The sequence below is a fragment of the Triticum aestivum genome, chromosome 1A, assembly GCF_018294505.1.
Source record: "Triticum aestivum cultivar Chinese Spring chromosome 1A, IWGSC CS RefSeq v2.1, whole genome shotgun sequence".
Lineage (NCBI taxonomy): Eukaryota > Viridiplantae > Streptophyta > Magnoliopsida > Poales > Poaceae > Triticum > Triticum aestivum.
The window spans coordinates 463,329,469-463,401,557 of record NC_057794.1 but is presented as its reverse complement, the minus strand read 5'-3'; the positions used below and the strand labels follow the sequence as shown (position 1 = coordinate 463,401,557).

General features: G+C 43.5%; 1 protein-coding gene and 1 pseudogene across 1 annotated transcript; one reads left to right on the top strand and one right to left on the bottom strand.

Moving 5' to 3' along the window:
* The first annotated feature begins 44,489 nt into the window (after positions 1–44,489).
* Positions 44,490–46,899, top strand: LOC123056776 (phospholipase A1-II 7). The gene is made up of 2 exons (XM_044480054.1): positions 44,490–45,293; positions 46,136–46,899. The coding sequence occupies exons 1-2, from the start codon at positions 44,589–44,591 to the stop codon at positions 46,730–46,732; spliced, it is 1,302 nt and encodes a 433-aa protein (XP_044335989.1). The 5' UTR covers positions 44,490–44,588; the 3' UTR covers positions 46,733–46,899.
* A 12,717-nt stretch (positions 46,900–59,616) lies between these two features.
* On the bottom strand, positions 59,617–63,319 carry LOC123188295 (calcium-transporting ATPase 1, endoplasmic reticulum-type-like; annotated as a pseudogene).
* Between the last annotated feature and the right edge of the window lie 8,770 nt (positions 63,320–72,089).

Here is a 72,089-nt window from a genome sequence, read left to right as displayed (position 1 = left end):
CCATGCTCTTTTCTAGACTCCAGGTTGGTGCATCAAAGGAAAACTCTATGGGCTCAGTAACTGGTGCGAATGTCCATCCTGGAACATGAACTCGAATCATCCAACGCTCCTCTTCAGGTAAAGTGGCGGTGTAGGTCACGGTGAAGCTTGGTATTCTGATGCTCAGGCATGTGTCGTCCAAAAGGGATGTCTTCATCCGGTTGAGTGAACTTGTTCCTCGGGTCCGCCATCTATAGAGTAGAAAATGGAGAGGAGTCAGAAATGAGTAGAGAAGAGTATCCTGTGGATTGTCCTAGTGGTCGCGTCCTACAGTCAGCGTGTACTATGATACCATCTTGTAGCGACCCGACCTCAGACGGTCAAGTCTCTGTGTTTAAGTGTCATCCCTGGATCGGTATTGCTGACAAACACAGTACTCGAGGATTTATAACAGAGTTCAATCACACACTTATTACATCAATTGTCTCAAAAGAGAACTTATTACAATAATATGGCCGAAGGCCATCTAAATAAGATAAAATCGGAAGCTTTGAAGGTAGTAGAGTCCATCCAACTCCACGGCAAAAATGAGTGCATGACAACGACCTAGTGCACCTTACTCTTCGCCTGAAAATTCTGCAACATAATACGTTGCAGCCTGTGTAGGTCAGCACATGGAATATGCTGGCAAGATAACACTATAGAGCAATGAACAAATAACAACTATCACTACATGCATATATGGCCGGTGGAGGCTCTATGGTTATCATTTGCATAAAGCCAATTTTCCCTACAACAAAGAAATATATTTTATTTAACTATGAGTTTGTTGAAAACATTGAGAATGGTAACCCCATCTCAATCCCAATTAAAAGTTAACAACCCAACAAATTAATTAAGTAAAGCGATGAGATCAAATCAATAATTCAAGTACTAGATACTCAAGATGTCCATAACCGGTGACACGACTAATCATGATTAGTTTGTACACTCTGCAGAGGTTTGCGCACTTTTCTCCACAAGACTCGATCTCCTCCATTGTATTTCTCGTACTACATTGTGTTTGAGAAATGGATGACCGAGACACAGTCTTTTCGAAGAGGCCCCCTTAACCGATAGATAGGCTGGTACATCTATAATACCCTACATCTGCTACCCCATCATGGAAAGGATTCCCACAACTTACTCAACTATGCTAGAGCCCATAATGGCATGTGGCCGCACACGGAAGTTTCTGGTATGAATAATCTTATGATCTCTTTGAGCCTGGGTGGCGAACCATAGGATGATCACACGGATGCCCCGGGATCTCCTTGGACAACACTGGATTCCCCAGGTGCCCACAAACGAATCCACATAGATGTGTATTAAAGTAGCCACCTTAAGTTAAACCTTAGTAAACAATGACTCTCGCAACTTTCATGAATTCTCTCAAAACCAATCCATGTCTACGAGCATAGCATAGCAGTATAAGCATAATGTAGTAACACCCAAGGTTTGAATTAAAAGGCAATAGGTTCCTACCTCATCGACTACTTCCCAAATACCCACATGTTATCAATCCTACTCATGCAACGGTTGAGGGTTGAAACTAATGCATAAAAACTGGGTAGTAAAGGGATATGATCAAAGTGTTACTTACCTTGCTGACAATCTGAAAACCCTAGTGATTCGTAGTACCAAGCCTCGCACTCCGAAAACTCTATCGTGAACAAACAATAGCATACATAAGCACTCAATCAAGAGATGCAAGGGTAAAACCAAAAGAAAAGAAGTAAACTAAAAGTTCAATTGAAGAGCTTCGATTTGCAAAAAGAATCAATCCAATCGGAGCTACGAAACTCAAACTACGATCAAAAGAAGTTCAAAAACAAATCTGCTTGAAACCAAATTTTAAATTGTCAAAACCATGTTCAAGTTGATTATCTAGAAAGAGGGTATCGTGACGAAGATTTTGGCGTTTGTTTCACCGGATTTGGATAAACGAGCAAAAAGTAACGAGGGTTTAAAGACCAGGGACTAATCTGTAAGAAAAGTATTCGCGGATATATCCTTGGCTGAAAATAAAAATTAAAAAGAAAAATCTATCGGACGAGCGTCCGCTAAGTGGGGCTAATGAACGGAATCGTTCGTTATAAGAAACTAATGGGTGAACGTTTGCTAAAAAGCAAACCCTAAAAGTAAAACCGATCTAACGAAAAAAAAAATAAGCCGAAAAAGCCGAACAGTTTTTACCGTTTAACCGAAGAAAACCGGTGGCGGCGGTTTCGACGGCGGCGGAATCCGGCGAGGCTCGGCGGCTGGCGTCGTCGGCGAGACGGGGCGGCTCCGGCGGCGGCAGCGGGCGGCGACGATGGCTAAGGCGGCGGCGTTGGCGGCTTGATGAGGGAAGAGGGAGGCGAGGCGGCTCCGGCATATAAAGCCCGGGGCGGGGCGGTGGGTTGGGCGAGGGGGCAGCAGAACGGGAGTCCGGGCCGGACTCCCCAGGCGGCAGCGGGGACTACTCCCGAGCGAGGAAGGAGGCGGCGTGGGAGCTGGGCCGTGGCCCGGCTGCGGCTGGGCCGCCCAGTAACTTTTTTTTAAAATAAATTTCGCCGCGGAAGAAAAAGTCCTAATTAAATATAAAAAATTCTAAAAATCACAAAAACAATTTTTGCCGTCCAAACCTAATATTTAGGACAAGATGAACATTTTTCTAGACTAAATGCAATTTTTCAGAAATGCAATTTTTTCTCTAATTCAAATAAAATAGCAATTAAAATACAAATGAAAATAAGAAATTGATTTTACAATGTCTCCTCCAATATTTCTCTTCTGTTGAAAAAGTCATATTATCTTATCTCATTTATTTTTATTGTTGGAAATAATTGGAGAGAAAATATTAAAATCAAATTGATCCTCTTTTCAAATTTGAAAATAAATTCAAATATGAAAAGTTTGTGAAACCTCCAACTCTCTCCTTGGGTCCTTGAGTTGCTTTAGATTTCTTGGATCGCAACCAAAATGCAAATAAAATATGATATGCATATGATGATCTATATATAACATCCAAATTGAAAATTGGGATGCTACATTTTGAGTATGTGTTCACTGACAGAACTATTCTCCTCCATATTACAGGTATAGAACTTGGTGGAGACTTCGTATCTCTCAACTCGGGTATCTTCTTGAAATATTAACTTCAACTCTTGGAACATCTCATATGTTCCATGATGTTCAAAACGTCTTTGAAGTCCCGATTCTAAGCCGTGAAGCATGGCACACTGAACTATTGAGTAGTCATCAGCTTTGTTCTGCCAGACGTTCATAACATCCGGAGTTGCTCCTGTAGCAGGTCTTGCACCTAGGATTGCTTCCAGGACGTAATTCTTTTGTGCAGCAATGAGGATAATCCTCAAGTAATGGACCCAGTCTGTGTAGTTGCTACCATCATCTTTCAACTTAGCTTTTTCTAGGAACACATTAAAATTCAAGGAAACGGTAGCACGGGCCATTGATCTACAACAACATTGACATGCAAAAACTATCAGGTACCAAGTTCATGATAAATTAAAGTTCAATTAATCATATTACTTTAAAACTCCCACTTAGAAAGACATCCCTCTAGTTATCTAAATGATCGCGTGATCCATACCAACCAAACCATGTCCGACCATCACGTGAGATGGAGTAGTTTTCAATGGTGAACATCACTATGTTGATTATATCTGCTATATGATTCACGTTCGACCTTTCAATCCTAGTGTTTCGAGGCCATATCTGCATATGCTAGGCTTGTCAAGTTTAACCCGAGTATTCTGCACGTGCAAAACTGGCTTGCATCCGTTGTATGTGAACGTAGAGCTTATCACACCCGATCATCACGTGGTGTCTCCGCACGACGAATTGTAGCAATGGTGCATACTCAGGGAGAACACTTATACCTTGAAATTTAGTGAGGGATTATCTTATAATGCTACCGCCGTACTAAGCAAAATAAGATGCATAAATGATAAACATCGCATGCAATAAAATATGTGACATAATATGGCCATCATCATCTTATGCCTTTGATCTCCATCTCCAAAGCACCGTCATGATCTCCATCGTCACCGACTTGACACCTTGATCTCCATCGTAGCATTGTTGTCGTCTTGCCAACTATTGCTTCAGTGACTATTTCTACCGCTTAGTGATAAAGTAAATCAATTACATGGCGATTGCATTTCATACAATAAAGCGACAACCATAAGGCTCCTGCCAGTTACCGATAACTTTTACAAAACATGATCATCTCATACAACAATTTATATCTCATCACGTCTTGACCATATCACATCACAGACATGCCCTGCAAAACAAGTTAGACGTCCTCTACTTTGTTGTTGCAAGTTTTACGTAGCTGCTACGAGCTTCTAGCAAGAACTGTTCTTACCTACGCATTAAAACCACAACGATTTTTCGTCAAGTGTGTTGTTTTAACCTTCAACAAGGACCGGCCATAGTCAAACTCGATTCAACTAAAGTTGGAGAAACAGATACCCGCTAGCCACCTGTGTGCGAAGCACGTCGGTAGAACCAGTCTCATGAACGCGGTCATGTAATGTCGGTCTGGGCCGCTTGATCCAACAATACCGCCGAATCAAAGTAAGACATTGGTGGTAAGCAGTATGACTATTATCGCCCATAACTCTTTGTGTTCTACTCGTGCATATAACATCTACGCATAGACCTGGCTCGGATGCCACTGTTGGGGAATGCAGTATTTCAAAAAAAATTCTACGATCACGCAAGATCTATCTAGGATATGCATAGCAATGAGACGGGAGAGTGTGTCCACGTACCCTCGTAGATCAAAAGCGGAAGCGTTTAGTAAGGCAGTTGATGTAGTCGAATATCTTCACGATCCAACCGATCCAAGCACCGAACGTATGACACCTCCGTGTTCAGCACATGTTCAGCATGATGACGTCTCTCGAGATTTTGATCCAGTACAAGGTCGAGGGAGAGTTCCATCAGCACGACGGCGTGGCGACGGTGATGATGAAGTTACCGGCGCAGGGCTTCGCCTAAGCACTACGACGATATGACTGTGGTGTTAAACTGTGGAGGGGGCACCGCACACGGCTAAGAGATTGTCTGTTGTGCTTTGGGGTGCCCCTGCCCTCGTATATAAAGGAGGGCAGGAGGAGGCCGTCGGCCTAGGGGGCGCGCCATGGTGGGGAGTCCTACTAGGACTCCCAAGTCCTAGTAGGATTCCCCTCTCCTTTCCGGAGTAGGAAAGAGGGAAATGGGGAGGGAGTTGGAAAGGGCTAGGGGGCGCCGCCCCCTTCCCTAGTCCAATACGGACTCCACGGGGGGGGGCACCTCTCCTTGGCCTGCCTCCTATTCTCCCCCATGGCCCAATAAGGCCCATTACTTCCCCGAGGGGTTTCGGTAACCCCGCGGTACTCCGGTAAAATACCCAAATCACTCGGAACCATTCTGATGTCTGAATATAACCTTCCAATATGCAAATATTTACCTCTCGACCATTTAGAGACTCCTCGTCATGTACGTGATCTCATCCGGGACTCCGAACAAACTTCGGTCATCAAATCACATAACTCATAATACAAATCGTCATCGAACGTTAAGCGTGCGGACCGTACAGGTTCGAGAACTATGTAGACATGACCGAGATACATCTCCGGTCAATAACCAATAGCAGAACCTAGATGCTCATATTGGCTCCTACATATTCTACAAAGATTTTTATCGGTGAAACCGCATAACAACATACATCATTCCCTTTGTCATCGGTATGTTACTTGCCTGAGATTCGATTATCGATATCCTCATACCTAGTTCAATCTCGTTACCGTCAAGTCTCTTTACTCATTCCGTAATGCATCATCCCGCAACTAACTCATTAGTCACATTGCTTGCAAGGCTTATAGTGATGTGCATTACTGAGAGGGCCCAGAGATACTTCTCTGATACTCGGAGTGACAAATCCTAATATCGATATATGCCAACTCAACAAACACCGTCGGTGACACCTGTAGAGCATCTTTATAATCACCCATTTACGTTGTGACGTTTGATAGCACACAAAGTGTTCCTTCGGTATTCGGGAGTTGCATAATCTCATAGTCAGAGGAATATGTATAAGTCATGAAGAAAGCAATAGCAATAAAACTACATGATCATTATGCTAAGCTAACGGATGGGTCTTGTCCATCACATCATTCTCTAATGATGCGATCCCGTTGATCAAATGACAACACATGTCTATGGTCAGGAAACTTAATCATCTTTGTGAAGGAAATATGCCCTAGAGGCAATAATAAACTTGTTATTTATATTTCCTTATATCATGATAAATGTTTATTATTCATGCTAGAATTGTATTAACCGGAAACTTAGTACATGTGTGAATACATAGACAAACAGAGTGTCCCTAGTATGCCTCTACTTGACTAGCTCGTTAATCAAAGATGGTTAAGTTTCCTAGCCATGGACATGTGTTGTCATTTGATGAACGGAATCACATCATTAGAGAATGATGTGATGGACTATACCCATCCGTTAGCTTAGCACTATGATCATTTAGTTTATTGCTATTGCTTTCTTCATGACTTATACATGTTCCTATGACTATGAGATTATGCAACCCCCGAATACCGGAGGAACTTCTTGTGTGGTATCAAACGTCACAATATAACTGGGCGATTATAAAGATGCTCTACAGGTGTCTCCGATGGTGTTTGTTGAGTTGTCATAGATCAAGATTAGGATTTGTCACTCCGTGTATCGGAGAGGTATCTTTGGGCCCTCTCGGTAATGCACATCACTATGAGCCTTGCAAGTAATGTGACTAATGAGTTAGTCATGGGATGATGGATTACGGAACGAGTAAAGAGACTTGCCGGTGATGAGATTGAACTAGGTATGATGATACCGATGATTGAATCTCGGGCAAGTAACATACCGATGACAAAGGGAACAACGTATGTTGTTATGCGGTTTGACCGATAAAGATCTTTGTAGAATATGTAGGAACCAATATAAGCATCCAGGTTCCGCTATTGGTTATTGACCGGAGATGAGTCTCGGTCATGTCTACACAGCTCTTGAACCCGTAGAGTCCCCACGCTTAACGTTCGATGACGATATGTATTGTGAGTTATGTGATTTGATGTACCGAAGGTTGTTCGGAGTCCCGGATATGATCACGGACATGACGAGGAGTCTCGAAATGGTCGAGACATGAAGATTGATATATTGGAAGGTTATGTTTGGACATCGGAAAGGTTTCAGATATGTTCGGGCATTTTCCGGAGTACCGAGGGGTTACCGGAACCCCGGGGGGGGGGGGGGTTAATGTGCCTTCATGGGCTTTAGTGGAAGAGAGAGGAGGCAGCCAAGAGGAGGGGCGCCCCCCCAAGCCCATTCCAAATTGGGGAGGGGGCCGGCTCCCCTTTCCTTCTTCCCTTCTTTCCCTTCATTCCCCCTCCTAGTTGGACTAGGAAAGGGGGGAACCTACTCCTAGTAGGAGTAGGATTCCCCCCTTGGGGCGCGCCCTATGAGGCCGGCCGCCCCCTCCTCCACTCCTTTATATACGGGGGAGCGGGGCACCCCATAGACACACAAGTTGATCTCTTAGCCGTGTGCGGTGCCCCCTCCACAGATTTCCACCTCGGTCATATTGTCGTAGTGCTTAAGCGAAGCCCTACATCGGTAACTTCATCATCACCATCACCACGTCGTCATGCTGACGAAACTCTCCCTCGACCTCAGCTGGATCTAGAGTTCGAGGGATGTCACCGAGCTGAACATGTGCAGATCGCGGAGGTGCAGTGTGTTCGGTACTTGATCGGTTGAATCGAGAAGACGTTTGAATACATCAACCGTGTTACTTAACGCTTCCGCTTTCGGTTATGCATCTCCTAGATAGATCTTGCGTTATCGTAGGAATTTTTTTGAAATACTGCGTTCCCCAACACTTTGATTAATGAGCTAGTCAAGTAGAGGCATACTAGGGACACTTAGTTTTGTTTATGTATTCACACATGTACTAAGTTTCCGGTTAATACAATTCTAGCATGAATAATAAACATTTATCATGATATAAGGAAATATAAATAACAACTTTATTATTGCCTCTAGGGCATATTTCCTTCATAAATGTCTGTTCAAAAACATTGGTCACCCTAGTGTAGTCACCATTTTGTATATTTACACTGATTTTGAGATTTGAACCCATCAACTAAAGGTTCCATTTGAATGGTTGTCAACCACCCGCTCTTCTCACATTGTCGTGATCTTGAATTTATTTTTTGGTATAAATTGATTCACTAGTCAAGAAGAGATGTGGTTGGTGACGTTATTTCTTCTTGTTGTCTACCTATATGGCATTGACTCGCAGAGCTTGATTAAGTAAAAGACACAAAGCGTGGGTAGTACTGCCAGCTTGCCAGGTGCCAATTAGTAATAGCAAACTCACTAATGGGTAATGTAACTTGTTATCCTACTAGTAATTTTGTATGTGTTGCCAACTTGCGAGTACACTCGAGCACCTTGATATTTATTTACATTATTGTTTTGTTGCTTCAATTATAATATGCTATCATTCAAGTGACCTTCTAGCAATCTGGTTGAGAAATGACAAACCTTTGCAGTTTTGACATCGGTTTCACGGGACGACAAACTAGACTATACTAGCTACTTGCTAGGACGACAATTTTACACCGATGTTAATTTTCCTTTCTTACAAAGTGTAGTTGCAGGGTCTTGCTTAAGCAAGTGTAGACTAGCTAGTTACAGACTTACTCAACAGGGAAGTAACTTGTAACAGTAGTGGAATGTGGGACATGTCGCATATCTATTACTCCCTCTATTCCAAAAATAAGTGTCATGGTTTTAGTTTAAATCTGAACTAAAACCACGACACTTATTTTAAAGCGGAGGTAGTGGTAATTTGGTACTTCCGTCGTGCTTGTGCTAGCTCCAAGTTCAAATATTCCTTAGTACACTATTTGTTAGAAGGGAGAGAGGGATTTGGTGGATTAGTTGTTGTATTACTTGAGCCTCATGGGAATATATATATATATATATAGGAGTACATGATGTACTTGGAGTACAAGACAAGCCAGAATATTCCTAGTTTATCCTATGTTTCCTAATACAAACACATTACTCAACATCCCTTCGCAGTCACAACGGTAGCGACGCAGACGGTGAGACTGGAGAAGAATCCGAAGGCAAGCCGATGGACACCCACCCACAGCCGCAACGGTCGACGCATCGCGGAGTCGTGGCTGGAGTGGCAACCGACGAGGTTGCTGAAGCAAGATGGTAGCCATTTGTGCCGTTGTCGAGGTAGCCGAGAGCATGGGTGGTGGATCCATTGTCGAGGTAGCCATATGAAGAATGCCATGGTCGATGTCGAGTTGGGGTAGCCGGTGTCGAGGAGGTCGCCATGGAGCCGCGGGCGCAAAGAGGCGCCGAGTTAGTCATGGGAGCAATAGTGGTGCGCCGGGGAGAAGACATTGTTGACGACGCGTCGCGCCGGGGTTGCCAAGCCCGGGGACATATCGTAGACGAAGGCACGCACCAGTGGTGCCAGCACCGAGAATGCGTAGACGGACGAAGACGAAGTTGACGAAGCGCCGCACCAGGCTTGCCAGGCCCGGGGACATGTCATGGACGAAGGCACGCTTCGGTGTTGCTGATACGTCTCCGTCGTATCTACTTTTCCAAACACTTTTGCCCTTGTTTTGGACTCTAACTTGCATGATTTGAATGGAGCTAACCCGGACTGACGCTGTTTTCAGCAGAATTACCATGGTGTTATTTATGTGCAGAAACAAAAGTTCTCGGAATGACCTGAAACTTAACGGAACAACTTTTCGGAAAATATAAAAAATTGTTGCAAAAGATGAAGGCCAGGGGGCCCACCACCTGTCCATGAGGGTGGGGGCGCGCTTGCCCCCCTAGGGGCGCCCCCTACCTCGTGGGCCCCCTGGAGCTCCTCCGACTCCAACTCCAACTCTATATATTGTGTTTCAGGGAGAAAAAAATCAGAGAGAAGAATTCATCGCGTTTTATGATACGGAGCCGCCGCCAAGCCCTAAAACCTCTCGGGAGGGTTGATCTGGAGTCCGTTCGGGGCTCCGGAGAGGGGAATCCATCGCCATCGTCATCATCAAGCATCCTCCATCACCAATTTCATGATGCTCACCGCCGTGCGTGAGTAAGTCCATCGAAGGCTTGCTGGACGGTGATGGGTTGGATGGGATCTATCATGTAATCGAGTTAGTTTTGTTAGGGTTTGATCCCTAATATCCACTATGTTCTGAGATTGATGTTGCTATGACTTTGCTATGCTTAATGCTTGTCATTAGGGCCCGAGTGCCATGATTTCAGATCTGAACCTATTATGTTTTCATCAATATATGAGAGTTCTAGATCCTATCTTGCATGTCTATAGTCACTTATTATGTTTTATGATCCGTTAACCCCGAAGTGACAATAATCGGGATACTTACCGGTGATGACCGTAGTTTGAGGAGTTCATGTATTCACTATGTGTTAATGCTTTATCCCGATACTCTATTAAAAGGATGCCTTAATATCCCTTAGTTTCCGTAAGGACCCTGCTGCCACGGGAGGGTAGGACAAAAGATGCCATGCAAGTTCTTTTCCATAAGCACATATGACTATATTCAGAATACATGCCTACATTACATTGATGAATTGGAGCTAGTTCTGTGTCACCCTAGGTTATGACTGTTACATGATGAACCGCATCCGGCATAATTCTCCATCACTGATCCATTGCCTATGAGCTTTCCATATACTTTTTCGTTGCTATTGCTATCATCACTACAAAATACCAAAAACATTACTTTTACTATTGTTACCTTTTTGCTACCATTACCACTACTATCATATTAGTTTGCTACTAAACACTTTGCTGCAGATACTAAGTTTCCAGGTGTGGTTGAATTGACAACTCAACTGCTAATACTTGAGAATATTCTTTGGCTACCCTTGTGTCGAATCAATAAATTTGGGTTGAATACTCTACCCTCGAAAACTGTTGCGATCCCCTATACTTGTGGGTTAGCAAGACTATTTTCTGGCGCCGTTGCCGAGGAGCATAGCTCTATTCTTTGAGTCACTTGGGATTTATATCTGCTTATCATTATGAAGAACTTGAGAGATCCAAAAACCAAGATTTATCCCTCAACTACGAGGGGAGGTAAGGAACTGCCATCTAGCTCTGCACTTGATTCACCTTCTGTTTTGAGTAAGCTTGCGACACCTAAACCTGCTTCGGCTATTCGTTCTGATATGTCGCATGTTATTGATGATGCTACTTCTGCTATGCATGATACTTATGATGAAACTAATTCTATGCTTGATACTACTATGCCACTTAGTGAATTTCTTGACGAACAACTTGCTAGGGCTAGAGAGATTGAAAATATTGAATCTGGTAATACTGATGAAATTGATGATGAAGACTTGCCTGTTATTCCTGAGGGTTATGTTTTTGATAAAGAAGCTTCTTTAGCTATTTTAGCTTGCAAAGATAGATACGAACTCAAGAGGTTATTAGGTAAATGGAACCAGCAATCTCTAAATGCTAGAATGAAACCTGACCCTGGTTTTGCTACTTCACCTATCTGTGTTACCGATAAGGATTATGAATTCTCTGTTGATCCTGATATAATTACTTTGGTTGAATCTGATCCTTTTCATGGCTATGAATCTGAAACTGTTGTGGCACATCTTACTAAATTAAATGATATAGCTACCCTGTTCACTAATGATGAGAGAACCCGCTACTTTTATATCCTTAAAATATTTCCATTCTCATTAAAGGGTGATGCTAAGATATGGTTTAATTCTCTTGATCCTGGTTGTGTGCGTAGTCCCCAGGATATGATTTATTACTTCTCTGCTAAATATTTCCCTGCTCATAAGAAACAAGCTGCTTTAAGGGATATATATAATTTTGCGCAAATTGAAGAAGAGAGTCTCCCACAAGCTTGGGGAGGATTCTCCAATTACTTAATGCTTTGCCTGATCATCCTCTTAAGAAAAATGAAATACTTGATATCTTTTATAATGGACTAACCGATGCCTCCAGAGATTACCTGGATAGTTGTGTTGGTTCTGTTTTCAGGGAAAGAACACCAGATGAAGCTGAAATTCTATTGAATAATATGTTGACAAATGAAACTAATTGGACACCTCCGGAGCCAATTCCTGAGCCTATTCCCAAACCAACTCTGAAGAAGAGGGGTATTCTATTTCTCAGTCCTGAAGATATGCAAGAGGCAAAGAAATCTATGAAAGAAAAAGGTATTAAAGCTGAAGATGTTAAGAATTTACCTCCTATTGAAGAAATACATGGTCTTAATTTACCGCTTGTTGAAGAAACATATGATCTTAATCCTTCACCTATTGAAGAAACGCATGGTCTTGATAACCCGACACATGTAGTAAAGGTAAATTCTCTCTATAGATATGAGAAAGCTGAAGTCCCATTTACTAAGTTTGCTAGCCCATGCTTAGATGAGTTTGATAAATTTATGGTTAAGCAAGAAGATTTTAATGCTTATTTTGGTAGAAAATTGAAATACAATTCAAATATGCTTGAACACTTGGGTGATTATATGGATAATGTCAAAGGTGAACTTAAACTTATTAGTAAACATGCTTCTATGGTTACCACTCAATTAAAACAAGTACTTAAAGCTCAAAATGATTTTCTTAACGAATTGAATAGTAAGAATAATGATAATGATGTTAGAGTTATGCCTAGAGGTGGTAAAATGACTCAGGAACCTTTGTATCCTGAAGGCCGCCCTAAGAGAATTGAGCAAGATTCTCAAAGAAATAATATAGATGCACCTAGTCCTTCTAAAAGGAAGAAAAAGAGAAATGATAGGACTTTGCATGCTTCTAGTGAACCTATTACAGAAACACCTGAGAATCCAAATGATATTTCTATTTCTGATGCTGAAACACAATCTGGTAATGAACCTGCAACTAGTGATAAGGTTAATGATAATGTTCATGATGATGCTCAACCTAGTAATGATAATGATGTAGAAATTGAACCTCCTGTTGATCTTGATAACCTACAATCAAAGAATCAACATTATGATAAGAAAGACTTTGTTGCTAGGAAACATGGTAAAGAAAGAGAACCATGGGTTCAGAAGCCCATGCCTTTTCCTCCCAAACCATCCAAGAAAAAGGATGATGAGGATTTTGAGCGCTTTGCTGAAATGATTAGACCTATCTTTTTGCGTATGCGATTAACTGATATGCTCAAAATGAATCCTTATGCTAAATATATGAAAGATATTGTTACAAATAAGAGAAAGATACCGGAAGCTGAAATTTCCACCATGCTTGCTAATTATACTTTTAAGGGTGGAATACCAAAGAAACTTGGAGATCCCGATGTACTAACTATACCATGGTCCATTAAAAGAAACTATGTTAAAACTGCTTTATGTGATCTTGGAGCCGGTGTTAGTGTTATGCCACTCTCTTTATATCATAGACTTGATTTGAATAAGTTCACACCTACTGAAATATCTTTGAAAATGGCTGATAAATCAACTGCTATACCTGTCGGTATTTGTGAGGATGTGCCTGTTGTAGCTGCAAACGTTACTGTTTTAACGAACTTTGTTATTCTTGATATTCCCGAGGATGATAGTATGTCTATTATTCTTGGAAGACCCTTTTGAATACTGCAGGGGCTGTTAGTGATTGCACTAAAGGCAATGTCACTTTTTATGTTAATGGTAATGAGCACACGGTACACTTTCCGAGGAAACAACCTAAAGTTCATAGTATCAACTCTATTGGAAAAATTCCATCGATTATATTTGGAGGTTTTGAATTTACCCATCCAACTGTCAAGAAGAAATATGATATTCTTATTATTGGGGTTGTGCATATCCCCATTGAGGTAACATAGTGTTATTCGAAATTTCTCCGATTCCATGTTATTCAGAATGAGTTCGTTAACAAGACTTGATCAACCTTGTTAGTGGATTCCTTTTGATGATCATGAGATGGATGAAACTAGAAGGCACAACCTTCTGTACCCCACTTTACTTTCTGTTATTTATATTAAATAAAATAAAAATAGTATTTTCTGTGTGTTATCTGATTATCCGTGCAATATAAAAATACCCCGAAAATAAAAGTTCTCCAAATGCCCTAAAATTTAAATATGATTTTTTCTGGAATATTTGAGAATATTTGGCACTGAGAACACAGCAGGGGGTCAACCACCTGCCCACGAGGGTGGAGGGCACGCCCTACCCCCTGGGCACGCCCCTGCCTCGTGGGCCCACGGTGGCCCTCCTCCACTTATCCTTTCACCCACACACTCCTTCCTCCCACAAACACGAATATCCAGTTCATACCCGAGTCCAAGCTCATTTTGCTGCCATTTTCGATCTCCTTGCTCAAAGCACCTCTCACAAAACTGCTTGGGGAGATTGTTCCTTGAAAACAATGAAGAGACTTTTGAGGGCCTCATCGAGCCGAAGCTCAAAGGAAAAGGCACAGAAGCCTAAGTATAATCTGCCTCACATCATGGAGGTTCGGTCGTGTGAATGGCCTTCCGATGATTTCTTGAGAGCAGCCGGGATTTATGAAGATTTTTATGAATTGGCTAAGAATGCAGGCCTCATCGCTTTCCTCCACGACCAACGTGTCAGTATCTCTTACTCACAAATATCTTTGTGCAAAACTTTCATTTTCATTCTAGGAGCTCACCACCTACGGCGGAATTTCATTTATATGATGAGTATAAGGAAATGTCACTTTATGATTTTTGTCGGGTTTGTTTAGTCCCTTTCGAGGGCAAGACAGAGGAACCACATCGCGAGGATGTGGATGGGTTTATTGATACTATCACTGTAGGGGAAACAAGGAAGGTTTCCGATGCACGAATCACTAGCATACATTTTCCTGTTTTACGATATTTTGCATTATTTGCTAGTCGTTGTTTAATTGGTCGCGGAAACTGTGGAAACCTTAGTGGCCCTGATATTATTATTTTGCTCCATGGTTTATACGGTGATAACTCTGTTAGTATGGGCGGCATTATTGCTAAACGGTTAAGTCTGAACCGTACAAAGGGGCCCATCTTTGGAGGCATCTATGCTTCACGCCTAGCTGCACATTTTAACATACCTATTAGGCATTATGAGAAGGAAGAAAAAGTGCTGCCTCATGTTTATTTAGATTATAAAAGTATGGTGGCACATGATTTTATTGTTAAGAATAGGGAAGGAGAGCTTAAATACAAATTGTTCTTTGATAAACATCATCCTGAGATTATTACCCTGCCTGCTCCTTCTTTGTTTGATTTATCTGCAGGCCAGTACCTTGTTCCGTTAAAGGCTATTCACGCCTACCAGAACCCTTCACCAGCTATGGAGCCAGAGCCGGAACCACAAGTTGATCCTTCACGACAAGCTAATTACCAGTGGGATCCGGAGATGATTGCAAACCAGTGGCAATCGTAGTCTTCTTCTTCTTTGCAGTACGACCCCAACTACTATTATGGATATCCGCCAGGCTAGCCGTGGCCATAGACAAACTTAGGCCAAAGGCCTAAGCTTGGGGGAGTACGTATTTCCCACCGACATTACATTTATGTTCACACACTCATTGCTAGATGTCGGTGCTCATACTTTTTAATTGTATCATCCATGCTAGTTTACTTTCCCTTTTTATGCTTTCTTTTTGTGTGTTTAATAAACCTTAAGAAAAACCAAAAAAATTAGTTGTATCTTTTAATTTAGTTTACTTTCCATGCTTGTAGTAGTAATTAAAAAGAAAACCCAAAAAGATTTCCTGTTATTCTTTTGCTTGTTGGGAGCTCTCTCGTGTAAATAGTTTTTTTATTTTCTTTTCTTTGGGGGTCGATACAAGAAGACCATAATTAAATTGTTGAAGTGGCCCTTATATGCATTATTGTTGATCTGACAAAAGAGCCCATATTGCCTTGTCTTCTCCTGCTTATTGAGTGCTTGCAGATTCCAGCTTAGTCCAATGCACGCGCACTATTATTATTATTCACATCATTCGGTCGTGCAAGTGAAAGGCAATTATGACGATATATGATGGACTGATTGAGATGAGAAAAGCTAGTATGAACTTGACCTCTTTTGTTTTTGTAAATATGATTAGTTCATCGTTCCTGATTCAGCCTATTATGAATAAACATGTTTGCAATGACAACTAGAGATCATAGTTCTTATGCCATGCTTGATTAGCTAGGAGCTTATAATGGTTTACCTTGCGCCCCGACATGCTATTAAAATGGTTGTGATGTGGTATGATAGGGTGGTATCCTCCTCTGAATGATTTAAGTGACTTGACTTGGCGCATGTTCACGCATGTAGTTGAAACAAAATCAACATAGCCTTCACGATATTTATGTTCATGGTGGATTATATCCTACTCATGCTTGCATTCGGTGTTGATTAATTTTAATGCATGTTCATGACTGTTGGCGCTCTCTAGCTGGTCGCTTCCTAGTCTTTTGCTAGCCTTCACCTGTACTAAGCGGGAATACTGCTTGTGCATCCAATCCCTTGAACCCCAAAGTTATTACATATGAGTCCACCATACCTACCTATATACGGTATCTACCTGCCGTTCCAAGTAAATTTGTATGTGCCAAACTCTAAACCTTCAAATAAATATCCTGTTTTGTATGCTCGAATAGCTCATGTATCAACTAGAGCTGTCTGTATCTTCCATGTTAGGCAGGTTATTCTCAAGAGGAGTGGACTCCGCTCCTCACTCATGAGAAAGTGGCTGGTCACCGGGATGCCCAGTCCCATGCTTTATGCAAATCAAATCAAAATAATTGCAAACAAAACTCCCCCTGCGACTCTTGTTAGTTGGAGGCACTCGTTGTTTGGAGCAAGCCATGGATTGATACTTGTTGGTGGAAGGGGGAGTATAAACTTTACCATTCTGTTTGGGAACCGCCTATAATGTGTGTAGCATGGAAGATATCGCCATCTCTTGGTTGTTATGTTGACAATGAAAGTATACCGCTCAAAATATTATTCATCTCTGTTTCAAAACCGAGCTCTGGCACCTCTACAAATCCTTGCTTCCCTCTGTGAAGGGCCTATCTATTTACTTTTATGCTGAGTCATCATCCTCTTATTAAAAAGCACCAGTTGGAGAGCACTGCTGTCATTTGCATTCATTATTGTTAGTTTAGATTGGGTATGACTTGACTGGATCTCTTTTACCATGAATTACAATGTCTAGTCGGTCCTTGGTCTTTAAAGGTGCTCTGCATTTATGTTTTGCGGTCTCAAAAAGGGCTAGCGACATACCATCTTGTTATATCATATTATGATTGTTTTGAGAAAGTGTTGTCATCCAAGATTTATTATTATTGCTCGCTAGTTGATTATGCCATTGATATGAGTAAACTTGAGACCTAAGCGTTATTGTGAATGTGGTTAGTTATAATCTTTGCCAAAAACTTGAATGCCGGCTTTACATATTTACAACAACAAGAGCAAACAGAGTTTGTAAAAGTTTTTCTTTATCACTTTCAGTTTGTCAACTGAATTGCTTGAGGACAAGCAAAGGTTTAAGCTTGGGGGTGTTGATACGTCTCCGTTGTATCTACTTTTCCAAACACTTTTGCCCTTGTTTTGGACTCTAACTTGCATGATTTGAATGGAACTAACCCGAACTGACGCTATTTTTAGCAGAATTACCATGGTGTTATTTATGTGCAGAAACAGAAGTTCTCGGAATGACATGAAACTTCACGGAACAACTTTTCAGAAAATATAAAAAATCCTTGCAAAATATGAAGGCCAGGGGGCCCACCACCTGTCCACGAGGGTGGGGGGTGCGCCTGCCCCCCTAGGGCGCGCCCCCTACCTCGTGGGCCCCCTGGAGCTCCTCCGACTCCAACTCCAACTCTATATATTGTGTTTCGGGGAGAAAAAATCAGAGAGAAGAATTCATCGCGTTTTACGATACGGAGCCGCCGCCACCCTAAAACCTCTCGGGAGGGCTGATCTGGAGTTCATTCGGGGCTCCGGAGAGGGGAATCCGTCGCCATCGTCATGATCAACCATCCTCCATCACCAATTTCATGATGCTCACCGCCGTGCGTGAGTAATTCCATCGTAGGCTTGCTGGACGTTGATAGGTTGGATGGGATCTATCATGTAATCGAGTTAGTTTTGTTAGGGGTTGATCCCTAGTATCCACTATGTTCTGAGATTGATGTTGCTATGACTTTGCTATGCTTAATGCTTGTCATTAGGGCCCGAGTGCCATGATTTCAGATCTGAACCTATTATGTTTTCATCAATATATGAGAGTTCTAGATCCTATCTTGCAAGTCTATAGTCACCTATTATGTGTTATGATCTGTTAACCCTAAAGTGACAATTATCGGGATACTTACCGGTGATGACCGTAGTTTGAGGAGTTCATGTATTCACTATGTGTTAATGCTTTGTCCCGATACTCTATTAAAAGGAGGCCTTAATATCCCTTAGTTTCCGTAAGGACCCCGCTGCCATGGGAGGGTAGGACAAAAGATGTCATGCAAGTTCTTTTCCATAAGCACGTATGACTATATTCGGAATACATGCCTACATTACATTGATGAACTGGAGCTAGTTCTGTGTCACCCTAGGTTATGACTGCTAAGTGATGAACCGCATCCGGCATAATTCTCCATCACCGATCCATTGCCTACGAGCTTTCCATATATTGTTCTCCGCTTATTTACTTTTCCGTTGATATTGCTATCATCACTACAAAATACCAAAAACATTACTTTTACTACGGTTACCTTTTTGCTACCGTTACCACTACTATCATATTAGTTTGCTACTAAACACTTTGCTGCAGATACTAAGTTTCCAGGTGTGGTTGAATTGACAACTCAACTGCTAATACTTGAGAATATTCTTTGGCTCCCCTTGTGCCGAATCAATAAATTTGGGTTGAATACTCTACCCTCAAAAACTGTTGCGATCCCCTATACTTGTGGGTTATCGGTTGCCAGCACTGGGCATGTGTAGACTGGGATCTGCACGAGTTGTACGCCATGTCGAAGAAGTCGGAGAAGCCAGCAAAGAAGGACTCGACGACGGTTGCAGCGCCAATCGGCGCGAGGCTGATGTCGCCCGCGGTTGTCAGTGTAGATGAAGTGGTCGAGGTAGATGACGGCGACGCTGATGATGGGCTAGTGTTGGACGAAGACTAAGGGGTTGGATGGGCGGCGGCGGCTATGGGGGTAGTCGCGGTGGCGATTGAAGAAGAGCAGCTGCGGCGGCCTGACGGCGGCGGCTAGGTTAGGAGCGTGGCAGCGATGCTCGAAGGAGGCGAAGAACCCGACAGCGTGTCGAAGACCGGCACGGATGGTGGCATTCCCACGCCAAGGGAGACGGCGCAACGCATGCCCCGGGAGGTCAACACGCGTGACGGCGGAGTGGACCGCGGGCCGCGACGCTACGGCCCGAAGGGGCAACGCAGTGGCGGCGGGCAGGTTGGGGCGACGGCGGGAAGACCTCGGGGTGGCGGCTGGGACCGCGGGCCGTAGCGCTGCGGCCCAAAGGGGCGATGCAACGGCGGCGCACGAGTCAGTGTAGCTGCGGGGACGGCCTCGGGCGGCGGCGGAGACCGCGTGCCACGCTCGCTACAGCCCGATGGGGCGATGCAGCGGCAGCGCAAGGGACGATGCTGCCATGGAGACGGCCTAAAATGGATGTACTTGTGGCGGTGGTAGACCCTGGGCCGCGGCACTACGGTCCAAAGGAGCGACGTAGCAACAACACGCGGGTCGATGCAACCGCGAGGGGAACCACGGGGCGGCGGTGCTGCGGGCCGACGGGGTGACACAGTGGCAACCCGATGCTCGATCGGTGGAGAGGCGCGCTAAACTCGGGGACGATTTCATGGGGCCTGCGAAGACGTGCGCAACCAATGGGCCAGGTTGGTCGCACTGCGTAGCTGAGGCGGATCACGACGGCGGGCGGGTGATCAACCCGATCGCGCGCGAGATCGGGGACGCCGCTAGGTGGAGGCGGGTGGCGACGGAGTCTGAGATGAAGCCGACGACGACGAGTGGCGGGGCGGCTATGATTGGCCACCGCATGGCGCGAGGCCGATGGGTCGGGGTGATGCAAGAGTCCCGTTCGGAGCAGGGCGATGACGGTCGGCGTAGATCGACGGACAGCCTGGCGCGCGAACGGCGGCAGGGAAGGTCCGCCGCATGACGCGTGGCCCCCTCGTCGAGGCGACCGAAGGGCAAACACGCGAGGCCGCCGGGTCGGGGCGACCGCCTGGCAGACGCGCGAACGACGCGCGAGGTCACCGGGTCGATAAAGAAGCCGGCCGATCGTGTCGGTGTTGGAGTAGAGGCGTACGGGGTCGACGGCGGTGGTGGGCGACGCAAACCGATCAAGATTAGATCGGAAAACCAAAAAGAAAAACGCCGATCGAAACAACCGGCAAGAGAGCGAAAAACCCGGAGCAAGGGCTTGGGAAAAAGACTCTCTAGGGCAGCCGGCCAACACGGGCGACAGACGAACCCTAGGTACAGACGGCACGGCCCCCAGCGGCGGTCATGGGGGCCGACTGCCCCAGGGGCGGCGCGCAAGTGCGGAAGCGGCGGCAGAGGCTAGGGTTTAGGATCGACTTGTGATAGTTATCATGTTAGAAGGGAAAGAGGGATTTGATGGATTAGTTGTTGTATTGGCATATATATATATATATATATATATATATATATATATATATATATATATATATATATATATATATATATACTCTTCCGTACTCCCGGGAGTACATACTCCCACCCCTTAACGGATCCTTTGACTTGGATAAACCCACTAACAAACTAATACGCAGGAGAAAAAACGAAGCATGTAACAACTTTCCCAAAAGTGTGGCGCGTAGGTGGTTAATCCTAGAAATTAGGTAATCTTTTAGTCCACCGCATCGTACCTATTTTAAACTATTTTAGACCACATGACGCATGCTCCATGTAGTGTGTACAAGTATATACTTTCAAGGGAATTAGTACACACACGTGAGGTATATCTGCTAATTCTGTGAGCTTACATGCATTTAATTTTATAGGTCATATATATACTACTTTCGTAAGGTAGTATATACCATATTGTTGCGGTGACGCATTTTTTGCCATAGAGTATATAACATTTTTTTATGAAGTATATGCCACATTTTTTCAGTGAAGTATATGCCACAATTTGTTTGAGACGAGAGTATATACCCCCCCTTTTTTTATGAAGTATAGGCCACGTTTCACTTAAGTATATGAAGCATATACATATACCAGTTTCTGATGATGGGGGCATATACAATATTTTTTTCGATGGAGTATATACATCTTTTTCAATAAATTATAGACCACTTTTTCACGTTGGAGTGTACACCACAATTTTTGTGACAAAGTATAAACCACATTTTTGCAATGGACTATAAATACTACTCATAGAGCTAGTATAGTTTACCCACAGAGATGTATAAACTTAAAAAAAGTATAATCCATTTTGAATACTGGTATTTGCCCACTCAAATTTGATGACTTAAATTGTATATGTGCATCATGGGAGCATTTGTATAGCATTTTCTGGGTATCACATCTTGAATGATGGATCGATCGATCTAGTTCACAGTGTCGCGTCCTTGGAATATATCCGTCCTCATGTTCTCTTGCTTCATAGTTGTGGAGCCGTTCATGCGTGTAGTTTTCTCTGAAAAAACAGTCGTGTGTTGTCATCTAGATCAGGCCCGTATAGACGGTAAGTTTATTCATATGAGAGATGTACAAGCAATGCGATCATACTAGATGAAAGAGAAGATGTAGCTTGCCATACCGAATGCCGATTGGAAAACACATGCATGCGAGACTCACCATCAACGGCGATGTGATGCATGCCCAATTGCCCATGGCTGTACGCACCGATGCCATCACTAGTCTGAGCACCTCCAACTTTCTTAGTGCCGATGCATGCATGCATGAGGTTAATGGACATGGATGTGTTTACATAGGAGAGAAGATCGCTGATAAGCAACATACTCTGTGTGTGAGTTGTGGCTGACTCTGACTGGGGGCGTGCGCGGTGAAGGGCGCTCGACATCGGAGACTTGCTGGGCAGAAATGGGGCGTCGTCTTGTTCCGTGCCGATGCATGGCGCGATCCGTCGACGGCGGCGACGAAGCTACAAGAAATAGGTCAGCCTACCGTAGCAGCGAGGTATGTGCGAGAATAATAGATCGATGCAGATTAGTTCCAAGGATGACGTTTGGTATCCCTATTAAAAAGGATTCTGTTCCAACAATTTAAATAATTATCTTTTTCTTAGGGATAAACAATTATCTTATCGGGAGGCTAACGGCTGGTTTAGATTTTTGCTGGCCAGATAGGACGTCATGGGTCGCACAGGAGATGAATCGGACCCGGGAGTATGTACTCCTAGGAGTACTGACCAATTTTCTTATATATATATATATATATATATATATATATATATATATATATATATATATATATATATATATATATATGGTCGTGCTATTCGTCACCCTGGGTGAGGAATAGTTATTCTTCACCCCTCTCTATTTTACCATCTATGCACCGTAATTTTACGTTCCGTAAGTTTTGTCTTATTTCCGACATAAAAAGAGACCGTAAGAAAATATATAATCGTCGTAAAAAATATTTTATATTATGTAAAATTACAAACGTAAAAACATAGTGTAAAAATACACATAAATTGCAAATTTTCTTGTCTTATGACCTATATTTTTATTTTCTTGTGCCAAATTTTACGTAGTGAATCAATATGAATATAACTATTTGAATTCCAAATGTAATTTAATTATAAAATAATCATAAGATTAGCTCAGGTGAAGAATAATTTTTTTTGCACCCTGGGTGATAAATAGTATCAATATATATATATATATATATATATATATATATACACACACACACATGATCTACTTGGAGTACAAGACAAGTTAGAATATTTCTAGTTTATCCTATATTTTCTACTATAATCACGTTACTCAACACTACTGAAAAATAGTACTTATTGTTGGTCGGGGTCTTCCGAGGGACACTAACAATTTCTTATTTTACTGCAGAAGTTCTGTTGTGCATTGATTTACACTTACAACAGTACTTGAGAATACATTGCTTGTGAATTGGCTGATAGGCTACCTTGCCTTCTCTTGTAGATAGAGGCTTTTACTTCTCGACATATGTAACATCCCAAATTTAATTTGGAATGTTATATATTAGGTCATCACTGCATATAATATTTTATTTGCTTTTGGCCTGATCCAGAAATTCTACGCAACTCAAGGACCCACGGAGATTTGGGGATTTCGTTATTTTCATATTTGGTTTTTTCTCAAATTTTGAAAATAGGATCATTGATTTTATTTATTCTATCTTCAATTATTTCTATAATAAAATATGAGAGAGAGAATAAAATGACTTTCCCAAAATAAAGAAATATTGAAGGTTTAATAAAAAATCAAGGAAGATTTTATTTCGGAGTTTTCTCGCTATTTTATTTGAATTTAGGAAAAAATGCACGTTTTCAAAACTGCATTTTAGGGCCAAGAAAATGTTCATCCTGTTCTAAATATTTTATTTAGACGGTGAAAATTTGTTTTGACATTTTTAGATTTTTATCTACTTTTCTAGATTTTTTCTTAGTTCGGCGGAATTTTTTTTAAAAAAAAACCTCCCGCGCGCCCGACTGGACCGAAACCCAGCCGAGCCAGGCCGGCCCGCCTGCACCACCGCCTTCCCGTCCCGTGCCGCCGCCGGACTCGGGAGAGTCTGAGCCGTCGCCGCCGCCTGACCCCCTCCCCAAGTCGGAGCCGCCGTCGCCTCTCCCCCTTTAAATACCACCCCGGCCCCCCCTGGAGCCCCGAGTCGCCGCCGCTGCAACCCCTCGCGGCCCGCGCCGCCGCTTGCCGCCGCCCTGCCGCCTTGCCGTCGCCCCGCCGCCTTGCGCCGCCGCCGCAAGCCACCGATGCCCCACCGCCTTGCGCCGTCGCCGCCAGGAGCCGCCACCCCACGCCGCCCACAACTACCGGAGCCCCGCCGGACCTCGCCGGAAACCGAGCCGAGGTAGCCGCCTGCCGCCCCGGTTTTTCTAAAGAAACCGATCCGATTTTTTAGAAAACCCTAGATTCGTTTTTTATAAATAGATCGGTTTTATTTTCCGGTTTATTTATTTAGCGAGCGTTCGCCCGTTCGTTCATTTTAACGGACGAATTCGTCGTTTAGTTTCAGTTAACGAACGTTCGTTCGTTAATCTGTTCGTCAGTTTTACTTTTTCTTGGATTTTTTCGCGGTTATTTTTATCGCAATTTCTGATCCGATTTCCGTTCTAGTATAACTTTTCGCTCGTTTATCGGAATCAGGCGATTCAAGCGCCTGGAGTTTCGTCTCGAAACCCTCTTTCTGTTTAACCAACTCAAACAAGTTTTTGCATCTATAAAATTTGACTTAGATCAAGATTAGTAAATGAAGTTTGTTTCTTTCGCCGTTTGACTTTTGTTGCTTCGTTCGATTTGATTCTTTTTGCAAACCGGAGTTCTTCAGTTAAACTTTCTGTTTAGTTTTCTTATTTGAGTTTTACCCGTGCATTAGATGAGTACCTATTGTATGCTTGTTTGTTTGCGATAGAGTACCCAGAGTGCGCCGCTTGCTACTTCGGATCTATAGGTTTCACGGATCATCAGCAAGGCAAGTAACACTTTGATCATACCTCTTTACTACCCAGTTTTATTGCATTAGATCAATCCTCACACAATTGCACGATTAGGATCTGATTAATATGTGGGTTTTGGGAAGTAGATGAGGTAGAACCTATTACCTGTTTTATTATCAACCCTTGGGAGTTACTTCTACGTTTGCTTATTATGTCATGCTATGCTAGTAGACGTGGATTGGGAGAGTGTATCCATGACAGATGTGAGATTGATAAATTAATGGTTTATTTAAGGTGGCAACTTAAACACACATCTGGGTGGATTGAGGCACCTGCGTATTCCAGCGATTGCCTATTTTTCCTTATGGACCGCCACCCAGGCTCAAAGGGATCATGAGATTTATTCATACTAGAAACTTCCGTGTGCAGCCACAAGCTACTATGGGCTCTAGCATAGTTGATTAAGCCGTGCGGACTCTTACAGTGGTAGACTAGCAGATGTAGGGGATGTAGGTTGGTACTGTCTACCCGATCGTAAGGTGCTAGCGCTTCTGAAAGACTATGTCTCGGTCATCCGTTTCTCAAACACCATGTAGTGCGAGAATCCCAACGGAGCAGATCGAGTCTTGTGGGGAAAAGTGCGCAAACCTCTGCAGAGTGTATAAACTAATCATGGTTAGCCGTGTCCCCGGTTATGGACGTCTTGAGTATCTAGTACTTGGATTATCATGTGAATCTCATCATGTTACTTTAAATTAATACTGTTGGGTTTTAATGATGATACTAAATTGGGATTGAGAGGGTGTCTACACTCTCAATGTTTAACAACTACCATGATAGTTAAATAAAATTTATTCCTTTGCAGTAGGGAAAAATTGGCTTTACGCAAAACTGTAACCATAGAGCTTTCCACCAGCCATATATGCATGTAGTATAGCTTTATTCTTCCATTACTCTCTATGTGTTACATTGCCAGCATATTCCATGTGCTGACCCGTTTTCGGGCTGCAACGTTCATGTTGCAGACTTTTCAAACGACGAGTAAGGTGCCTTTAGGTCATGGTTCTATACTCAGTGATGCCATTGGAGTTGATGGACTCACTTATCTTCCAAGCCTTCCGCTGTTATCGTTATTAGATGGCCTTAAGCCATATTTATTGTAATAAGTTCTCTTTTGAGACATTCGATGTAATAAGTGTGTGATTGCTACTCTGTTATAAATCCTCAAGTACTGTGCGTGTCAGCATTACTGATCCAGGGATGACACTAAAGCACAGAGATCGGACTGTTTGAGGTCTGGTCGCTACAAGATGGTATCAGAGCACACGCTGACTGTAGGACACGACCACTAAGCTAAAGCCCTAGATCAATACTCCCTCTTCTCATTTCTGACTCCTCATCTTTTCTACTCTTTTAGGATGGCGGATGCAAGGAACAAGTTCACGCAACCGGATGAAGATACACCCTTTGGACGTCACTTGAAGGAAGTCACTAGATACCTGAACATCGGAGTACCAAGCTTCACCGGAACCTACAACGCCACTTTACCTGAAGTGGAGCGCTGGACGGTTCAAGTTCAAGTTCCAAGAAGGACATTCATGCCCGTCACTGAGCCCATAGAGTTTTCCTTTGATGCACCAACCTGGAGTCTAGGAAAGAGCATGGCAGCCCACATCACTATGGGACGCATTGGAGAAGTCTACCACAAGGATCTCAAGGATACTATCTACCAGATTTGTGGGCGCCGAGATGAGCAATGGGAGATGATCAGCACCAGGAATGATAGATCAATTGCAGCTTTCATGCAGGAGTTAAACCAACACATTCGATGCCAGGAGAACCAGATGTGCGCAGGCATGATAGACCTGAAGAAGGCCATGACCAAGATCACGGAGCTGGAAGAAGAACTCAAGTCTACACGCGATGGATATGAGGAGGAAATAGCAACACTCGTGGAGAAGAACGATGATCTGAAGAAGAAGCTAAAAATATTCATGGGATTTCCCGCAACTGGAGGAGAAGATGATATATTGCACTTGTCCATAGAACTACATCATCATCGACGACACCGACTCGGACCCAGATGATAGCGATGATGACTATGTTGATGAAGCCGGAGCAGATATCACGGAGTCTTCATCGGAGCAGTTTTTCTAGTCGACCCCCATATCAGTAGTAGTATTTCCCCATGTATCTAGTATAGCCCGAGCACTTTTGTAACGATAGATAGACCGTTGTATGCCCTTGTTTGATTGAATGAAGTGATTTTGTTTGCATTTGCCTCATGTGCATATGGGTAGTGTTTTCCCTCTAGACCTCATTCTATTCTATATTCTCATCTTTTCTAAACCCATCAGATGCCTCCGAGACGTGACAATGGATTTGCTTTCCCACCGGAGCTCACTCAGTTGATCCAGCAGCAGAATACGTTGATGCAGTTGCTAGTCCAGAATCAGAATCAGGGGAACAACAACAACAACAACCCACCACCGCCACCACCTGTGGATCACTTAACCCGTTTCCTTAGGCTGAATCCGTCGGTGTTCTCTAGTAGCACCGAGCCTATAGTAGCAGATGATTGGCTCCGCAAGATTGGAAGGGAGTTAACCACTACAGGATGTACTGATGCTGAGAAGGTGCGCTTTGCCGCACATCAGTTGGATGGACCAGCAGCATCATGGTGGGAGAATTACACTGTCACCTACCCTATAGCCACGGTGACATGGGACCAATTTCAGCAGGCTTTCCGTACTGCCCATGTGTCAGCAGGAGCTATGGCCATGAAGAAGCGTGAGTTTCGCAACTTGCGCCAAGGAGGACGGACAGTTGGCCAGTATGTGGATGACTTTAGTAAGCTAGCACGTTATGCCCCAGATGACGTTGCTACGGATGCAGCTAAGCAGGAGAAGTTTCTGGAAGGACTGAATGATGAGTTGAGCATGCAGTTGATGGTAGCAAGCTTCAACAACTACCAGGAGTTGGTAGATCGCGCTCTTATGATTGAAGGGAAGCAGCAGCAGATTGAAAACCGCAAGAGGAAGTATGGACAAGGGAAGTACAATTCTGGAGCTCAGCAGAAGCCACGTTTTACCCCTAAACCGGGAGGACATTTTCAGCATACCCATGGAGGAGGCAGCTCGCACAATCATAATGGCCCCAAGAATGGTAACGGGAATGGAGGAAGCAACGGCCAGAACCGTACCAACCCATCGACGCCAGCCAAGAGAGACCTGAGCCAAGTCACTTGCTATAAGTGCCAGAAGACTGGACATTACGCCAATGAATGTCCTGAAGCCCAGAGTGGAAATGGCAATGTAAGCTCTGGGAAGAAGCCGAACCCTTTCAATAGGGGACAGGTGAACCACGTTAACGTGGAGGAGGTTGAAGCTCAGCCAGATGCAGTAATAGGTAAGTTTTTGGTTAAGTCATTTACTGCACTCGTTCTTTTTGATACTGGTGCATCGCATTCATACATCTCAAGGGGATTTGTGGATAAGTATAAACTGCCAACCCAAGCCCTTAGGTCACCCATGTTAGTAACCTCGCCTGGAGCAGAGTATATGGCTAGTCTATGGTGTGATCGGTTACCATTAAGGATTGGTAACTATGTATTTCCCTCGGACCTAATAGTATTGGAATCTCAAGGATTAGATGTGATATTAGGCATGGATTGGTTATCGAAGTATGGAGGGAACATTGAATGCGCCAGTAAGTCAATTTTGCTTACAACGCCAGAAGGAAGAAGGATCAAGTATGTATCCCGGCATGTGCCGAAGAGGACTCAAGTAAATTCCTTATCAGGAGTTGTGTAGGAGGAAGTACCAGTGGTGAAGGATTTCCCTGACGTATTTCCGGAGGAGTTGCCAGGCATGCCACCGGATAGAGATATTGAGTTTTTGATTGAGCTTTTGCCAGGCACAGGGCCCATATCTAAGAGACCATACAGGATGCCCGCAAAAGATTTGGAGGAGATTAAGAAGCAGATTAAGGAGTTACTGGATAAAGGTTATATTCGCCCAAGTTCTTCACCTTGGGGATCGCCAGTACTTCTAGTGGAGAAGAAGGATGGATCGTTAAGGATGGTTGTTGATTATCGAGGATTGAACGAAGTAACAATCAAGAATAAGTACCCACTACCGATGATCAATGATCTGTTTGATCGATTGCAAGGAGCTAAGGTATTTTCCAAGATCGATCTGCGATCAGGATACCATCAGTTGAAGATTCGAGAGCAGGATATACCTAAGACGGCTTTTACCACTAGGTATGGGCTGTACGAGTATACCGTTATGTCATTTGGTCTGACTAATGCACCTGCATATTTCATGAACATGATGAACAAGGTGTTTATGGAGTTTTTGGATAAGTTCGTCGTGGTGTTCATTGATGATATTTTAGTCTACTCAAAGAATGAAGAGGAGCATAAGGAGCATTTGCGTTTGGTACTTGAGAAGCTCAGAGAACATCAGTTATATGCCAAGTTCAGTAAATGCGAGTTTTGGTTGAAGGAAGTTGGATTCCTCGGACACGTTATATCCGGAGAAGGTATAGCAGTAGATCCCACCAAGGTTGTCACTGTGACAAATTGGGAAGCACCAACAACAGTTGGAGAGATCCGGAGTTTTCTTGGACTTGCAGGATACTACCGGAGATTCATTGAGAATTTCTCAAAAATTGCGAAGCCTATGACGAAGTTGTTGAAGAAAGATACCAAGTTCAAATGGACTGAGGAATGTGAGGCCAGTTTCCAGGAGTTGAAGAAACGTTTGGTTACATCACCAGTATTGATTCTGCCAGATCAGAGCAAGGATTATGAGGTGTATTGCGACGCTTCACGTCGAGGACTTGGAGCAGTGCTTATGCAGGAGGGAAGAGTTGTTTCGTATGCTTCACGACAGCTGAAACCTCATGAGTTGAATTATGCCACGCATGATTTGGAGTTAGCAGCCGTAGTGCATGCATTGAAGACTTGGAGACATTTTCTCATTGGAAACCATTGTGAAGTATACACGGATCACAAGAGTTTGAAGTATATTTTCACGCAGAAGGAGCTAAATCTCAGGCAAAGGAGATGGTTGGAGCTCATCAAGGATTATGATATGAGATTGCATTATCATCCCGGAAAGGCTAACGTAGTAGCCGATGCGCTGAGCCGTAAGAGCCATGTCAACACATTAATGACGGGAGATTTACCGAAGGTGTTAGCCGAAGACCTTCGTGAGCTATGTTTGGAGATAGTTCGAGAGGCTATGTAGCAGCATTGGAGATTCAGTCTACTTTGATGGATAAGATCAGAGAAGCTCAGAAAACTGACAAGGAGGTTGCCTCTATAAAGGAGAAGATGAGCAAAGGTAAAGTTAAAGGATTTCGTGAGGATGAGCACGATACCCTATGGTTTGAAGACCGTGTTTATGTGCCTAACGACCTGGAGATCAGGAAGTTGATTCTGCAGGAGGCCCATGATTCACCATACTCGATTCACCCAGGAAATACCAAGATGTATTTGGATTTGAAGGATACTTTCTGGTGGACCGGAATGAAGAAGGATATTGCGGAGTATGTAGCAGTAGTTTGTGATGTATGTCAGAGAGTAATGGCAGAGCATCAGAAGCCAGCAGGGTTGCTACAACCATTGCCGATACCCGAATGGAAGTGGGATAAGCTAGGCATGGATTTCATCACGGGATTACCTAGGAACCGTTCAGGCTATGACTCGATATCGGTTGTAGTCGATCGCTTGACGAAGGTAGCTCATTTCATCCCAGTAAAGACCACCTACACCAGTGCTAAGTTGGCAAAGATATACATGACCAGGATCATATGTCTGCATGGAGTTCCGACGAGCATTGTATCAGATAGAGGAACCTAGTTTACCTCAAAGTTCTGGAATCAATTGCACGATACTTTGGGTACCAGGCTAGAGTTCAGTACAACTTTTCATCCGCAGATAGATGGACAGACCGAGAGAGTCAATCAGATTTTGGAGGATATGCTGAGAGCTTGTGCGCTAGATTATGGATCTAGTTGGGACGACAATTTGCCATATGCAGAGTTCTCCTACAACAACAGTTACCAATCCAGTTTGAAGATGGCCCCTTTCGAAGCCTTGTACGGAAGAAGGTGTAGAACACCATTGTCATGGGATGAAGTTGGAGACTGCCAGTTGTTTGGACCGGATTTGAATAAGGAGTCTGAACAAAAAGTGAAATTGATTTGCGATAGGCTCAAGGTAGCCCAGTCCAGGCAGAAGAGCTACGCAGATTCTAAACGCAAGGAGACAGTTTACAAAGTCGGAGACCGAGTTTATCTTCGAGTATCTCCACTTCGGGGAGTTAAGCGCTTTGGAGTTAAAGGAAAGTTAGCGCCACGTTTTGTGGGACCATACAAAGTTTTGGAGCGTATGGGAGAAGTTGCCTACAAGTTGGAGTCGCCCGAAGGATTGTCGGGAGTTCACGACGTGTTCCACATTTCCCAGTTGAAGAAGTGCCACGCAGAGATGGAAGACATACCGCTGAGAGATACAGTGCCACTGGAAGCAATTCGGTTGGATAGTGATTTGACCTATGAGGAGAAACCAGTCAAGATTCTTGAGTATGCCAGCCGAGTCACCCGCAGCAAGGTTATCAAGTTTTGCAAAGTTCAGTGGAGCCACCACACCGAGGATGAAGCCACCTGGGAGCGAGAGGAAGAATTGCTGAAGGACCACCCTCACCTATTTTCTAGCCAACCCGAATCTCGAGGGCGAGATTCATCTTAAGGGGGGTAGGTTTGTAACATCCCAAATTTTCAATTTGGAATGTTATACATTAGGTCATCACTGCATATCATATTTTATTTGCTTTTGGCCTGATCCAGAAATTCTACGCAACTCAAGGACCCACGGAGAGAGTTGGGGATTTCGTTATTTTCATATTTGGGTTTTTCTCAAATTTTGAAAATAGGATCATTGATTTTATTTATTTATCTTCAATTATTTCTATAATAAAAATATGAGAGAGGGAATAAAAGGACTTTCCCAAAATAAAGAAATATTGAAGGTTTAATAAAAAAATCAAGTAAGATTTTATTTCGGAGTTTTCTCGCTATTTTATTTGAATTTAGGAAAAGTTGCACGTTTTCAAAACTGCATTTTAGGGCCAAGAAAATGTTCATCATGTTCTAAATATTTTATTTAGACGGTGAAAATTTGTTTTGGCATTTCTAGATTTTTATTTATTTTTCTAGATTTTTTCTTAGTTCGGTGGGATTTTTTTAAAAAAAATCTCCCATGCGCCCGACTGGGCCGAAGCCCAGCCGAGCCAGGCCTGCCCGCCCGCGCCACCGCCATCCCGTCCCGTGCCGCCGCCGGACTCGGGAGAGTCCGAGCCGCCGCCGCCGCCCGACCCCCTCCCTAAGTCGGAGCCGCCGCCGCCTCTCCCCCTTTAAATACCACCCCGCCCCCCCTGGAGCCCCCAGTTGCCGCCGCCACAGCCCCTCGCCGCCCCGCGCCGCCGCTTGCCGCCACCCCGCCGCCTTGCGCCGCCGCCGCAAGCCACCGCCGCCCCGCCACCCCACGCCGCCCACCGCCACCGGAGCCCGCCGGACCTCACCGGAAACCGAGCCGAGGTAGCCACCCGCCGCCCCGGTTTTTCTAAAGAAACCGATCCGGTTTTTTTAGAAAATCTTAGATTCGTTTTTTATAAATAGATCGGTTTTATTTTCTGGTTTATTTATTTAGCGAGCATTCGCCCGTTCGTTCATTTTAACGGACGAATTCGTCGTTTAGTTTCAGTTAACGAACGTTCGTTCGTTAATCTGTTCGTCAGTTTTTCTTTTTCTCGGATTTTTTCCGCGGTTATTTCTGATCGCGATTTCTGATCCGATTTCCGTTCTAGTATAACTTTTCACTCGTTTATCGGAATCAGGCAATTCAAGCACCTGGAGTTTCGTCTTGAAACCCTCTTTCTGTTTAACCAACTCAAACAAGTTTTTGCATCTGTAAAATTTGACTTAGATCGAGATTAGTAAAAGAAGTTTGTTTCTTTCGCTGTTTGACTTTCGTTGCTTCGTTCGATTTGATTCTTTTTGCAAACCGGAGTTCTTCAGTTAAACTTTCTGTTTAGTTTTCTTATTTGAGTTTTACCCGTGCATTAGATGAGTACCTATTGTATGCTTGTTTGTTTGCGATAGAGTACCCAGAGTGCGCCGCTTGCTACTTCGGATCTATAGGTTTCACGGATCATCAGCAAGGCAAGTAACACTTTGATCATACCTCTTTACTACCCAGTTTTATTGCATTAGATCAATCCTCACACAATTGCACGATTAGGATCTGATTAATATGTGGGTTTTGGGAAGTAGATGAGGTAGAACCTATTACCTGTTTTATTATCAACCCTTGGGAGTTACTTCTACGTTTGCTTATTATGTCATGCTATGCTAGTAGACGTGGATTGGGAGAGTGTATCCATGACAGATGTGAGATTGATAAATTAATGGTTTATTTAAGGTGGCAACTTAAACACACATCTGGGTGGATTGAGGCACCTGGGTATTCCAGCGATTGCCTGTTTTTCTTTATGGACCGCCACCCAGGCTCAAAGGGATCATGAGATTATTCATACTAGAAACTTCCGTGTGCAGCCACAAGCTACTATGGGCTCTAGCATAGTTGATTAAGCCGTGCGAACTCTTACAGTGGTAGACTAGCAGATGTAGGGGATGTAGGTTGGTACTGTCTACCCGATCGTAAGGTGCTAGCGCTTCTGAAAGACTATGTCTCGGTCATCCGTTTCTCAAACACCATGTAGTGCGAGAATCCCAACGGAGGAGATCGAGTCTTGTGGGGAAAAGTGCGCAAACCTCTGCAGAGTGTATAAACTAATCATGGTTAGCCGTGTCCCCGGTTATGGACGTCTTGAGTATCTAGTACTTGGATTATCATGTGAATCTCATCATGTTACTTTAATTAATATTGTTGGGTTTTAATGATGATACTTAATTGGGATTGAGAGGGTGTCTACACTCTCAATGTTTAACAACTACCATGATAGTTAAATAAAATTTATTCCTTTGCAGTAGGGAAAAATTGGCTTTACGCAAAACTGTAGCCATAGAGCTTTCCACCAGCCATATATGCATGTAGTATAGCTTTATTCTTCCATTACTCTCTATGTGTTACATTGCCAGCATATTCCATGTGCTGACCCGTTTTCGGGCTGCAACGTTCATGTTGCAGACTTTTCAAACGACGAGTAAGGTGCCTTTAGGTCATGGTTCTATACTCAGTGATGCCATTGGAGTTGATGGACTCACTTATCTTCCAAGCCTTCCGCTGTTATCGTTATTAGATGGCCTTAAGCCATATTTATTGTAATAAGTTCTCTTTTGAGACATTCGATGTAATAAGTGTGTGATTGCTACTCTATTATAAATCCTCAAGTACTGTGCGTGTTAGCATTACTGATCCAGGGACGACACTAAAGCACAGAGATCGGACTATTTGAGGTCTGGTCGCTACAAGATGGTATTAGAGCACACGCTGACTGTAGGACACGACCACTAAGCTAAAGACGGCCATGACCAAGATCACGGAGCTGGAAGAAGAACTCAAGTCTACATGCGATGGATATGAGGAGGAAATAGCAACACTCGTGAAGAAGAACGATGATCTGAAGACGAAGCTAAAAATATTCATGGGATTTCCCGCAACTGGAGGAGAAGATGATTGCACTTGTCCATAGAACTACATCATCATCGACGACACCGACTCGGACCCAGACGACAGTGATGATGACTATGTTGATGAAGCCGGAGCAGATATCATGAAGTCTTCATCGGAGCAGTTTTTCTAGTCGACCCCCATATCAGTAGTAGTATTTCCCCATGTATCTAGTATAGCCCGAGCACTTTTGTAACGATAGATAGACCGTTGTATGCCCTTGTTTGATGGAATGAAGTGATTTTGTATGCATTTGCCTCATGTGCATATGGGTAGTGTCTTCTCTCTAGACCTCATTCTATCTTATATTCTCATCTTTTCTAAACCCATCAGATGCCTCCGAGACGTGACAATGGATTTGCATTTCCACCGGAGCTCACTCAGTTGATCCAGCAGCAGAATACGTTGATGCAGTTGCTAGTCCAGAATCAGAATCAGGGGAACAACAACAACAACAACCCACCACCGTCACCACCTGTGGATCACTTAACCCGTTTCCTTAGGCTGAATCCGTCGATGTTCTCTAGTAGCACCGAGCCTATAGTAGTAGATGATTGGCTCCGCAAGATTGAAAGGGAGTTAACCACTACATGATGTACTGATGCTGAGAAGGTGCGCTTTGCCGCACATCAGTTGGATGGACCAGCAACATCATGGTGGGAGAATTACACTGCCACCTACCCTATAGCCACGGTGACATGGGACCAATTTCAGCAGACTTTCCGTACTGCCCATGTGTCAGCAGGAGCTATGGCCATGAAGAAGCGTGAGTTTCGCAACTTGCGCCAAGGAGGACGGACAGTTGGCCAGTATGTGGATGACTTTAGTAAGCTAGCACATTATGCCCCAGATGACATTGCTACGGATGCAGCTAAGCAGGAGAAGTGTCTGGAAGTACTAAATGATGAGTTGAGCATGCAGTTGATGGTAGCAAGCTTCAACAACTACCAGGAGTTGGTAGGTCGCGCTCTTATGATTGAAGGGAAGCAGCAGCAGATTGAAAACTACAAGAGGAAGTATGGACAAGGGAAGTACAATTCTGGAGCTCAGCAGAAGCCATGTTTTACCCCTAAACCGGGAGGACATTTTCAGCATACCCATGGAGGAGACAGCTCGCACAATCATAATGGCCCCAAGAATGGTAACGGGAATGGAGGAAGCAATGGCCAGAACCATACCAACCCATCGACGCCAGCCAAGAGAGACCTGAGCCAAGTCGCTTGCTATAAGTGCCAGAAGACTGGACATTACGCCAATGAATGTCCTAAAGCCCAGAGTGGAAATGGCAATGTAAGCTCTGGGAAGAAGCCAAACCCATTCAATAGGGGACAGGTGGACCACATTAACATGGAGGAGGTTGAAGTTCAGCCAGATGCAGTAATAGGTAAGTTTTTTGGTTAAGTCATTTACTGCACTCGTTCTTTTTGATACTGGTGCATCGCATCCATACATCTCAAGGGGATTTGTGGATAAGTATAAACTGCCAACCCAAGCCCTTAGGTCACCCATGTTAGTAACCTCGCCTGGAGCAGAGTATATGGCTAGTCTATGGTGTGATCGGTTACCATTAAGGATTGGTAACTATGTATTTCCCTCGGACCTAATAGTATTGGAATCTCAAGGATTAGATGTGATATTAGGCATGGATTGGTTATTGAAGTATGGAGGGAACATTGAATGCGCCAGTAAGTCAATTTTGCTTACAACGCCAGAAGGAAGAAGGATCAAGTATGTATCCCGGCATGTGCCGAAGAGGACTCAAGTAAATTCCTTATCAGGAGTTGTGCAGGAGGAAGTACCAGTGGTGAAGGATTTCCCTCACGTATTTCCGGAGGAGTTGCCAGGCATGCCACCGGATAGAGATATTGAGTTTTTGATTGAGCTTTTGCCAGACACAGGGCCCATATCTAAGAGACCATACAGGATGCCTGCAAAAGATTTGGAGGAGATTAAGAAGCAGATTAAGGAGTTCCTGGATAAAGGTTATATTCGCCCAAGTTCTTCACCTTGGGGATCGCCAGTACTTCTAGTGGACGAAGGATGGATCGTTAAGGATGGTTGTTGATTATCAAGGATTGAACGAAGTAACAATCAAGAACAATTACCCACTACCGATGATCAATGATCTATTTGATCGATTGCAAGGAGCTAAGGTATTTTCCAAGATCGATCTGCGATCAGGATACCATCAGTTGAAGATTCGAGAGCAGGATATACCTAAGACAGCTTTTACCACCAGGTATGGGCTGTACGAGTATACCATTATGTCATTTGGTCTGACTAATGCACCTGCATATTTCATGAACATGATGAACAAGGTGTTTATGGAGTTTTTGGATAAGTTCGTCGTGGTGTTCATTGATGATATTTTAGTCTACTCAAAGAACGAAGAGGAGCATAAGGAGCATTTGCGTTTGGTACTTGAGAAGCTCAGAGAACATCAGTTATATCCCAAGTTCAGTAAATGCGAGTTTTGGTTGAAGGAAGTTGGATTCCTCGGACACGTTATATCCGGAGAAGGTATAGCAGTAGATCCCACCAAGGTTGTCACTGTGACAAATTGGGAAGCACCAACAACAGTTGGAGAGATCCGGAGTTTTCTTGGACTTGCAGGATACTACCGGAGATTCATTGAGAATTTCTCAAAAATTGCGAAGCCTATGACGAAGTTGTTGAAGAAAGATACCAAGTTCAAATGGACTAAGGAATGTGAGGCCAGTTTCCAAGAGTTGAAGAAACGTTTGGTTACATCACCGGTATTGATTCTGCCAGATCAGAGCAAGGATTACGAGGTGTATTGCGACGCTTCACGTCGAGGACTTGGAGCAGTGCTTATGCAGGAGGGAAGAGTTGTTCCGTATGCTTCACGACAGCTGAAACCTCATGGGTTGAATTATGCCACGCATGATTTGGAGTTAGCAGCCGTAGTGCATGCATTGAAGACTTGGAGACATTTTCTCATTAGAAACCATTGTGAAGTATACACGGATCACAAGAGTTTGAAGTATATTTTCACGCAGAAGGAGCTAAATCTCATGCAAAGGAGATGGTTGGAGCTCATCAAGGATTATGATATGAGATTGCATTATCATCCCGGAAAGGCTAACGTAGTAGCCGATGCGCTGAGCCATAAGAGCCATGTCAACACATTAATGGCGGGAGATTTACCAAAGGTGTTAGCCGAAGACCTTCGTGAGCTATGTTTGGAGATAGTTCCAAGAGGCTACGTAGCAACATTGCAGATTCAGTCTACTTTGATGGATAAGGTCAGAGAAGCTCAGAAAACTGACAAGGAGGTTGCCTCCATAAAGGAGAAGATGAGCAAAGGTAAAGTTAAAGGATTTCGTGAGGATGAGCATGATACCCTATGGTTTGAAGACCGTGTTTATGTGCCTAACGACCTGGAGAAGTTGATTTTGCAGGAGGCCCATGATTCACCATACTCGATTCACCCAGGAAATACCAAGATGTATTTGGATTTGAAGGATACTTTCTGGTGGACCGGAATGAAGAAGGATTTTGCGGAGTATGTAGCAGTTTTTGATGTATGTGAGAGAGTAATTGTAGAGCATCAAAAGCCAGCAGGGTTGCTACAACCATTGCCGATACCGAAATGGAAGTGGGATAAGCGAGGCATGGATTTCATCACGGGATTACCCAGGAACCGTTCAGGCTATGACTCGATATCGGTTGTAGTCGATCGCTTGACGAAGGTAGCTCATTTCATCCCAGTAAATACCACCTACACCAGTGCTAAGTTGGCAAAGATATACATGACCAGGATCGTATGTCTGCATGGAGTTCCGAGGAGCGTTGTATCAGATAGAGGAACCCAGTTTACCTCAAAGTTCTGGAATCAATTGCACGAAACTTTGGGTACCAGGCTAGAGTTCAGTACAACTTTTCATCTGCAGATAGATGGACAGACTGAGAGAGTCAATCAGATTTTGGAGGATATGCTAAGAGCTTGTGCGCTAGATTATGGATCTAGTTGGGACGATAATTTGCCATATGCAGAGTTCTCCTACAACAACAGTTATCAATCCAGTTTGAAGATGGCCCCTTTCGAAGCCTTGTACGGAAGAAGGTGTAGAACACCATTGTCGTGGGATGAAATTGGAGACCGCCAGTTGTTTGGACCGGATTTGATTAAGGAGTCTGAACAAAAAGTGAAATTGATTCGTAATAGGCTCAAGGTAGCCCATTCCAGGCAGAAGAGCTACGAAGATTCTAAACGCAAGGAGACGGTTTACAAAGTCGGAGACCGAGTTTATCTTCGAGTATCTCCACTTCGGGGAGTTAAGCACTTTGGAGTTAAAGGAAAGTTAGTGCCACGTTTTGTGGGACCATACAAAGTTTTGGAGCGTATGGGAGAAGTTGCCTACAAGTTGGAGTTGCCCGAAGGATTGTCGGGAGTTCACGACGTGTTCCACGTTTCCCAGTTGAAGAAGTGCCACGCAGAGATGGCAGACATACCGCTGAGAGATACAGTGCCACTGGAAGCAATTCGGTTGGATAGTGATTTGACCTATGAGGAGAAACCAGTCAAGATTCTTGAGTATGCCAGCCGAGTCACCCGCAGCAAGGTTATCAAATTTTTCAAAGTTCAGTGGAGCCACCACACCGAGGATGAAGCCACCTGGGAGCGAGAGGAAGAATTGCTGAAGGACCACCCTCACCTATTTTCTAGCCAACCCAAATCTCGAGGGCGAGATTCATCTTAAGGGGGGTAGATTTGTAACATCCCAAATTTCAATTTGGAATGTTATACATTAGGTCATCACTGCATATCATATTTTATTTGCTTTTGGCATGATCTAGAAATTTTACGCAACTCAAGGACCCACGGAGAGAGTTGGGGATTCCGTTATTTTCATATTTGGGTTTTTCTCAAATTTTGAAAATAGGATCATTGATTTTATTTATTCTATATTCAATTATATATATAATAAAATATGAGAGAGGGAATAAAATGACTTTCCCAAAATAAAGAAATATTGAAGGTTTAATAAAAAAAATCAAGTAAGATTTTATTTCAGAGTTTTCTCGCTATTTTATTTGAATTTAGGAAAAATTGCACGTTTTCAAAACTGCATTTTAGGGCCAAGAAAATATTCATCATGTTCTAAATATTTTATTTAGACGATGAAAATTTGTTTTGGCATTTTTAGATTTTTATTTATTTTTCTAGATTTTTTCTTAGTTCTGTGGGATTTTTTTTAAAAAATACCTCCCGCGCGCCCGACTGGGCCGAAGCCCAGCCGAGCCAGGCCGCCCGCCCGCGCCACCGCCTTCCCGTCCCGTGCCGCCGCCGGACTCGGGAGAGTCCGAGCCGCCGCTGCCGCCCGACCCCCTCCCCAAGTCGGAGCCGCCGCCGCCTCTCCCCCTTTAAATACCACCCCGCCCCCCCTGGAGCCCCGAGTTGCCGCCGCCGCAGCCCCTCGCCGCCCCGCGCCGCCGCTTGCCGCCACCCCGCCGCCGCAAGCCACCGCCGCCCCGCCGCCAAGAGCCGCCGCCCTGCCACCCCACGACGCCCACCGCCACCGGAGCCCGGTCGGACCTCACCGGAAACCGAGCCGAGGTAGCCGCCCGCCGCCCCGGTTTTTCTAAAGAAACCGATCCGGTTTTTTTAGAAAATCCTAGATTCGGTTTTTATAAATATATCAGTTTTATTTTCTGGTTTATTTATTTAGCGAGCGTTCGCCCGTTCGTTCATTTGAACAGACGAATTCGTCGTTTAGTTTCAGTTAACGAATGTTCATTCGTTAATTTGTTCGTCAGGTTTTCTTTTTCTCGGATTTTTCCGCGGTTATTTTTGATCGCGATTTCTGATTCGATTTTCGTTCTAGTATAACTTTTTGCTCGTTTATCGGAATCAGGCGATTCAAGCGCCTGGAGTTTCGTCTCGAAACCCTCTTTCCGTTTAACCAACTCAAACAAGTTTTTGCATCTGTAAAATTTGACTTAGATCCATATTAGTAAACGAAGTTTGTTTCTTTCACCGTTTGACTTTCGTTGCTTCGTTCGATTTGATTCTTTTTGCAAACCGGAGTTCTTAAGTTGAACTTTCTGTTTAGTTTTCTTATTTGAGTTTTACCCATGCATTGGATGAGTACTTATTGTATGCTTGTTTGTTTGCGATAGAGTACCCGGAGTGCGTCGCTTGCTACTTTGAATCTCTAGGTTTCACGGATCATCAGCAAGGCAAGTAACACTTTGATCATACCTCTTTACTACCTAGTTTTATTGCATTAGATCAATCCGCAAACAATTGCACGATTAGGATCTGATTAATATGTGGGTTTGGGGAAGTAGATGAGATAGAACCTATTACCTATTTTATTATCAACCCTTGGGAGTTACTTCTACGTTTGCTTATTATGTCATGCTATGCTAGTAGACGTGGATTGGGGGAGTGTATCCATGGTAGATGTGAGATTGATAAATTAATGGTTTATTTAAGGTGGCAACTTAAACACACATCTGGGTGGATTGAGGCACCTGGGTTTTCCAGCGATTGCCTGTTTTTCTTTATGGACCACCACCCAGGCTCAAAGGGATCATGAGATTTATTCATACTACAAACTTCCGTGTGCAGCCACAAGCTATTATGGGCTCTAGCATAGTCGATGAAGCCGTGCGAACTCTTACAGTGGTAGACTAGCAGATGTAGGGAATGTAGGTTGGTACCATCTACCCGATCGTAAGGTGTTAGCGGTTCTGAAAGACTATGTCTCGGTCATCCGTTTCTCAAACACCATGTAGTGCGAGAATCCCAACGGAGGAGATCGAGTCTTGTGGAGAAAAGTGCGCAAACCTCTACAGAGTGTATAAACTAATCATGGTTAGCCGTGTCCCCGGTTATGGACATCTTGATTATCTAGTACTTGGATTATCATGTGAATCTCATCATGTTACTTTAAATTAATACTGTTGGGTTTTAATGATGATACTAAATTGGGATTGAGAGGGTGTCTACACTCTCAATGTTTAACAACTACCATGATAGTTAAATAAAATTTATTCCTTTGTAGTAGGGAAAAATTGGCTTTACGCAAAACTGTAACCATAGAGCTTTTCACCAGCCACATATGCATGTAGTATAGCTTTATTCTTCCATTACTCTTATGTGCTACATTGCCAGCATATTCCATGTACTGACCCGTTTTCGGGCTGCAACGTTCATGTTGCAGACTTTTCAAACGACGAGTAAGGTGCCTTTAGGTCGTGGTTCTATACTCAGTGATGCCGTTGGAGTTGATGGACTCACTTATCTTCCAAGCCCTCCGATGTTATCGTTATTAGATGGCCTTAAGACATATTTATTGTAACAAGTTTTCTTTTGAGACATTCGATGTAATAAGTGTGTGATTGCTACTCTGTTATAAATCCTTCAAGTACTGTGCGTGTCAGTATTACTGATCCATGGATGACACTAAAGCACAGAGATCGGACTGTTTGAGGTTTGGTCGCTACAAGACACAAAGAAACCATGTTTTGTTTATCCTTACCTTTCCCCTTATTATGTTAGTCCCCATTTGTACTAATTTGGAATTATATTTTGGCGTGAAGCTTGACAATGGTTTAATGATCTACTACTTATCATCTTCCATCCTTACTTATTTGGTAATTATTACTAAAATGTACGCCAGAGTAACCAGAAATAGAAGTTAGTTTGGTTGCTCTTATCTTTTTTCTCAACAAGACCTATAGATTGTTATTAGATATCCAAGCTATAGTCATCATGTGTTCATGTAATTGTTACAATTATTGGTTCGATACATGATGCTAACTTCCTTATTTTTTGTAGTTCAACAAACATCGAGTTATGGTACCTAATGCCGATGTGGAGTGGAGAAAAACGCTGAGTAGGACTAATGATTTTTGCATTATATCCTATTTTGCCTCGGACTAGTGGCGAATCTTGGAAGAAAATGGGAGGGGAGGGGGGGGGGGGGGCTCAAAGTTAACGATGTGAAGAAAAAGCGACTAACTCTTAATTCTTTAGTCCAAACTAGTAAATGCGCACGGGCAACACACGTTAATATTTAGGCAATATATTAATTGCACACGGATATTAGGTATGCTATTATTTGTGTGTTAATCCTGTGATTAGTGCAATATTTGATATTATATTAATTACATGTTAAACACGTTTAACGCTCGCCATTGGAGCAGTCTAGGTCGTTGGATTAATTTAGTTCGATGGCTGAGATTAGTTGGATCTGTCTCTTTGGGTCTTTTTATATTGGTATGGATATAGATGTACGCAGTACACAGGGCTGAGTTTCAAAAAAAAACATGATGGCATAGATCATGGTAATTATTGCTAATTGATATTTTCCTTCTATGTACGCAGCACACAAGGCTGAGTTTCAAAAAAATATGATGGCATAGATCATGGCAATTTGCTAATTGATATGATTAAAACAGGCCCAGCTTGGAGCGAGATCGTGGTAATTATTTCGTAATTATGATGGCGTAGATCATGGTAATTATTGCTAATTAATTATGATAAATGATGTGATACAATATTGAGGCAATCTGGTCCATTAAGAGATGGCGGATGTATGGCAAAGATGTAATGTTTCTGCCACAACTTGATTGTTTAATAGTAGTATAGATAATGTTAAGTTTTTGATACAAGTGACATTGTGCGACTGGTTGTGCGGGCTGGCCTATGTTGGGAAGTAATTCGGCCAGAAGGATGGTGGGCTGGTTTGGGCTAAATAGGAGTAAAAAAAATCCAATTTTCAAAGGGGGGAGGGGGGCTCAAGCCTGTTGAAGCCCCCTTGGTAGGTTCACTGCTGCCTCGGACAATACAACTTGATATTTTAGAACTTTTTGTAGTGAACAAACTTAAACAATGATGCATCAATGCCAATTGTAATGATTGCTTTTATGCCGGCACACACAAATGGTTTAGGTCAACGCTTGATCGCAATGAAATGCAAACTGACAGATATTTGAACCTTGGTGAATTGATGGATATCAGTTGTACATCCTCTGGTCCTTTTTACTCCGCATTTAAGTTTTTTCTAAAGTCAAACTTCACAAAGTTTAACCATATTTATATTTAAAAATAACAACATTTATAATATAAAAGTTATATAATATAAATATTAAATTCATGATGCATCAAATAATAATGACTTTGCATTGTGAATGTTTATATTTTTCCTATAATGTTGATCAAACTTTACGAAACTTGACTTCCGACAAATCTTATATGTAGAGTAAAATGGACCGGTGGGAGTAATTTTTTCAAAGAAATTCTAGTTTACATGAATTTTCTGAACACTTTGTATGTCTATGGTTTTTTTAGAATTATTTATGGAATTTTTACCTATGATCGGTTGTGTTATAGTTGTACTCCCTCCGTCCATGAATAAGTGTACATATAATTTTTTTTAAGACAAGTTATGAAGTGTAGTAAAAAATGCATTAGAATGTGCAAGCCATCATCTCTCTTCTCTTTAATTACCCCACCCTGAATGAGCTGAGTGCAGGTAGAAAGTGAGGAGACCATGTGTTAAATGTCATTGGTCTTGATTATGATTATCGTGTGATGAAAAAGAAGCATTTTTTCTACTTTAAAATGCATTGTGAAGGTAGAAGACTAGAAATACATTCTTTTATGAATAACTTTTAAATGTCAAACGTACACTTATTTGTGAACCAAAGGAGTATGTTGTATGTGAGGGATTTACTTCCGTCCCTTTTTGCTACTTAGGCACATGGGGTAGTGGGAACATGTCCCCGTGGTTGGAGGAATTCGTAATCCGTATTGCACAGGAAAATCTCTCCTAGCGGCTATTGCCTTGGGTGTTTCCTCCCCAACTAACTGATTTGAGCCCGGTGATTTCTTAAAAAAAAAGTATGCCAGCATCATGCAAAACTGGGAATGGCCACTTAACAGTAGGATATAGTACAGTGATTGACAGTAAGACTGGGGAGAAATAATATAAATACTGGAGCAAGTCACATGGTTCACACGGAAACGTCCTATAAGTACACGCCCAAGCTGAAGCAAAGAGGCCACAACACTAGCTAGCAGCCATACTTACTGGCACGCAGCCGATCGATCGAGAAGATCCATCGGATTAACACCCACCAGCAGCCCGCGCGCCATGTCGTTCCTCCCGATCCCATTGCCAATCGTTGGAGACATAGCCAGCAAGCTGCAGGACCAAGAGAAACCGCGTGGCAGCGGCACGACATCGGCGGCGGCGCCTATCGTCGGCACCGTGGCCAGCAGGTGGCGCGAGCTCCACGGTGAGAACTCGTGGAAGGGCCTCCTGGACCCTCTGGACCCGCACCTCCGCGCCACCATCATCTCCTACGGCGAGATGGTGCAGGCCACCTACGACGGGTTCAACACGGAGAGGCGCTCCCCGCACTGCGGCGCGTGCTTCTACGGCCACGACGACCTACTGGCCGGCGTAGGGGTGCCCCACCACGGCAACAACTACCAGGTCACCAAGTTCGTCTACGCCACCTCGTCGCTGCCACTCCCGGAGTCCTTCCTCCTGCTGCCGCTCCCGTCGTTGCCGGACGTGTGGAGCCGAGAGTCCAACTGGATGGGGTATGTGGCCGTGGCCACGGACGAGGGCGCCGCCGCGCTCGGGAGGCGCGACATCGTCGTGGCGTGGCGCGGCACCATCAAGAACCTGGAGTGGGTCAACGACCTCGACTTCACGCCCGTGCCCGCCACGCCCGTGCTGGGCTCCGCGGCGAGCCAGAACCGCTTTGCCGTCGTGCACCGAGGGTTCCTGTCGGTGTACACTTCAAGCAACAAGAGCTCCGAGTTCACCAAAACCAGCGCCAAAGATCAGGTAAGTAACGCGCCACAATGATGCAATTTTCATAAATGAGCGTTTGGTACGTCCAATAGATCAAACCGACCGTTATAAATAACAGTTTTGCTAAAGCATATCTAGATGTGCTTCAAGTATTGCACATCTAAATTTTATAATAACTCTAATTCTATCATATAAAAAGACAACACAGTCTTGACTAGACTGAAGCAAAGAGATTGACTATACGGAGGCAAGGCGACGATCTAACTAGACACAGCAAGTCAGTTTAACTATTGTTAATTTATGTCACTAAAAAATGCTAGAGATTTTCATTCGAAAAAAAATCCTTGAGATTTTTATCAAGGTTCAAAACACAGACAGGAAAATGTCAAAATTTGCCAGAAAAATAAGACATGATGGGCAACCATCAGACGAAAGATTTTCTGAGAGAGCCCAAAAACTTGGTTCCACGAGTGAAAGATATATGAAGTTAAATCTTATTGCAATTTTTTGTTGATAGCTTGTCAAGGTAACCACTTGCTAAAGAATGACTTATTGACCCGCAAAAAAGAACAAAATAATGACTTATTTACAGGCTAAACCATCCATCACCCACGACAATTGAACGCGTCAGAAACGGAAGGATAACAAGTATAAAATGGTCTGCGTTAAAAAACTCGGGCAGCGCGTTATCCAAATGTTAAATTTATGCCTCAACGAAAGCGATGCCCTGCTGGCTGTGTGTACTTACCGTGCAACTTTGTTAATTCAGAAATAACTAATTTTTGGGCGACCTAGGGAATATCACACATGACTATTTTCAGGAAATGGTTTTCTCCCGGTTTCCTCCATTGACGCACATACACACATGCCTGCAGGTTCTCAAGGAGGTCAGGAGGCTTGTGGAGTTGTACAAGGACGAGGAGGTCAGCATCACCGTTTGCGGCCATAGCCTCGGTGCGTCGCTCGCCACCCTCAACGCCGTTGATCTGGTGTCTAGTGGCGCCAACAAACCCGAGAGCTCCACTAAATCGTTCCCTGTGACTGCTATCGTGTTCGCAAGCCCCCATGTCGGGGACCGCTTCTTTAGGTCGGCGTTCAACTCATTCCCAGACCTGAAGGCACTTCATGTGCAGAATGCTGGCGACATTGTGCCCATGTACCCACCTTTGGGATATGTGGATGTGGCCGTGGAGCTGACCATAAGAACAATCCGATCTCCGTATATGCGTATGCCGGCCACGGTGTTGACACTCCACAATCTCGAGTGCTACCTACATGGAGTGGCTGGGGAACAAGGCAGCGCTGGAGGGTTCAAGCTAGAGGTGGAACGTGATGTGGCGTTGGTGAACAAGGGTGCCGATGCGCTCACGAACGAGCACCCAGTGCCGGCAGAGTGGTGGGTCCCTAAACACAAGTTCATGGTCAAGGGGAAGGATGGACGATGGGCACTCCAAGACTTCAAGCACATCTGAGTTACTCCCATCGGCCATGGAGGGTGCATTATCCCTTGATGTGATTCATTGTGTCTTACTCCTTATGAAGGTTCTTAAATAAAAGCTACGGTTTGTTAATGTTCCTAGTATATTTACACTATTATGCAAACACAAGGACGGTAATACAAAATATAATATGTGTGACACATGAATATGGTGAAACACTTCCCATCGACAATCCTTTAGTGTTCTTCATACCAAATTTCTTCATGACATATGTGTATTTGGTTCCAAATATGAAGGTACCTTCCTTTGTTATCTTTATTTGAAGTTTGAGGAATTACTTCGACTTGGCCATCATGGACATCTCAAACTTGCTTTATATAAGTTTACCTAAAAGTGGGGTTAGTTGATCTAAAGGTTATATCGTCCACAGATATTTGACACACCAGAATTTCAATTTTAACTTTCTTAGTGAAGATTGTTGAGTCAATTCTCCCAATTTGAAAAATCTTTTAACAAGGAATCTCCTTACACATTCATCTCATGCCACGGGGGCTTGCTTTAGTCTTGCCTTGTGGATTTTTGTATGACTAGAGCCTTATGGAGTTTATAGGCATGGTGAGGCAATTTGAAGTTTTTAAAATTGCAAGGTTGTTTAACACAGACCAACATTTTGACTTTTACCATTTAAGGAAACACATTAAACATCTATTTGATGAAGAGTTTTAACATGGTTACTAGTATGAGCAAGAAAAATACAAATAGCTTCAATGTCTGCCAAGGTTTTCTCTATACATTAGCGCTTGAGGTCTCACCAAAGTCTAACCCATCAATTTGGGTTTACCCTTGAGCCATGAGGCTGAAGCATTCTACCCTCTCTGTGAGAGGGCTGCGTGGAATTTATTCATAGGACGGGGCTTATCCTATAGGCTACACACATGATTTGGGTACAAGCATGATTATCACATTATTGACAAAATAAAAATAGATTGAATCAGTACCATACGCTAGCAACCTAATGCTAACATCCTTACTAACTAAGCCTTGGTCGTGTTCTGGAAGCATGTGGAATCTTCTGGATAATATCTTCATGTTGGGGAACGTAGCATAAATTCAAAATTTTCCTACGTGTCACCAAGATCTACCTATGGAGAAACCAGCAACGAGGGGAAGGAGAGTGCATCTACATACCCTTGTAGATCGCTAAGCGGAAGCGTTCAAGTGAACGGGGTTGATGGAGTCGTACTCGTCGTGATCCAAATCACCGATGACCAAGTGCCGAACGGACGGCACCTCCGCGTTCAACACACGTACAGCCCGGTGACGTCTCCCATGCCTTGATCCAGCAAGGAGAGAGGGAGAGGTTCAGGAAGACTCCATCCAGCAGCAGCACAACGGCGTGGTGGTGGTGGAGGAGCGTGGCTAGAAGAGGAGGAAGAAGAGACGCAGGGCTGCACCAACGAGAGATCGAATCACGTGTTATGGGCAGCCCTAGGCCTCACTATATATAGGGGAGAGGGAGGAGGGTGCTCCCCCTCTAGGGTTCCCACCCTAGGGGGTGCGGCAGCCCTAGATGGGAAAGGGGCGGCGGCCAAAGGGAGGATTGCCTCCCCCCCCCCAAGGCACCTAGGAGGTGCCTTCCCCTCCTAGGACTCTTCTTTAGGGTTCCCCCTTCACCCTAGGCGCATGGGCCATGAGGGAAGTGGCGCCCCAGCCCACTTTGGGCTGGATCCCTTCCCACTTCAGCCCATGAGACCCTCCGGGATAGGTGGCCCCACCCGGTGGGCCCTCGGGACCCTTCCGGTGGTCCCGGTACAATACCGATGACCCCGAAACTTGTCCCGATGGCCGAAACAGGACTTCCTATATATAAATATTTACCTCCGGACCATTCCGGAACTCCTCGTGACGTCCGGGATCTCATCCGGGACTCCGAACAACATTCGGTAACCACATACAAGCTTCCTTTATAACCCTAGCGTCATCGAACCTTAAGTGTGTAGACCCTACGGGTTCGGGAGACATGCAGACATGACCGAGACGTTCTCTGGTCAATAACCAACAGCGGGATCTGGATACCCATGTTGACTCTCATGTTCCACGATGATCTCATCGGATGAACCATGATGTCAAGGACTTAATCAATCCCGTATACAATTCCCTTTGTCTAGCGGTATTGTACTTGCCCGAGATTCGATCGTCGGTATACCGATACCTTGTTCAATCTCGTTACCGGCAAGTCTCTTTACTCGTTCCGTAACACATCATCCCGTGATCAACTCCTTGATCACATTGTGCACATTATGATGATGTCCTACCGAGTGGGCCCAGAGATACCTCTCCGTTTACACGGAGTGACAAATCCCAGTCTCGATTCGTGCCAACCCAACAGACACTTTCGGAGATACCTGTAATGCACCTTTATAGCCACCCAGTTACGTTGTGACGTTTGGTACACCCAAAGCATTCCTACGGTATCCGGGAGTTGCACAATCTCATGGTCTAAGGAAAAGATACTTGACATTAGAAAAGCTTTAGCATACGAACTACATGATCTGTGCTAGGCTTAGGATTGGGTCTTGTCCATCACATCATTCTCCTAATGATGTGATCCCGTTATCAACGACATCCAATGTCCATAGCCAGGAAACCATGACTATCTGTTGATCACAACGAGCTAGTCAACTAGAGGCTCACTAGGGACATATTGTGGTCTATGTATTCACACGTGTATTACGATTTCCGGATAATACAGTTATAGCATGAATAAAAGACTATTATCATGAACAATGAAATATAATAATAACACTTTTATTATTGCCTCTAGGGCATATTTCCAACAGTCTCCCACTTGCACTAGAGTCAATAATCCAGTTCACATCGATATGTGATTAACACTCAAGGTCACATCCCCATGTGACTAACTCCAAGAGTTCTGGGTTTGATCATGTTATGCTTGTGAGAGAGGTTATAGTCAACGGGTCTGAATCTTTCAGATCCGTGTGTGCTTTACAAATCTCTATGTCATCTCCTAGATGCAGCTACCACGCTCTATTTGGAGCTATTCCAAATAACTGTTCTACTTGGAGCTATTCTAAATTGTTGCTCCATTATACGTATCCGGTATCTCTACTCAGAGCTATCCGGATAGGTGTTAAGCTTGCATCGTCGTAACTCTTTACGTCGAACTCTTTATCACCTCCATAACCGAGAAAATTCCTTAGTCCACTAGTTACTAAGGATAACTTTGACCGCTGTACTATGATCCATTCTTGGATCACTCTTGTACCCCTTGACTGACTCATGGCAAGGCACACTTCAGGTGCGGTACACAGCATAGCATACTGTAGAGCCTACGTCTAAAGCATAGGGGACGACCTTCGTCCTTTCTCTCTTTTCTGCCAAGGTCGAGCTTTAAGTCTTAACTTCGTACCTTACAACTCAGGCAAGAACTCCTTCTTTGACTGATCCATCTTGAACACCTTCAAGATCATGTCAAGGTATGTGCTCATTTGAAAGTATTATTAAGCATTTTGATCTATCCTCATAGGTCTTGATGCTCAATGTTTAAGTAGCTTAATCCAGGTTTTCTATTGAAAAACACCTTTCAAATAACCCTATATGCTTTCTAGAAATTCTACATCATTTCTGATCAACAATATGTCAACAACATATACTCATCAGAAATTCTATAGTGCTCCCACTCACTTCTTTGGAAATACAAGTTTCTCATAAACTTTGTATAAACCCAAAATCTTTGATCATCTCATCCAAGCGCACATTCCAACTCCGAGATGCTTACTCCAGTCCTTAGAAGGATCGCTGGAGCCAGCATACCTTTTAGCATCCTTAGGATCGACAAAACCTTTCTGATTGTATCGCATACAACCTTTCCTTACGACTGGTAAGGAAACTCGTTTTGACATCCATCTGCCAGATTTCATAAACGCAGCTTGTGCTAATGCGATTCCGACGGACTTTAAGCATCGCTACGGATGAGAAAATCTCATCGTAGTCAACTCCTTGAACTTGTGAAAAACTCTTCGCCACAAGTCGAGCTTCATGGATGGTGACATTACCATCCATGTCCGTCTTCTTCTTAAAAGATCCATTTATCAAATGGCTTGCCGATCATTGGCAAGTCCGCCAAAGTCCATGCTTTGTTCTGATACATGGATCCTATCTCGGATTTCATGGTTTCTTAACCATTTGTCGGAATTTGGGCCCACCATCGCTTCTCCATAGCTCGTAGGTTCATTGTTGTCTAGCAACATGACTTCCAAGACAGGATTACGTACCACTCTGAAGTAGTACGCATCCTTGTCACCCTACGAGGTACGGTAGTGACTTGATCCAAAGTTTCATGATCACTATCATAAGCTTCTACTTCAATTGGTGTAGGTGCCATAGGAACAACTTCCTATGCCCTGCTACACACTAGTTGAAGTGACGGTTCAGTAACCTCATCAAGTCTCCACCATCCTCCAACTCAACTTTCCGAGACAAACTTTTCCTCGAGAAAGGACCCGATTCAAGAAATAATCCATATTGCTTTCGGATCTGAATTAGGAGGTATACCCAACTGTTTTGGGTGTCCTATGAAGATGCATTTTATCCGCTTTGGGTTCGATCTTATCAATCCTGAAACTTTTTCACATAAGCGTCGCAGCCCCAAACCTTTAAGAAACGACAACTTAGGTTTCTCTAAACCATAATTCATATGGTGTCATCTCAACGGAATTACGTGGTGCCCTATTTAAAGTGAGTGCGGTTGTCTCTAATGCCTAACCCATGAACGATAGTGGTAATTCGATAAGAGACATCATGGTATGCACCATATCCAATAGGGTGCAACTATGATGTTCGGACACACCATCACACTATGGTGTTCCAGGCGGTATTAATTGTGAAACAATTTCCACAATGTCTTAATTGCGTGCCAAAGCTTGTAACTCAAATATTCATCTCTATGATCATATCATAGATATTTTATCCTCTTGTTACGACGATCTTTCAACTTCACCCCGAAATTACTTGAACCTTTCAATAATTCAGACTCGTGATTCATCAAGTAAATATACTCAACATCTACTCAAATCATCTGTGAAGTAAGAACATAACGATATCCACTACATGCCTTAGCACTCATTGGACTGCACACATCAAAATGTATTACTTCCAACAAGTTGCTTTCTAGTTCCATTTTACTAAAACCGAGGCTTTCAGTCATTTTGCCCATGTGGTATGATTTGCATATCTCAAGTGATTCAAAATCAAGTGAGTCCAAACGATCCATCTGCATGGAGTTTCTTCATGCGTATACACCAATAGACATGGTTCGCATGTCTCAAACTTTTCAAAAACGAGTGAGTCCAAAGATCCATCAACATGGAGCTTCTTCATGCGTTTTATACCATTATGACTTACATGGCAGTGCCACAAGTAAGTGGTACTATCATTACTATCTTATATCTTTTGGCATGAAAATGTGTATCACTACGATCGAGATTCAATAAACCATTCCTTTAGGTGCAAGACCATTGAAGGTATTATTCAAATAAACAGAGTAACCATTATTCTCCTTAAATGAATAACCGTATTGCGATAGACATAATCCAATCATGTCTATGCTCAACGCAAACACCAAATGACAATTATTCAAGTTTAATACTAATCTTGATGGTAGAGGGAGCGTGCGATGTTTGATCACATCAAACTTGGAAACATTTCCAACACATATCGTCAGCTCACCTTTAGCTAGTCTCCGTTTAATCCGTAGCTCTTTTATTTCGAGTTACTAACACTTAGCAACTGCACCGGTATCTTTATACCCTGGTGCTACTAGGAGTACTAGTAAAGTACACATTAACATAATGTATATCCAATATACTTCTATCGACCTTGCCAGCCTTCTCATCTACCAAGTATCTAAGGTAATGCTGCTCCAGTGGCTGTTCCCTTATTACAGAAGCACTTAGTCTCGGGTTTGGGTTCAACCTTGGGTTTCTTCACTAGAGCAGCAGCTGATTTGCCGTTTCATGAAGTATCCCTTCTTGCCCTTGCCCTTCTTGAAACTAGTGGTTTCACCAACCATCAACAATTGATGCTCCTTCTTGATTTCTACTTTCGCGATGTCAAACATCGTGAATACCTCAAGGATCATCATATCTATCCCTGATATGTTATAGTTCATCACGAAGCTCTAGCAGCTTGGTGGCAATGACTTTGGAGAAACATCACTATCAAGTGATTGTTGCACTCAGACAATCTGAGCACAAGCTCAACGATTGAGCTTTTCTCCCTTAGTTTGCAGGCTAAGAAAAATCGTCGGAGGTCTCATACCTCTTGATGTGGGCACGAGCCTGAAATCCCAATTTCAGCCCTTGAAACATCTCATATGTTCCGCGATGTTTCGAAAACGTCTTTAGTGCCTCAACTCTAAACCGTTTAACTGAACTATCACGTAGTTATCAAAACGTGTATGTCTGATGTTCGCAACATCCACAAACGATGTTTGGGGTTCAGCACAATGAGCGGTGCATTAAGGACATAAGCTTTCTACTGTCCGCATAATCGCTACTATCAACTTTCAACTATATTTTCTCTAGGAACATATCTAAAAAGTGGAACTAAAGCGCGAGCTTACGACATAATTTGCAAAGATATTTTGACTATGTTCAGGATAATTAAGTTCATCTTATGAACTCCCACTCAGATAGACATCCCTCTGGTCATCTAAGTGATTACATGATCCGAGTCAACTAGGCCGTGTCCGATCATCACGTGAGACGGACTAGTCATCATCGGTGAACATCTTCATGTTGATCGTATCTACTATACGACTCATGCTCAACCTTTCGGTCTCTGTGTTCCGAGGCCATGTCTGTACATGCTAGGCTCGTCAAGTTAACCCTAAGTGTATTGCATGTGTAAAACTGTCTTACACCCGTTGTATGTGAACGTAAGGATCTATCACACCCGATCATCACGTGGTGCTTCGAAACGACAAACTGTAGCAACGGTGCACAGTTAGGGGAGAACACTTCTTGAAATTGTTGTAAGGGATCATCTTATTTACTACCGTCGTTCTAAGCAAACAAGATGCATAAACATAATAAACATCACATGCAATTATATAGTAGTGACATGATATGGCCAATATCATATAGCTCCATTGATCTCCATCTTCGGGGCTCCATGATCATCATCGTCACCGGCATGACACCATGATCTCCATCATCATGATCTCCATCATCGTGTCTTCATGAAGTCGTCACGCCAACGACTACCTCTACTTCTATGGCTAACGCGTTTAGCAATAAAGTAAAGTAATTTACATGACGTTCTTTAATGACACGCAGGTCATACAATAAATAAAGACAACTCCTATGGCTCCTGCCGGTTGTCATACTCATCGACATGCAAGTCGTGAATCCTATTACAAGAACATGATCAATCTCATACATCACATATCATTCATCACATTCTTCTTGGCCATATCACATCACATAGCATACCCTGCAAAAACAAGTTAGACGTCCTCTAATTGTTGTTTGCATGTTTTACGTGGTTGCTATGGGTTTCTAGCAAGAACGTTTCTTACCTACGCAAAACCACAATGTGATATGTCAATTGCTATTTACCCTTCATAAGGACCCTTTTCATCGAATCCGTTCCGACTAAAGTGGAAGAGACTGGCACCCGCTAGCCACCTTATGCAACAAGTGCATGTCAGTCGGTGGAACCTGTCTCACGTAATAGTACGTGTAAGGTCGGTCCGGGCCGCTTCATCCCACAATACCGTCGAAACAAGATTGGACTAGTAACGGTAAGCATATTGAACAAAATCAACGCCCACAACTACTTTGTGTTCTACTCGTGCAAAGAATCTACGCAATAGACCTAGCTCATGATGCCACTGTTGGGGAACGTAGCATAAATTCAAAATTTTCCTATGTGTCACCAAGATCTACCTATGGAGAAACCAGCAACGAGGGGAAGGAGAGTGCATCTACATACCCTTGTAGATCGCTAAGCGGAAGCGTTCAAGTGAATGGGGTTGATGGAGTCGTACTCGTCGTGATCCAAATCACCGATGACCAAGTGCCGAACGGACGGCACCTCCGCGTTCAACACACGTACAGCCCCGTGACGTCTCCCATGCCTTGATCCAGCAAGGAGAGAGGGAGAGGTTGAGGAAGACTCCATCCAGCAGCAGCACAACGGCGTGGTGGTGGTGGAGGAGCGTGGCTAGAAGAGGAGGAAGAAGAGACGCAGGGCTGCACCAACGAGAGATCGAATCACGTGTTATGGGCAGCCCTAGGCCTCACTATATATAGGGGAGAGGGAGGAGGGTGCGCCCCCTCTAGGGTTCCCACCCTAGGGGGTGCGGCAGCCCTAGATGGGAAAGGGGCGGCGGCCAAAGGGAGGATTCCCTCCCCCCCAAGGCACCTAGGAGGTGCCTTCCCCTCCTAGGACTCTTCCTTAGGGTTCCCCCTTCACCCTAGGTGCATGGTCCATGAGGGAAGTGGCGCCCCAGCCCACTTTGGGCTGGATCCCTTCCCACTTCAGCCCATGGGACCCTCCGGGATAGGTGGCCCCACCCGGTGGGCCCCCGGGACCCTTCCGGTGGTCCCGGTACAATACCGATGACCCCGAAACTTGTCCCGATGGCCGAAACAGGACTTCCTATATATAAATCTTTACCTCCGGACCATTCCGGAACTCCTCGTGACGTCCGGGATCTCATCCGGGACTCCGAACAACATTCGGTAACCACATACAAGCTTCCTTTATAACCCTAGCGTCATCGAACCTTAAGTGTGTAGACCCTACGGGTTCGGGAGACATGCAGACATGACCGAGACGTTCTCTGGTCAATAACCAACAGCGGGATCTGGATACCCATGTAGGCTCCCACATGTTCCACAATGATCTCATCGGATGAACCACGATGTCAAGGACTTAATCAATCCCGTATACAATTCCCTTTGTCTAGCGGTATTGTACTTGCCTGAGATTCGATCGTCGGTATACCGATACCTTGTTCAATCTCGTTACCGGCAAGTCTCTTTACTCGTTCCGTAACACATCATCCCGTGATCAACTCCTTGATCACATTGTGCACATTATGATGATGTCCTACCGAGTGGGCCCAGAGATACCTCTCCGTTTACACAGAGTGACAAATCCCAGTCTCGATTCGTGCCAACCCAACAGACACTTTCGGAGATACCTGTAATGCACCTTTATAGCCACCCAGTTACGTTGTGACGTTTGGTACACCCAAAGCATTCCTACGGTATCCGGGAGTTGCACAATCTCATGGTCTAAGGAAAAGATACTTGACATTAGAAAAGCTTTAGCATACGAACTACACGATCTGTGCTAGGCTTAGGATTGGGTCTTGTCCATCACATCATTCTCCTAATGATGTGATCCCGTTATCAACGACATCCAATGTCCATAGCCAGGAAACCATGACTATCTGTTGATCACAACGAGCTAGTCAACTAGAGGCTCACTAGGGACATATTGTGGTCTATGTATTCACACGTGTATTACGATTTCCGGATAATACAGTTATAGCATGAATAAAAGACTATTATCATGAACAAAGAAATATAATAATAACACTTTTATTATTGCCTCTAGGGCATATTTCCAACACTTCAAACCCCTGCCCCTATCACAGTTTTAGAACAATTGAGATTAGACTTCTCTTCTAAGTTCTTCGTGGCTAATGCCTGGGTAAATCCATGTACAATCTGATCTTATCAATGGATGAAATCGAATGTCCACTTGTTTGTTAACTACCCCTCTTCTCACAAAGTGAAAATCTATTCCAATATGTTTGGTTGTAGCATGAAATAAATGTCCGCATATTTTTTTTTTAAATATTCATGTGCTTAAAGAAAGTTCACGTAGGTTTAAAAGTTTTCACACATTAATGCTCGTGTATTTGTCAAAAACATTTACTTATATTGCTAAAAGATAATTAAACAGAGAAAATAAAAGAAACGGACAATGAAACAAAGTGAAAAACAAACATTGCAGAAAAATTTCCGCGCAGGAAAAACAGAAAAGTGTAAAAACCTCAGACTTTTATTTAAAAAAACAAGGCAAACCCTACGAAATGGGCCGGTCCACTCTATTGCTGCAAGAGCACATCGCTACTAATCCTTTATTTTCTAAATACTAGTAGAACGCTCGTCCCTTGCTACGAGTCAGAATGCATATAAATGAATCAAAAAAAAATAATTAAGATCGTCTCCAATGTCTAAGCTCATCTGTCTCTCGTACCGTCGGGTGTATTCAGATATTGAACTAGGGCCCAATAGGTTCCCCAAAATTCAACCATCTGGACATTACTGGCTTCCTCAAATCCAGATCATGTGTGGGAAGAAATGTAGTTGTCCGCACTATCCGCCAAGTTATCCAACAACAAACAACCCCACGACGCATCCATCTTTTTTCCTGTCGGACCCTCCCATTCCCGCTCGGTTTCGCGCCGTGGAGCCCTCTCCTTTAAAACAGGATGACGCCCACCTCACATTCTTCATGGCGCTCTCTCTTCTTCACACCGTACTTTTCCATAGACTACCAAGGAGGAGGCCCCGCCAACCGCCCCGCTCTTCGACCTGATCCCCTACTCCGTGTTTGTGTCAACCCGCCACTATCGTCAAAGGAGACGAGCCGTGCACCATCTCGTGATGCCTCCCCGACCCAAGAAGGCAGATCCGATGTCTCCTGATCCATTTCCATGCTTTAAGACAAAGTTGAATGTCGTGCATCACCACGGGCAAAAATATGATGTTCGTTGTTGGGCATGTAACTGATATGCTATCGTGTCCTTTATTAACTCCGGTAGCAACCAATGCATTTATCCTTCTATCCTAACCAAAAATTTGTACGACTTGATGAAAATATATATGAACCACTAGCTCATGCAATTTGTTGTAAAGCCGTCTATAATAAAATGCAATTTGTTGTAAAGCAATATATAATAAAATGCAATTTGCCATATTTTCTAAACTAGAAATTTATTCCGCTCAGACAGCCGTAAATGAACAGACCAACCCCAACATCCATCATCTCTCTCTCTTATCACAAAATCCACTAACTCGTGTTCTAAGTGAGCTGGTGATTGATGTCGTCGTGGTAGGCCAACAACAAGGGACAAGGGCAGCAACCGTCTTCCTATCTTAGTGCCAGTACCTCATGGTTCTATACTAGACCTACCCTTCATCCTGGGCTCTACCATTATGGCGACACACTCATGCATTGCCATGGAAAAAGAAACCTATGAATAGAAATGCCCGTCCAAAGCATGAAAAATGTGAATGTTTCTCTCCTCTTCCCTCCCTCGCCCACACATGCCTGATTCGTGGTACAAATTTATGTATCTGTCAAAGAATAGCAAAAAAAGATTATCCTCAGTTTCTATCTCCTATACCTAAAAGTGCTTCTAGGTCATCAAATTTACCAATTATATGCTCCAATAAACCAAATGAAAGAGAGAGCATATCAATTTGGGACCTTGAGTTTCCCTTCCACAAAAGTTGGATCCATGAGCTAAATACGACAACCTAAAGAGATAACATTCAAAATGTTTCGAGGTACTCGGAAAACCATCTAGAACCTAATAAACAAATATCTAGTTGAAATATAAATATTTGATTAATGTTGCATGGATACAACCAGCATTGCCACAGGACAAACAAGCTTATACGTTGTCAATTGTTCTAGTTAGAAATGTGTATTGAACTTGATATAATATGGTTTTCAATCATAGAGTGACAAGTATTTACTCTCACCCGCTTCTTTCTAGAGAAAAATGATGCAACCTAGTTTCTCCTAAAAATGAGACCAAGGTGTGGCATTGATACCATTTATAGCCCCTAACATGGCAACACTGAGATGTGGGAGAACTTAAAAATAAAATGTTAAAAGCATGATTTATTAAGGATAGTCGTTCACATATTGGAACATAATTGAACAAACCAAGAAAGAACTTCAGCTCACGGGCAATTTGATGCATGGAGCTTCAAGCTTCACCAGCCAGGCGACGTGTTCTTCAGTTTTGTGCCACTTCATTGCCGCCTTGGAGTGGTAGCTTCCATCATATTCGCTGCCACGCAGACATATAATTAGTAGAGTGATGCGTGTTGGTTACAACAGCCACAAACAACGTAGCAATCGATATACCCTTTGCTAGATGACTTGCAAGCCAAGCAACTTGTGGATCAGAAGATGGTCGCATCTCAATGTCGAGCTTTAGTGTCAACATGCCATTGTGTTGTACCATCAAGAAAAAGGACGGTCGCATGGCACTGCTATTGTGAAAAAACTGCATGCTAGCAACTAAATAGTACTAAGATATACCTCTTGTCTAGTTTAGCGGAGGATAGAATTCCAAAACAAACCAGAAAAAATCAAGAGGGCATTGCTTACCGTGTTTAGTAATTTTCTACTCAACTATAATCTCCAAACATTTCTTCAAGACATTATTTTCCATGTCCAGCATTGCATTTTTTGAAGTATAAGAGACTCCATTCCAGCAATGTATCCCTTCCAACTGCGTTGTTCAGATATCATACATAAATATTTTCAGACATAACAGTTGATTTTGAAGCAGAAATCAGAATTCATGTTGACATGATAATATGTAATAGATGGACTTCACTCTCAAAGTACATGTGTGTATCTTTATTTCCATTCAGAGAAGTAGCTATCCAAACCAACATTTTGAAATCTTAGAGAAGATAAGGCTGAATCATATCATACCAGTATTAGCTCTAGGAACGAAGTAGAAATCACTATGTATTTTCTACTCTGCTCTGTTTGGGTACACCAAAATGTAGCGCAACTACCTGGTGATTTGTTGAGTGAAAGAAAGAAGATAAATGCTACCAATTACATCACTTGGAAACATTGGGAAACATCACTAAATAAACATACTGGAGAATATACCCGAGTAATGGCACGTTGAGGATTACAAAGTGCAACCCCAACGACGTCGACATGGCCAGGAGCAGCCACAGATTGACCCATGGAGGCATCATGATCAGGCTTGTGTCCTGAGAGAGGGTGTTGAGAGAGTTCAACATCTTGATCGCCATGAGCGAGAGTATAACCGCCTTCACTTTGCCAGATTGGAAGTAGCCGCAGGGGTTGTTGTCGAAGGTGAAAGTTCTAGCACCAGCACTGAAGGGCCGACTCTGGAGTTATCCCAACTAGTGCACTGGCCCCAATTAGAGAGTTGTGAGTAACTGACAAGTGTGTGGCCATCTCCAATGAGATCAATGCCCATGAAAGGTCCGTGTGTGTACCAGATGACATAGTTGCCGATGGTTGCAACCCCCACGAAAAGGCCAATGACCTACAAGTTATGTATGGTCGGTGAGAAAAATTAATCTTGAAAAGAAACAAATGCAGATGTTCCAAAAAGAGATAAAACAAATATGTGGTGATCATTTACCAGGAAACAGAACAAAATCCAGGGAGTAATCAGTGAGTCATCACTCCTCCTTAGTGGTTTCTTCCTCATGTCCTTGTCAGACAGATTGAAAGCCAAAGCAATTGCAGGGGGGCCATCGGTGATGAGATTTACCCATAGAAGTTCAACGGGTATCAACCCATCAGGATTACCCAAGGCAGAGGTAAGGAAAAGCTAACTTCATCAATGTTTAAGGTAATCATGTATCTGTAGCAGTGAAGCAAAGACCTTCGGAATACTAAAGGAACAAAAGGTTTTCCAACAACTGAATGTAAAATCTAGATAAAGTATGTGAGCAGTCCCAATAACGCAATCATGCTCTATTCAGGAACATCGGCTTTAGCAAGTCATATAGCACAAGCACAACACATGCAAGCAACCAAAATACTGCCAATGAGAAGGGGTAAAATGCTCTGAGTGCACAAACCTTATGAACGCTTTCATGTTGTTCTAAATAGATCTTCCTTCATCAACTACAGCAACTATGGTACCGAAATTTTCATCAGCTAGTACCATGTCAGAAGCCTCTTTAGCAACCTGGAAAATAATGATTGTTCAGATAATGCCCCAAAATGTAAGTTGAACAAAAAAATAGTTTTGCAGATATTAGTCTTTTCTTAGAACCTCTGAAGTCTTAGCAGAAAACTAAATGTTGTTTTACTGGTATAATTCAAACAATAATATTTGGTTAGCTTAAAAGCGGAAAAACTAGAGGGCAAGAGCTAACAATCTATACATTTCATAGGTTTATGAAATGGATAACTCAGCCAGCTCACTACGGCTGCTAATGAACAACAGAAGAACTTACGTGGCATAAGCGGACACTCATACAAGTACATATAAAAGATTATCAACATATCCGACTTTAACGCGGGAGGGGAACTAATTATGAGGGCTTCACGGAAATAGAGCATGAAGGTTGGGTGCTTGTGAACCTGGGCTGCACATGGCAGCCTTGCGGTCCTACGCTCCTTGTAGGCAACGCCAGAGACCTCAGCAAGCGCCTCCACATTGCACTGCCAATTGGCATCGAGGAGTTTCACCTCACAAAGATACTGAGACCACAAGTTTCAAGACTTGTATGCATAGTTGCGTGCCCCCTGCGTAGCCGCTCGAGTCATGCCCATGCCTCATGTGTGTTGCCGCCATCCGCAGCGGCCATGGCGGTGGTGAACTCCCATTGCTCCCAAGGTAGCCACCGAACTGTAAAAAGTCGAGGTGTGGAAGCGATGGAAGAGAAGAGTGTTTCCAATGAGCATGCATCAACTGCGAGTTGCATGGAGGAAGAGGAAGCAAAAGGAAAGAAATTTTCTTTAGGAGAGACAAGGAAAGAGGGGATTCCGTCCCGGTTTATTCTTAGCAGAGACGATAAAAGGGGACGACCCCAAGTGAAACATGGTGAGTATGGACAAGGAAAGAATCAGAAAGGAAGATATGATATGGTACTAACAAGGACACAAATTGAAGGGCATGAAAAATAAGAAACCCGGAAACAAGAGAAGATGGCGCAGGGTGAAAAGAATTGGAAAGGAAGATGCGCTCCTTTGAATGATCGAAGCATGTTGCTGTTGTATATGATTGCGGCGATTGTGATACGGTCTGTCGAGTAAAGAAATCCATAGTGGTGGTCGTTGAAAGAAAACCGGTGGGAGGAGGATCGAGGGGGTCTTATCGATCGATGGTGAATGCAGGAACGAGCGAACAACCTATGTACTGCCCCTTTAGGAGTAGAGATAGTCGCAACTCACTATTTAATTTTACTCTTTATAAAATAATGCATTATCACCAAGTTGTGCATAATAGTTTTCTACATTCCTTTATTTATGGAAACATGGCACCTCATTAACCCATGCATGTTCTTTCTTTAAGGAACCAAGTGACGCAAAATACTGTAACATTACTTTTAGTTTATTTAGCATTTATTTATGCCTTTTTGAACAAGATTCCTGCATCAATGCGTGAGATAACGTCTAGTTCCCCCCAAAATTTAAGGGTAAAATAGAGTGTCAAAAGGCACACGGAGTGCGCTATGGCCCGAGGAGCATTACCGTTTCCACCGATTTTCTTAAGATGTTGTTCTGTAGCGTGGGTTTGTTCATTTTTTTCATTGTAGTACCATTGTTTTTTGCTTTTCTCTGGTTTTTCTGGTTTCCTTTGGGACGCCCGAATAATTAAGCTATAGTGATCCCCTCCTAACGGTGCCATGTCATCGCAATTAATTTGCTAAACCTCACTTTGATCCAAACCCGATTCAAATTCAAATTCCAAGTGAAATTATTATTTGAATTAACGGTTAAACAAAAATGTTCGGTGGGTTGCAAATATTCACTAAAGAGTTATCATGTAGAAACCAACATTATTGGGAACTCTAAAAATGCCCCTAGCTATTTTGGTATTGACCCAACATCACCTACCCATCACCTTTAAATTCAAAACAAAATCAAATGAATTCTAATAGAACCCAAACTTTTTGTGCCACTCTTAGCTATTGTGTTAGATTTAAGTGCAAAGTTTAGTTCAAAGCAAAAATCATTTGGTGGCCCAACTTGATGCAAGACAGTAGAAGAAAATACAAATTAGCAAAGAGAATTAGAAAAACTAAAGTCAATGTGCACTTTGGCCCAACACCCCACACTGAAGCCCACCCCACCTCCATTTTCCACTACCTCCAGCTACACGGGAGAAACAAGGAGGGCGTGGAGGGCATCCATGGCGCCTTGGCACGTGCCGGCCATCCCACGGCTCCCCCGATGGTTAAAACGGCGTTGACCCCCCTCCCCAGAAACCCTAGCTACACTCCCCCTCTCTTCCCAGATCCCCTCTTCCCCCTCCTCACCTGACGTGCCCGTTTCTGTTGCCGCACCACCACCGCGGCCACCGCCATCCCCAGGGCGCCCCCGACGTGTCTCGCCGCATCGCCATGCCTAGGAGGAGCACGTCGTCGTCCTCTTCATCCACGCAGAGCGCCATCACCTAGGACGCCATGGAGCCATCACCTTGTTCTTCCCCGTCGGCCGTCACACACCTCGCCATCGATTCACCTTGCTCCGGCCCGTCCCCGGCTTCCCCGACACGCCCACGAGCTCCGTGGTGAGCTCCTCGGCCAATTCCCCCTGTTCCCCCATCGTTTCAGTCGCTGTAGGCCATCGCCCATCGTCCCATCGCTGCTGCTTTGCTCTGCCAGCTGTTGTTTTTGCTAACCGCTACTGCTGCTGCCTCAATCGCTGCACCGCTGCTTGCTGCTTGTCGTTGCTCGCGCCCCGCCCGCGTCCGTTGCCGCCGCCGCTCCTCTACTGCGTTGTGTTGTCGCTGCCGTTGCGCGTGCGCCCAGCCACATGCCGGCACGCCACGACCGCGCTGACCGCACCCACCAGCTGCTGCGGCCGCACCCTGCCTCGCTGCCCTGCACGCTCGCCGTCCTCTACCCCGCACCATACACAACCTCCGTCGCCGAGCCCCGCCCGCTGCGTCTCCCCTGGCCGCTCGCTCAGCTCGCCATGCTCACCAGCTGCCGATCGCACCCGCCGTGCGTGCCCTGCCTCGCCTTCGCTTGTGGTTCCCCTGGCCGCGCCCAGCTCGCCCCCCCCCTGTTCTGCTGGCCACCGGCGCCTGGCCGCCCGCCTGCGCCGCGCCCACCCCGGGCCGTTCCACCTGCTCGCCGCCCCCACCGGCTCCGTCCGCATCGTCGCCGCTCGTGCCTCGTCCCCCCCGCTGCTCTGTTTAGCTCGGCACCACGGCCCTGCTCCACCGCGGTCGCCTGCATCTGTCAGTCGCGCCCCTGCTAGCCACGCCTCGCCTGGCCTCGCCGTAGGCTGCGCTCGGCCGCCGGGGCCCGAGCTGCTCCTGGGGTCGTGCGTGGTTCGGTCTCCACGGCCGCCCACGCCCGCCCCGTTAACCCGCCCCGCCCCGCTAGCCTTGTGCCACTGCCAGCGGGCCCCAACGCCCTGGCCCTAAACAAAAAAAGATTTCCAAAATTGATAATGATACGTCTCCAACGTATCTATAATTTTTTATTGTTCCATGCTATTATATTATCAACTTTGGATGTTTATGGGCTTTATTATACACTTTTATATTTTTTGTGTGACTAACCTATTAACCTAGAGCCCAGTGCCAGTTTCTATTTTTCCTTGTTTTAGAATATCGCAGAAAAGGAAAATCAAACGGAGTCCAATTGACCTGAAACTTCACGGAACTTATTTTTGGAAGGAAAGCAACCCGGAAGACTTGGAGTCCACGTAAGGGAAGCAACGAGGAAGCCACGAGGCAGGGGGCGTGCCCACCCCCTATATATCTCCATATACCCTAAAACGATTGCGGAGCACAATAGATCGGGAGTTCCGCCGCCAGAAGCCTCCGTAGTCACCGAAAACCAATCTAGACCCGTTCCGGCACCCTGCCGGAGGGGGAATCCTTCTCCGGGGGCATCTTCATCATCCCGGTGCTCTCCATGATGAGGAGGGAGTAGTTCTCCATCGGGGCTGGGGGTATGTACCAGTAGCTATGTGTTTGATCTCTCTCTCTCGTGTTCTCGATTTGGCATGATCTTGATGTATCGCGAGCTTTGCTATTATAGTTGGATCTTATGTTTCTCCTCCCCATCTACTATCTTGTAATGGATTGAGTTTCCCCTTTGGAGTTATCTTATCGGATTGAGTCTTTAAAGATTTGAGAACACTTGATGTATGTCTTGCCGTGCGTATCTGTGGTGACAATGGGATATCACGTGATTCACTTGATTTATGTTTTGGTGACCAACTTGCGGGTTCCGCCCATGAACTTATGCATAGGGGTTGGCACACGTTTTCGTCGTGATTCTCCGGTAGAAAATTTGGGCACTCTTTGAGGTTCTATGTGTTGGTTGAATAGATGAATCTGAGATTGTGTGATGCATATCGTATAATCATACCCATGGATACTTGCTACCTTGCTGTTTTTATATTTTCAGATTACAAAAACCATTATCTACTATCCATATACCACTTGTATCACCATCTCTTTGCCGAACTAGTGCACTTATACAATTTACCATTGTATTGGGTGTGTTGGGGACACAAGAGACTCTTTGTTATTTGGTTGCAGGGTTGCTTGAGAGAGACCATCTTCATCCTACGCATCCTACGGATTGATAAACCTTAGGTCATCCACTTGAGGGAAATTTGCTACTGTCCTACAAACCTCTGCACTTGGAGGCCCAACAACGTGTACAAGAAGAAGGTTGTGTAGTAGACATCAAGCTCTTTTCTGGCACCGTTGCCGGGGAGGTTTGCGCTTGAAGGTATATCTTTAGATCTTGCAATCAAATCTTTTTGTTTATTGTTTTATCACTAGTTTAGTCTATAAAAGAAAACTATAAAAATGGAATTAAGTTTGCCTCATACGCTTCATCTTTTTAATATCTTTCGTGAGTATGATGGAAAGGAAAATTGTGCCAAAGTGTTAGAAGAAGAATGCATTAAAATATTTGGCACTAAATATTTGAATGATGAGCATGATTCTAATGTTGTTAGTATGAATTCCTTTAATATCCATGATGCTAATGATATGCAAAGCCACAAGCTTGGGGAAGCTATGTTTGATGAAGATGATATTTTTTGTCCCCCAAGCTTTGATGAGCAAATTTACTATGATGAAAGCATGCCTCCTATCTATGATCATTATTGTGATGACACATATGCTTTAAAGAATAATGATAACAATGAAACTTGTCATCTTGATTTCAATTTTCAATCCCATGATAGTTACTTTGTTGAGTTTGCTCCCACTACTATTCATGAGAAGAAATTTGCTTATGTGGAGAGTAATAAAAATTCTAGGCTTGTAGATCATGAAAAGAATGCTTTGTGTGATAGTTATATTGTTGAATTCATTCATGATGCTACTGAAAATTATTATGAGGGAGGAACATATGCTTGTAGGAATTGCAATTATATCAAGTTTCCTCTCTATGTGCTTCAAGTTTTGAAGTTATGCTTGTTTTACCTCCCTATGCAAGTTGATTCTTGTTTCCACAAGTTGTTTGATCACAAAATCCCTATGCATAGGAAGTGGGTTAGACTTAAATGTGCTAGTCATATTCTTCATGATGCTCTCTTTATGTTACAATTCTTATCTTTTATGTGAGCATCATTGAAATCATCATGCCTAGCTAGGGGCGTTAAACGATAGCGCTTGTTGGGAGGCAACCCAATTTTATATTTTGTTCCTTGATTTTTGCTCCTGTTTAGTAATAAATAATTCATCTAGCCTCTGTTTAGATGTGGTTTTATGCTTTTAATTAGTGTTTGTGCCAAGTAGAATCGTTGGGAAGACTTGGGGATAGTCTTTGCGATCATGCTGTAAAAAACAGAAACTTTAGCGCTCACGAGAATTGCTGCCATTTTCTATTGGAGAGTGCTATTTAGTTAATTCTTTTTGCAGATGATTAATAGATAAATTCCTCAGGTCCAGAAACAATTTTAGAATGTTTGGGGTTCCATAAGTATACGTTTTATCCAGATTACTACAGACTGTTCTGTTTTTGACAGATTCTGTTTTCGATGTGTTGTTTGCTTATTTTGATGAATCTATGAGTAGTATCGGAGGGTATGAACCATAGATAAGTTGGAATAAAGTAGATATTACACAAATATGAATTTAGAATGAGTTCACAACAGTACCTAAGTGGTGATTTATTTTCTTATACTAACGGAGCTTACGAGTTTTCTGTTAAGTTTTGTGTTGTGAAGTTTTCAAGTTTTGGGTAAAGATTCGATGGACTATGGAATAAGGAGTGGCAAGAGCCTAAGCTTGGGGATGCCCATGGCACCCCAAGATAATCAAGGAAAACCAAAATCCTAAGCTTGGGGATGCCCCGGAAGGCATCCCCACTTTTGTCTCCGTTCATCGGTAACTTTACTTGGAGCTATATTTTTGTTCGCCACATGATATGTGTGGAGTGCCATTTTATTTTCTTTTGTTTTTCTTGCTGTTTGAATAAAATACCAAGATCTGAAATTCGTAAATGTTAGAAAGTCTTCACATAGTTGCATAATTATTCCACTACTCATTGATCTTCACTTATATCTTTCGGAGTAGTTTGTTGTTGTTCTAGTGCTTCACTTATATCTTTTTAGAGCATGGTGGTGGTTTTATTTTGAAGAAATAGATGAACTCTCGTGCTTCACTTATATTATTTTGAGTCTTTAGAACAGCATGGTAATTTTCTTTGGTTATGAATTTAGTCCTAATATGATGGGCATCCAACAGGGGTATAATAAAACTTTCATATAAAGTGCATTGAATACTATGAGAAGTTTGATACTTGATGATTGTTTTGAGATATGAAGATGGTGATATTAGAGTCATGCTAGTGAGTAGTTGTGAATTTGAGAGATACTTGTGTTAAAGTTTGTGATTCCCGTAGCATGCACGTATGGTGAACCGTTATGTGATGAAGTCGGAGCATGATTTATTTATTGATTGTCTTCCTTATGAGTGGCGGTCGGGGACGAGCGATGGTCTTTTCCTACCAATCTATCCCCCTAGGAGCATGCGCATAGTACTTTGTTTCGATAACTAATAGATTTTTGCAATAAGTATGTGAGTTCTTTATGACTAATGTTGAGTCCATGGATTATACGCACTCTCACCCTTCCACCATTGCTAGCCTCTCTAGTACCGCGCAACTTTCGCCGGTACCATAAACCCACCATATATCTTCCTCAAAACAGCCACCATACCTACCTATCATGGCATTTCCATAGCCACTCCGAGATATATTGCCATGCAAATTTCCACCGTTCCGTTTATTATGACACGCTTCATCATTGTCATATTGCTTTGCATGACCAAGTAGTTGACATCGTATTTGTGGCAAAGCCACCGTTCATAATTTTTCATACATGTCACTCTTGATTCATCGTAATCCCGGTACACCGTCGGAGGCATTCATATAGAGTCATATTTTGTTCTAAGAATGGAGTTGTAATTCTTGAGTTGTAAGTAAATAAAAGTGTGATGATCATCATTATTCGAGCATTGTCCCAGTGAGGAAAGGATGCTAGAGACTATGATTCCCCCACAAGTTGGGATGAGACTCTGGATGAAAATAAATAAATAAAAGAGGCCAAATAAGCCCCCACAAAAGAGAAAAGAGGCCATAAAAGAGAAGGACCAAATAAAAAAATTAAAAAAATGAGAGAAAAAGAGAGAAGGGGCAATGCTACTATCCTTTTACCACACTTGTGCTTCAAAGCAGCACCATGATCTTCATGATAGAGAGTCTCCTATGTTGTCACTTTCATATAATAGTGCGAATTTTTCATTATAGAACTTGGCTTGTATATTCCAATGATGGGCTTCCTCAAAATGCCCTAGGTCTTCGTGAGCAAGCGAGTTGGATGCACACCCACTTAGTTTGTTTTTGAGCTTTCATACACTTATAGCTCTAGTGCATCCATTGCATGGCAATCCCTACTCACTCACATTGATATCTATTTATGGGCATCTCCATAGCCCGTTGATACGCCTAGTTGATGTGAGACTATCTTCTCCTTTTTGTCTTCTCCACAACCACCATTCTATTACACCTATAGTGATATGTCCATTGCTCACGCTCATATATTGTGTGAAGATTGAAAATTTTTGAGAACATCAAAAGTATGAAACAATTGCTTGGCTTGTCATCGGGGTTGTGCATGATTTAAATATGTTGTGTGGTGAAGACGGAGCATAGCCAGACTATATGATTTTGTAGGGATAACTTTCTTTGGCCATGTTATTTTGAAGAGACATAATTGCTTAGTTAGTATGCTTGAAGTATTATTATTTTTATGTCAATATTAAACTTTTGTCTTGGATCTTATGGATCTGAATATTCTTGCCACAATAAAGAGAACTACATGCATAAATATGTTAGGTAGCATTCCACATCAAAAATTCTGTTTTTATCATTTACCTACTCGAGGACGAGTAGGAATTAAGCTTGGGGATGCTGATACATCTCCAACGTATCTATAATTTTTGATAGTTCCATGCTATTATATTATTAACTTTGGATGTTTATGGGCTTTATTATACACTTCTATATTATTTTTGGGGCTAACCTATTAACCTAGAGCTCAGTTCCAGTTTCTATTTTTCCTTGTTTTAGAGTATCGCAGAAAAGGAAAATCAAACGGAGTCCAATTGACCTGAAACTTCACGGAACTTATTTTTGGAAGGAAAGCAACCCAAGAGACTTGGAGTCCACGTAAGGGAAGCAACGAGGAAGCCACGAGGCAGGGGGGCACGCCCACCCCCCTGGGTGCGCCCTCCACCATCATGGGCCCCTCGTGGCTCCCCTGACGTACCTCTTCCTCCTATATATCTCCATATACCCTAAAACGATCGGGGAGCACAATAGATCGGGAGTTCTTCCGCTAGAAGCCTCCGTAGCCATCGAAAACAAATCTAGACCCGTTCCGCACCCTACCGGAGGGGGAATCCTTCTCCGGTGGCCATCTTCATCATCCCGGTGCTCTCCATGACGAGGAGGGAGTAGTTCTCCCTCGGGGCTGAGGGTATGTACCAGTAGCTATGTGTTTGATCTCTCTCTCTCTCTCGTGTTCTTGATTTGGCACGATCTTGATGTATCGCGAGCTTTGCTATTATAGTTGGATCTTATGTTTCTCCTCCCCCTCTACTCTCTTGTAATGGATTGAGCTTCCCCTTTGAAGTTATCTTATCGGATTGAGTCTTTAAAGATTTGAGAACACTTGATGTATGTCTTGCCGTGCGTATCTGTGGTGACAATGGGATATCACGTGATTCACTTGATGCATGTTTTGGTGACCAACTTGCGGGTTTCGCCCATGAACTTATGCATAGGGGTTGGCACACTTTTTCGTCGTGATTCTCCGGTAGAAACTTTGGGGCACTCTTTAAGGTTCTATGTGTTGGTTGAATAGATGAATCTGAGATTGTGTGATGCATATCGTATAATCATACCCACGGATACTTGAGGTGACATTGGAGTATCTAGGTGACATTAGGGTTTTGGTTGATTTGTGTCTGAAGGTGTTATTCTAGTACGAACTCTAGGGCTGTTTGTGACACTTATAGGAATAGCCCAACGGATTGATTGGAAAGAATAACTTTGAGGTGGTTTCATACCCTACCATAATCTCTTCGTTCGTTCTCCGCTATTAGTGACTTTGGAGTGACTCTTTGTTGCATGTTGAGGGATAGTTATGTGACCCAATTATGTTATTATTGTTGAGAGGACTTGCACTAGTGAAAGTATGAACCCTAGGACTTGTTTCAACACATTGCGATACCGTTTACGCTCACTTTTATCATTAGTTACCTTGCAGTTTTTATATTTTCAGATTACAAAAACCATTATCTATTATCCATATACCACTTGTATCACCATCTCTTCGCTGAACTAGTGCACCTATACAATTTACCATTGTATTGGGTGTGTTGGGGACACAAGAGACTCTTTGTTATTTGGTTGCAGGGTTGCTTGAGAGAGACCATCTTCATCCTACGCCTCCTATGGATTGATAAACCTTAGGTCATCCACTTGAGGGAAATTTGCTACTGTCCTACAAACCTCTGCACTTGGAGGCCCAACAACGTCTACAAGAAGAAGGTTGTGTGGTAGACATTAGATAATATTAATATTAATTATTAATTAATTAATTAATTAAAAGGTTAATTAGCTTACTTTAACTAGCTAATTAAACTGTAATTAGTTAAATGGGTAGATGACAGGCGGGCCCCACCCCCTGTTGACCAGTCAAACATTGACTGGTTAACCGGGACCCCCTGGCCCACCTGTCAGTCATTGTGTACACTTTGTGTATACTGTGCTGGGTGGATCTACCATTTTAGCATTTATTTTCGAATTGAAATTAAAACCAGGAATTGTTTTAAACTTTGAAAATTAATAGAAAATAAACAGTAACTCGGATGAAAAAGTTTTATGCATGAAAGTTGCTCAGAAAAGCGAGGCGGATCCGAATATGCTATCCGTTCATCTGTCATGCGTCCCTAGCATAACGAACCTGCAACTTTCCCCTCCGGTTTGTCTGTCCGAAAACGCGAAACACTGGGAATACTTTTCCGGATGATCCCCCCTTCGCCGGTATCGCCTACTACTTCGTTAGGTCACCCTAGCACCGTGTATTGCCATGTTATCCTTTGTGTTGCTTTGATTGCTCTGTTATTTATTGTGTTCCCCTCCGTTACTTCTTTCCGGTAAACCCTGAGACCGCTGTCGGTACCCCTGTGATTGACTACATCGACGACGAACCCTTCTTGCCAGAGCAACCAAGCAAGCCCCCCCCCTTGTTCACCAGATATCGCCTACTCTTCTCTCTACTGCTTGCATTAGAGTAGTGTAGCATGTTACCGCTTTCCGTTAATCCTATCCTGATGCATAGCCTGTCATTGTTGCTATAGTTATTGATACCTTACCTGCAATCCTAAATGCCTAGTATAGGATGCTAGTTTATCATCAGTGGCCCTACATTCTTGTCTGTCTGCCTTGCTATACTATCGGGCCATGATCACTCGGGAGGTGATCACGAGTATATATTTATACATATATGATACTTGTGGTGACTAAACTCGGGTCGGCTCATAGACTACCCGCGAGTGATTCATGGATTGGGTCCGAAAGGACATTTGTTCGGACGGCCCTCTGAGTGAACCTTTGTGGCGGAGCGACAGGATAGGTTGAGACCACCTAGGAGAGAGGTGGGCCTGGCCCTGGTCGGCATCCGTGGTTATTTCAAAATAACATGCTTAACGAGATCTAGGTATTTGATCTGAGTCTGGCCACTGGCCTATACACACTAACCAACTACGCGGGAATAGTTATGGGCACTCGATGTCATGGTATCAACTGAAGCCTTCGTGACGTTA

Coding starts and splice junctions, on each gene's coding strand:
- LOC123056776 (XM_044480054.1), top strand. CDS start 44,589: ATGTCGTTCCTCCCGATCCCATTGCCAATCGTTGGAGACATAGCCAGC. Junction 45,294..46,135: donor AAACCAGCGCCAAAGATCAG/GTAAGTAACGCG, acceptor ACATGCCTGCAG/GTTCTCAAGGAGGTCAGGAG.